Genomic DNA, 63,908 nt, shown 5'->3' on the forward strand with positions numbered 1-63,908 from the left:
TCTTAATAAGCTATAACTCCATTAGCTTGGTTACCTTGGTTCCACAGCCTCATAGCCGTACAGTTGTTGTACGGCTATGGAACTGTGGAGCAAAGCTGTTGTTTATTAGTGATGGTGAATCCAAATGTCATGCCGAAAATTGTATAGAATAGTCCTTATTACAGAAATAGTAGAAAAACTAGAGTGCAGGAGGTCAAATCCAAAAGGATGGACGGCTGGAGAAATTAAAATAAACTAGTTGTTACCCCCCAACCCCCCCCCTCCCCCGAAAACTACGGAAATTCGACCGTCATAGCAAAGTTGATAAAACTATATCACATTTGACATTTGCATGCTTAAAGATTCCGTGAGTGGTTCAGCCGACAGACAGACAACATCTGAAACTGAATGTGCATCCTCGTTTCCAGGGTTTGTTGCCTAAGGGCCGCTAGTGCTTACTTGACGGCTAAATTTCGCCCTCCACCCCGATGTCAAAAAGGCAAAATCTCCTGGGGACGAGATTGCTGAATGTGGCTACTTTCACTTTTTAGCCAAAGATAGCTAAAGAGCTAAATATCCACAGCCCCAGCATAAAAAAAAATAATGTTGGCCAGGATAAGAAAACTGTATATCAAACTGATAAAAACATTAAAAGAATAGAATATCTCTATATTGTAATAGCCGTCTATTCTGTCTGTCTCTGCGCAAAATGGTACCGCAAGTAGCAAAACAAACGAAATGCGGTAAATAAAGGACGGGCGATCCTGTGAATTTATCCATGGGCCACCGGCTAGTCTATAAATCTATATAATAATATGGAGAGTGTGTATGTCTGTTTGTAAGTTGGTCTATTTAAGCCAATACTTGCCACAAGTTGGTCTATATAAGACAGTTCTTTCCACAAGTTTACACCATATCATCTCTCAACACAAAGCCAAATCCTTTTGTGCAGCTTGGAGTCTGTTTTACATGCGTATTTATAATACATTCTTTTTCTTCTCCTAAAGTCAGACTTTTGACACATTTTCGTTCGATTTCACTTTTACTCTAATACCATAGAACAGGTTTTTGAATAAGTTATTTTAAAAGGAACCTCTATGTACCGGACATCTCTCTGCATCGGGCAATATTTTTTGGGGTCTCGATGGTGTTCGCTTTAGAGAGCTTTCACTGTAAATAACATTTCCATGCAAACTTCCCGGGATATTCTATCTTCTGCGTAAGTTCGTTTACTTTGCACACTGGACTTCTCTTTATGACATGATCATTTTTATATCAGCCTTAATTAGTGCTACTCGGCAATTAATCACGGATTAGCAAACCCACTTAACAACGGATAGGGTTTAGTAAATATAACGCCTTCAAGCCGGTGTAGAGCATGACATACGCCTCGCATTTTTGGGATAACTAAACTTAGTTGTACATTAGAAATTATATTTCTTGTTTCCACCGAGATAATCAACTGCTAAGTCGCTGCGTATAACGAGAAAAATTAATTTATGTTGTCGACATATAAATAAATAATGTCCTAAATAGACCCCCTCTCCCTTTTCCCGATCCCTCTCCCCCGATCCCTCTTCCTAATCCCTCTCCTCAATCCTCTTTATTAAACAAAACAAGTTATTGAAAGGTCAACCTTTCTCCCCAATCCCTCTCTTCAATCCCTCTCCCCAATCCCTATTTATTAAACAAAACAAATGATTGAAAGGTCAATCCCTCTCCCCAATCCCTCTCTCCAATCCCTCTCCCCAATCCCTCTTTATTAAACAAAACAAGTTATTGAAAGGTCAACCTTTCTCCCCAATCCCTCTCTTCAATCCCTCTCCCCAATCCCTATTTATTAAACAAAACAAATGATTGAAAGGTCAATCCCTCTCCCCAATCCCTCTCTCCAATCCCTCTCCCCAATCCCTCTTTATTAAACAAAACAAATGATTGAAAGGTCAACCTATTTCCCCAATCCCTCTCCCCAATCCCTCTCCCCAATCCCTCTCCCCAATCCCTCTCCCCAATCCCTCTCCCCAATCCCTCTTTTTTAAACAAAACAAAAGTCAACAAGACGTTTTTAATGCGACTTAATTATTTTTACTATCTGTAAGGAATACAAATGGAGTTTACAAAGGTTACAAAGTGCTAAAAAAAGGTTTTTCAAAAAAATAATTCTGCGTGTATTAGTTGGTTCTTTTAGCTTTTCACTTGACCTCAATGAAAACATTTTCGTGTTTGTCCCAACATACTTTGTCGTCGGAAGCACCAGAATCGCAGGAACTCGCCCCAATCTTTTTCTTGCCGTCAACTGTTATCAGTTTGATTGTGAGAATATGGCGATGCTTCCCCGGTTCCGTTACTTTTTTTAATGAAGAAACTTCTCCATTGATCAAACTGTTACGTTCTTCGACTGTCAGTACGACCGCATGTCTATGTGCTGGAACTTTGTCCGATGTTGACTCTCCCGTGTTGTAAGTTGCTTTCTCTGAACTTTCTCCACTTGAAAAATGGACAGCGTCTTCGAATGCGTTCAGTTTCTTCCACACCGAGCTTCCTTCTCCGTTGATTGGCGCAATGGGATATCTTTGTCTGACCTGTTCATCCACACCATGTATTCTTGGCAAAACAATCCGTACACCTGAAGCCCTCAAACAAACCGGAGATGAGGTCTTTGGTGAAGTGAAATAAAACAATGTGTCGCCATTCTCCGGCGTAGAGCATGTGTTAGCTTCTCCACCAACAAAAAAAGAATTTGGGGTCAGGAAATGCCTGTCAGGGCATGCAGCATTGAAGGGGTCATTTTCGGTGCCGGTGCCTTGGACTTGACTGCAGTCCTCTTTGTAGTCTATTTCGTAAGGGTTCCACTCATGGAGAGGATTAAGGAATATAAACTCCAGTGGAATGGCGTACGAAACTTTGGCTTTTACTGTAACTTCCTTGCGATTTATTTTTGTTTCGCACTGTACTCCTGCAATTTCATCTTGATTGTTTGAAGCAATGTATAAACGATCAGCAAATCCGCGTTGCGCTTTATCAACACCCATTGCGTCTTCTTGGCCCAGTTTGTACGTTCGGTGATAGTAGGCCGTGTTTAATTTCTCTTTGTTTTTATTGGGATGAGCTGAAAAAATCTGAGAGTCAAAACCATCTGAAAAAATGCTTCCCCCGTAGTTCTCTTTACCTGGAATTTCTTCCATGATTTCATCCAGAATGGTATAAAATAATGGCACCTCCGTTCTTTTGCCAGTCACTGTTACTCCTTCAATATCAAACCTCGCAGATGGAGAGTGTTTGTAGGTTGTCCTACTTATACCAAGTCTTTTCTCAGTAACTGGATCATTCACCAGCTTTAAAAAGCTTTTTGGCAAACTACGCTGAAGTCGATGCGAAAGAATTCTGTAGTTCCATTGTGAATATACAGGTTTCTTATCAGCGAACCCCATAATTTTTCGGGGAAGATATTCCAGACGGTTATTGTGACCAGATAAGCCGGTAAACGATGAATAATGAATCTAAATAAGAAGCATTATTTCAAAGGTTTGTGAACCTGACAAAAACTTTTATTTTCTCTTACCTCTCCAACCTACCCCTAAAAGTCTTAACCATTGTTTCATACCTTTTCACGCATTTTTTCATCGTCAAGATTCTTTAACCACGCCCCTTCTAAATACGATATGATTGGTTTGAAGTAGTCTCTGTAATCTCGTTGTGAATGATCCTCATTTTGAAATGCTTTGAACCATTCCCTCATCTCATCTATTTGAGCTTTTACACCAGTTTTACTTAATACGGCGTTCGGAACAGTTGGAAAAGGTACAGCTTCTGTTTTGTGGAGCGTCCTATCCCCAGAGACTGCTTTTTTAAGATCGTAAGAATCTTTTCCAGCACGAAACTCGATTCCATTCAAAACAGCGACAAATTCGCTGATACCAACCTTGCTTCTCGTTGTCTCTCTGTTATGAATTCCCATAAATGATCTACCATTATGATCGTTGGAGTAATAGTTTTTCAGCCCACCTAAAAAAAGGAACTTGCAGTGGTTAGCCTCTGTAAATCTACCATAATTTTATGCTTTCCAACTTTGTTTCATATTGTGAAAATAAACCCTTTCCACGTCTCGTTTAAATCATTTTCACAACCTCAAATTGTTTTCTAAAGTCAATTTGATTAGTATTTTCCCCGCCAATCAATACTACGTTTTACAGTGATTAATTTACTTAATGAGAAACTTATGTGTTAATGTGCTTATGACCTTTCACGAAACATAGAAAAGTATCACGAAAATTTGGCTGGCAAAGTTGCTTAAGTTCTGAAAATAATCCAGAAAACATTTAAAATTATCTGTTTTACTTAAGTATTGTTTTACTAAAGTATCCCTTACCTTGCAATGATCTGACTTGCTTAATTCCTGAATTTCCATCAGAGCGAGCTTTCTCATACTCATTGAACTGTTGCAGTTGCACTTGTCGACTGAGGGTGTACAGGTCTTCAGCGATGCTATCGGTTGAACTGATCTTTTTGCCAACGGCCACCTGTAGATCTAATTCTAACCCTTTAAAATTTGCCACCAGTGTTCTTGATTTACTTCCTAGTAACTTAGCGTATGAATTGACGGACTTTGATATCGTTTGTTTCTTAGGTGAAACAGCTTTCGTTTCTGCTATGTAGTCTTGATTAGCGCTGGCTGCTTTGTTTCTAAAAATACTGTCAGCTTTTCCTGCAACGATTTTTTTAGCCTGGTCGAACGAACCAACAACATGCTTTAACACATCTCTTTTGACGTTTGCGCGATGTTTGTTCAAATCTGCTACTCGTTTCTTAATAGTACTGGTCAGACTTCTGTCGGTTTTCCCGATTATGTCGTTGAATCTTTTTTTTTCCGTAACAATATATTTCATCGCATTTTCCATAGCCCTAATTTTTCTCTGTAAGGTTGTAATCAAAGCATTTATATCCCGGATGTCTTGCTTGGTAACAGTTGCATCCAGCGAATTGATCAACACGTATACAGTGAGAAGCGCAAGTGCCTTCATGACTAAAACAGAAGTAACCAGAATGAGCATTCAAACCTGAGTTTAAGTTTTTATTGAATCAGTAAAGTTGACTATTCGTTAATTTTATTGAGTGCCAAAAACACTTTCCTTAACGCATCATGGCATTCTGCCTAGTACTTTAGTGGCTGCCTTTAAATTAGTAGAAAAGCTGCTAAAAGGTTGCTTATTAAAAAGTAAAAACAACTTGAAAGGCGATCAAAGTTCTAGCTTAAATTACTTATTCCAACTTCTTTTAGGTTTTTATATTGGGACGAAAGCTGAAACGGTCGCGATAGGAAAACCTAGAAAGCTCTAGAGATGAGGTTGTAAATTAATCTTATTCACCTAATAATGCCCAGACGAAATAATTATCTCAAGTTCGATAAAAAGAAGCTATTCAAAAAATTGCAAAACAAAAAAACAAAAAAAACAGGCAGTCAAACAACGCCAAAATTTAAGTATGTTTTGTAATCCTTTCCTTTAAAACGGCGTGGCAAAAAATAAAATATTATTGAAAACATTGGACCGGTCAAATATTGCTTAACGTTAAAAGTTTTGGGGATTTTAGTACCTATAAACTAGTTGTAAATGAAAAAATCAGTAAATAAATAAATTCGAGTATATTTTCCACATACTTTAAAATTGAGAAATTACAAGACTTACCGAATATGCTCGCGAAGAAAAACGCTTTCCAATCTGAAGAAATAAACAAATATTGCAATCAAAGCTGAAAAAATTAATAGCTATCGAACAAAACAACAACAAAAATTTTAAAACGTTGTGCGTCAAACGATATTAAAAAAAATGACAAGACCGCCTATCTAGCCATACCAATGTTAAATGCATTGGGCCTCCTTCTAATTAAGATTATTATTGATCCAATCGCTGCGCAACCAATCAAATTAACTCAAAACGTAGGAGGGAGCATAGAAAGATTAAATACTTTGCAGGCGTTCTTTTAAATCATGGACTTTGTACAGGACTCGTACCTAGTCCACTTTTGATGCTATTATGTGTCGCAACACTTTAAACAAAACCTCGCTTTTACACTAAATCACTTGGGGAGACATTGTTATAAATTTAATCTTTTTATAGAGTAGGCATTAGCATAAACGGACAATCGACATTGAAATACAGATATTAAGACCTCCCACGGTTTTCTTAACAATCGACTTTCAGGGAATCACCTTCGCAGTGCAAAAAGTCGTCTTTAAATGTTTATGATTTTTAAACTTAGACTATGTCAGATCTCGCAACGTTTTAGCCTTGGTAAGCCATTTATGTGTTTTATATTCGTTAAGATTATTTTTTTCTGTTTTTTCGTTCATATTTACTATTTATCTTATCATTAATAGAGGAACGATGGCTAAGCGGGTGTTTTTTGCGGTGCTGCTTTTGGCTGCAACGCTCCACGCAGACAAAGTTGCAGAATTCAAACAACTTTTAAACGCAGCCATTGGAGAAGCTACCGCAATGAATAAAAATGCGTTGGATTTCAAACAAGGTTTGTCCGCAGAAAGAAACAAATTTACAAGAACAGACAGAGTGTCAATGCTGAAACGGCCTAACTCGGATAAAAACGCACAAGTGAATGAGTATAACGCCTTAAAAGCAAAGTACGGGAGTGAGATAACGAAAAATAAGCTTGCCAACGAATTGGATGAGGTTATAAAAAAGTCGACAGGTGTAAAAATTGCTCAATTTGATCAGTTACTTCAAGATTTCAAAAACTTTTTGCAAGGTAAGAATAAGGGATTCGATGATCAACTGAAAGTGATTTCTGATAATTGGAAGAAAATACAAAAAATGGATGACTGGATAAGTAACATGGAAAAGAAAATGAAGGAAGAGACACTTGGCGATGACGACATAGCTAATTTGCGTGGAGAATTAAATTTGATCAGCCGACAAGTGCAACAGCAACAGTTCAACGAAGAAGAAAAAGTGAGATCAGACGGAAACTCTGGAATCAAACAAATACGTGCAAGACAAGGTACAAAATCGTTTTAATTCTCCTTCCTACTTTCTTGTTTTTACTCTTTTATGTTATTTTCTTATTTATCTACTTAATTCTACGTGTTATGTTTCTTGAAACTAACAAAATCTTATTTTTTATGATAGCTGGATCTAAGAATTATCACTCAAACACGCACAGCGGAAGAAGGTTTGCAGCGATTCACGACCATGCAAACAATATCCGAACGGTTGGTATGGGAGAATTTATCGCTGTCCTTAACGGCGTCGAGTTCCGTACTCGTCATAACGACTATCGCCTGAAAAAACCCGTCAGCACAAGTGAATTTGATAAAGTTGAAGATATCGAGTTTCCTGACGTTCCACCTGAAGTATTGCAGTATACCAGCGTCGACGACCAGGTAAAAGAAATGAGGGAATGGTTTAAGGCTTTCCACGAGCAGAATTTTAAAGTCCGTGATTATCGAAAATACTTCAAGCCAGTTCTCTGTTACTTGGAAGGTGCGTGGACGACGAAGGAAGGGGATAATATTGAAGAGCCCTTTAAAAGTGATCGTCATCATATCGATGCCAATGGGTGGTTTGACTTACAGGAAAAGGTATTCTAAACATTGCATTCAAAGCTTTGACACAACCATTGTTGGATGTTTCTCGTAGTAACATCAGTACATTCTCCTTGGTACATTGCAAATTTATGTTACTTTTTCTTACATAGATACACTTTACATCGTATTCTGGAACCAAAAGCACATTGGAAAACTTGGCGCATCTTCCCACCTCCATCATGGAGTTTACTTCAGAAGGCAAACCTGTGTTTGCACAGTGGAACTACCGAATTTTGTGCCATCCCCTTAAAAAAGACTTACCAACGAATCTTCTCAAACTGGTGCCAGATGCATCCAGTCAACGTATGACAGGAAAAAATGAAACCGAATATTTAATGTCTCGTGCGGCCAGATTTGACATCGAAGGTATCACAATTGATAAAAGGAGATCTAATTCACCAATGAACTACAACCTGCTAGATTCTTTAATGGAAGAGATACCAGGGAAGAACAACTACGGTGCGAAGATAACAGACTCGGGCTTTGATGCAGCAATCTTATCAGCTCGGCCGAAAATGAAGGGTAAACCGCTGAATGGTGCTTATTATCATCGTCCGTATCAACTGGGTCAAAAAGATGCTATGGGAATCGATACAGCTGCAAGAGGTTACGCCGATCGATTTTATGTCGCGTTAACCGACCAAAAACGCATATCTGGCCCATCATATAAGAAGGTCATCAAGGCAAAAGATGGTACCAAAACAACGAAGACGGTTAAAGTTAGAGCATCGTACGCCATTCCAGTGGAGATAATTTACTTAACACCACTTTCCAAATGGAACCCATACAAAATTCATCACGAAGAAGACGTAAATGAAGTCAAAGGGAAAGGCACAAAGGACAATGCGTACGGAAATACTACACCAAAACTGTTTTTCCGAACGCCACAAAAGTTCTTCAAAGACACGAAGGGTGAAGTTGATCCTGCCGATACCGCGAAAGCCGGAGGAGTGTATATGTTACCGAAAGGTAGTAACACTCCTGTCGCGGTACATGCTTCTGGAACGCGCATTCTATTTCCTGAAATTGATGGCATTAAAGGGCGTATTCGTCAGCGATATCCAATAATGCCCGTATATGGCGAAGGTAATTCCGTTTGGAAAAAATTAAACGCTTTAGAAGACACGGTTGACTTTCAAAGCATTATTACCTCCAACATCAAGTACTTCTCCACGGGTGTTTCGCATCATTCAACTACTACGCTACATACCCACATTCTTAAAATAACCAAAGGAGATCTGCAGGAGTTAGAAACAGGAAAGGTCAAAGAGATTGAAGCCTACACAGAAAGATCTAATGGTCATGTACATAAAGTCAAATTAGGCTTAAAAGATGGCGCGCTGATTGTGGTTGGATGTGACAGTACAACGTCGAGGAATGATATGTCTGATATCGTTTGCTGGGATAATCATTCGAACACACTACAAACAAGTTCGGATGAATAAGACAATGATTGTCTCTATTGCTCCCTAAAACTACTGTTTGTCAATGAAGCACAATAACTACACTGTAACTATCTATAAAAATTGATTTTTGCACTTCTGTAACTTGATTATTTCTATTGAAGAATAACTTTGCTACAGTAATGTCTAGCTTCTTGGTGTTGTGATCGATTTTGTATATACCACCAATTTTGTCCCCGGATAAGGTAGTATCAAACATCTTGCCCTTTTCGGCATTAAGGAACCTAACTAGAAACACAGGTAACAATCGCTATCCTAAAACGTGTTTGCAGCAATTTTTTTTGTGAGCAACGCTTTAAAAGCAACACATCAAAAGAAGACGCGAAAGTTGGCGTGGATTTGTTGTTTCTACAATAACAAACCGTGGATGAGTATGACTTCCTCTACAAAAGACATTTTTAAAATTCCTTATGCTGAAAGTTAACACGTTTTCCCGCCAAAAAATTAAACATTTGCAACTGCTGCTGCTGCCGTGATACAATGCTAGTAAATTGGTCACCTTCGCCTGTCCGAAATTAATGCCTGTTAAACATGGAGGTATCTAGTTCTACCTACATGTTGTTAAACCAGTGACTTATTCTATTATTACTTTGTTAAGATTCGCTGCCTAGTGATATCAGCTGTATACGAGAAACCCAGGGTTAAGGATGGAGCGTCAGAGGGTGTTCCGTCATCAGTCGGTTAGCGCCCGATATTTTCACCGATATTATTCCGGGTTTTTTTGTATGGAATTGAATTTCGGTGCGCTACTTTGGCACTATTTTATCTATTCTTTTCGCGAGTCCAAAACAACAATACTCTCTGGATTAGGGAGATCATATTCACTCACTCAAACATGTATGTTTGAGATGAGTATCTCCATCAGTCGTTACACAGGGATGAGTTCTCGACGGTGGTGACTAGTTTGTATCGGCCGAAGTAACACATTAGAGAAGGTCTACGCGCGTAAAATGTTATTGATTGACATATTAACTCTTCTATTTAAACGAATTGTGGCGGTCGTCCTGGTATGTCACCGTACTAGTTAATAAGAACAAGTCATATATTTCTAAAAATGTATGGTTTTCTGCTTAAAATTCTGCTTAAAAGGAAGCCATATTTACAAGCAAACGACATAATTTTTTAACTTTTGACCCTGCGTTAGGAGTAGCGAAGCATATAAAAAAGTGTTTAGAAGCAGAGATGTATTAAATCTTAGAGCTTTAGTTCTGATCCCGTGGTATGTTATTACTAATTTTTAACTTAGCCTAGAAGACTCAGAAATTTGAAAAAGTTTTAGTATTGGGCAAGGTTTACTAATCAGATATTGAGGTAAGTGATAAAAAGCTTAAATAGGTTTTACCCTAGAGCACTTTTGCATCAATACTGAAAACGCGGGGTCCAAAGTTCAACTGACTTTATTGGCGTAAAAATACATAATGGCTACCGCAATTGGAAGGTGGTATATTCTAACTTGACACCCAGCAACAAAATACTTAAGTAGGCGTTCTAAAATAGCAAGCTTATGAAGAATTTATCAAAACATGGTATTAAAAAAAGAGTAGGTAGACAATTTCGCAAGACCATACAAATTACATTTATACTTTCATGAGAATAAGACATCAAACGAGATATTTATGATCCAATTCTCTTTGTTATTGACTCACAACATAAGATTTTAATAACGTGTCCTTATTACTCCGCGCCTCCCACAACAAACTGCATTAAAAGACATAGTTAAAGTGTTGAAGCAATTATTAGACGTATCTTAAGTTATTTAACTGAAACGTTAGAAACGAAGTTAGAGATGTTGCAAACAAGGCTATCCTTTTGTTTTTATTCAGAAGACCGTTTTTTAAAAAGAGAGTCTAGAAAAGATGTTGCAATGCGTATTAAAAACACTTCCTTTCCCGACAATGACTAGCTACGTGCTATGCACCGCTAATAATGCGATGGCATGTTCTTAGGGATTTCTAAATAACAATATAAATCCGGCTTAATTTTATTTATCTGGCTCAATGAAGTCAGTTAGATTAAGCGAAAATAGAAAGAATGTCTATTGAGTAATATTTTGAAAGTACCACTTAATACGTGCGAGTAATACACAATGAAACCTGTTCATAGAGAACATGTCATGCAGACACCGGTACGTAGTGCAGATTCTTCATGGTTGTTCATATGTACTTGTACAACTGTGTACTTCTATTTTTACAAAAACAAACAGGGTTGAATGAAATTTCAATGAAAACAATGAAATTTTATAGTACAGAATTGGTTTTGAATGATCTAAATATGCAAGTCATTGCCCTGTCCCCTTTTAAGATTTTGCTTCCTATTGGTTTTACTTTGGTTACGTACAAGGACGAAATGACCTTTAGGATAGAATAAGAAATTATTCTAAGTAGTAGAAGTTGATGGAATATATCCACCTAGTTGCAACCTTTTTACATTCGCAGACCAATTTGTCACGTTTAATGACCTTTTATATATTCATAGATCACAAATTCGGACAATGTTCATTTAGAAATTTATTTTACTGATAAGGATCCAAAAATTTTTGTGCGTACACACAAATACATAGAATCCTGATCTAAAGTATTAGCAGATCTTCTCACATCTTGTAGTCAGAAAAATACAAGCACTTTTAGGGCTTATGTGAAGCTTATTTAAAGACAGTTGTAAAGTATGTTTCTTCTCTTTCAATTCCAATAAGTCGCGCTTTCTGACACGCGTGCAAATCAAAATAATTCACGTCGTCAACTATGAGAGGTCGATACTCAAAAAATGAGCACTATTTAAAAGGTTTAAATCTCACAAAGTAACAAGATCCTTAGCCCACTGTGAACATTGCCAAGTTAACAAACTTGACAAACTTTATTGTAACCATTTCAAATCCTCTAAGAAGATTGACAAAGTCAGCAATAAACATTATGCACTGTGAACATTGCCATGTCCTTTGTGAGCATTGACAAGCTTAAAATGCGTGAATCTTACTTACTTTAATTACTTTTAGTGACGAATTTCGAAATTTACGGGTTTGTCCTTATTTTGAGAGACAAAAAAGCCTGGAGATAATGTGACCATAACAACAATGTGACCATTGCTACAAACTTCGAATTTAGAGGCACCAGACAGAAAAAGGAGAAAATGGTAAAAGGATTTGAAAACTGAATTAATTTAAATTTAATAAAATTTAAGAAGTAAAAAGATACAGAAAATATTTTGAACACCAAAATACCACTAAACATGGTCGCATACAAAATTTTTGTTATGTTATTCGAAAATCTTTGTTTTGAGACATGGAAAAACAGTTTTTATGTGCAACTATGATATATTGTGTCAAAAGAGGTTACAAGTTTAATGAAATATAAACAACTCTCCCATCTTATCTTGCGAGTGTGTTGGTGTGATTGTCGAAGCAAACTTCATCAGCATCCGTGTTTTCTGAATCAGCCGAGTCGCACTTCTTGATAAAAACCACTTTCCCCCCTTCACCATTTTTTACACCAATGGTCAATTCGTGTGTATGCCCATTAGCTTGTTCTGCAGTGATCTTAAGGCTTTGGATATCGCCATCAATCAATTTCTCGTAATCTTCCCTTGAAATTTCAACGATGTGTTGATGTCCAGTTGTGTGTTCGCTGTGTGATAAACCTGTACTGAAGTACAAATTCTCGTTTTGAATGGGGTTGTGTATGCTCAACATATCTTCAATCGAATTCAGCTTCTTCCAAACAGAACTTCCTTCTCCAAACACGGGCATGATTGGATATCGTTGTCGAATTTTTGCATCGATACCTTTGATAGTTGGAAAAAAGATTCGTGTACCAGATGCATGGGCTATGTGGTTTTTGCCATCACTAGATTGAACGACTACACCCTTAGTTTTGGATGTATCTGCAGGATCAATGTCGGTTTGCTCTCCTGAGAAGAACAGGTCCGGTGTCATGTAGTAATTGCGACTGTCAATTACTTTAAAAGGGTCATTTTTCGATCCAGTTCCATTAAGTTTTCCATATGGAATATTGTAAGGATTCCAGGAGTGTAAAGGTGTGAGGTAGATGATCTCAACAGGAATAGCATAAGAAACTTTTGTATGAATCGTTTTTGGTTTCCCGTCTACTGTTGCGGTGTAAGACATATGTGCTACACGTTCTTGCGTGGTGTGCGCCATATACAGTCTATCAGAGAACCCTCTCTGTCCTTCGTACACTCGCTCTCCATTTGAATCGTACTGAACAAATGCGCGACTGTAATAAGCCGCGTTTAATTTTTCATTTTTCTTGGGATTAGCTGAACGCAAGACGTGATCAGGGGCGTTGAAAGCAGATGCTTCGATGTGAGAACCATAATTATCTTTTCCTGGTACTTTTTCCATGATTTCATCCAAAAATGAATATCGTAAAGGTCCGTCCTTTCTCTTCCCCTTTGAATTGATTATTCCTTCAAGTTCAAACTTGGCAGCTCGGGATTTTGCATAGCTGTCAGTATTTATTTTTCTGCGTTGTTGGGCTGCCGGGTCAGGAACAAGTTTTAAGAATTTCGTTGGCACGTCCACGTCAATAGGATGACACATCAGTCGATAGTTCCATTGTGCAAGTACAGGTTTCCGGTCCTCTGTAAATCGTATAATTTTTGTTGGAAGATGAGCCAAGTTCTCCAATAAACTTTTAGAACCAGTGTAGGAGGTGAAACGAACCTGCAAGGAAATGTTTAAGTTGCATGTATAATCACTGAAAAGAAAAGGTTTAGAGAAACTTAGTTTTTAGTATTTCAAATATTAAAAAAAAGTATTGTTATTTTTTTGTGTTTTAATTTCGAATTTTGGTATACAAAATTAAGACGAAGATTGACAATTTCACAATGCCGAAATATTAAAATGCAGGGTCTACAACTTAATTTGGTCTAACAATAAATCAACTTCTTACTTTTTCTTGAAGATCTAGCCAGGATGATGCATCAATATGATGTCGATCACTTTCGAAGGGTTCGTCGATCTTATCACCAGCACCTCCCAACGTCCACGCTCCTTCGAGGTATACAAGAAGAGGTTTAAAATATTTCCTATAATCTCGAACAGAGTAATCCTGTTCATGAAATGCCTTAAACCATTCTCTCATCTCGGCTGCTTGTTTTTCTACACTTCCCGCGGCTTTTACTGCTGGTGGTACGTCAGGAAATTTGACGTCTTCCGTAGCATGGTATTTTTTGTTGTTGGTCACAGCTTGTTTTAGCCGATAGTCGTTATGACGTGTGCGAAATTCAACGCCGTTTAGAACTCCGATAAATTCTCCCATACCAACCGTTCTAATGTTATTCGAATGCTCGTGAATAGAGCTAAATGTGCGTCCTGTGTGTGTGTTTGAATAATAGTTTTTAGCTCCCGCTAAATAAAATAACAATTATTTGAAATAGTGAATATGGTTTAGCTATAGCAAACAATTTCTAACAACATGAAGAAAAAAGCTTACTTTGAATCGCTCTGATTTGTTTGATGCCAGAATTTCCATCACTTCGTTGTTTTTCTTCTTCGTGAAAGCTGTCCCCTTGAATTTGCTGGGTCAACAAGTAAAAATCGTTTTGTAGCTCGTTAATCTTTTCTAATCTAGCTTTTTTCTCCTGTTCGTTCATATCGCCGGACAATGCATCAAAAACTGTTTGCAAGTCTTTCTGTACAGCTTCAAAATCTTTTGCCTTTTTTTCAATGTTTTCTTTATTTTTTTTCAATTTATCATTAAGCCACTTGGATCTCTTCTCATAGTTCTCTTTGAACTTATTCATAGCATTCACTAGGTTCGATAACTTTGAGTATTTTTCGTCAGCCACTTTATTTGTTGCATAGTCTTTCAGACTGTCTTTGGCAACACTGATTTTACTTTCGACTTCTTTCTTTAATTCTTCCCGAAACTTTTCATTGCTGTCGACCATAACTTTCAGGTTTTCATCTAAGTCGCTTTTTAATTGTGTTAACGCAGTCCCAAGAGCTGCATCTTCTTTTGCGCTCTTTAAGGCTACAGCAAGCTTCTTTATCTGTTCTTGCATACTCTGAACTTGGGTTTTTTTTGCATCTAATTGCTCTTCATAGGTCAAGCAAGTTATTTGCGTTACGCAAACAAGCCAGGAACATGCATACAGGATAGCCCACATCTTTGTAAAAAAATATTCACAGATATTTATTTGGAGAAAAAACATGAAATCAAATATATACAAAAAAACGTTATTAATGTGCTTAAATAAATATTAAATCCATCCTAATAATTCCTAATTTCGCATAACTGTCATGTACAGTTTTCTTGCTAGAAAAAAAAAGTTTACCTTGGAAATGGATGTGTCTTTCCACCTCACGACGTTTTATTGACCTGCAAGAATTTTCTCAATATGTCGTTGATGAAAAAGTCATTAAGTTTAAAGGTGATATCCCCCTTTTACTGCGTAATCTCGTGCAGCGTATACCCTAATCAATTAGTTAGGACACAATGCTGTTACATGTTAATGACTCGTAGGCTGGGAAAAATTCAGTATCACTTAACTTAATAATAGAAAGAAATCCGACAGCATAAAAGACGATTACGCGCAGTATAATCGAGTTCAATGGAGCGCGCAATGTTTAGTGCCCAGTGCCCCTTGATTACTCCCTTTCACATCTGAAGTAATAATGAAAATATAATAGACATGATATACTAATGAGAAGGCATTAATAAGAAATTCAACTGTAGGATTAGTAACTTTTGCTTCCACGCACGTACGTAATACGTTCTTAGTAGATGTCTAGTATTTTGTATTGTCGGAAATGTGTAGGATTGAGATAAGATATAGTTAGCTAAAAAATTAATCCCTACTTTGTGTACATTCTTTAGCATAAGAAGCTGTGTGCATGAGATTGGTAAAACGTGATGTAAAATAAACAGACCGTGGGAACGCGTTCTCGAGGTTTTGCAAAACGAGAGAGGAATATTTTTACTAAAAAAGAATATGCACTATTATAAAAAAATGTGTTATATGGCTTCTGTTTAGCTAAAACGTGAAAGGAACCACACGTTACAGACTGCAACAAAGTATTTATTGTTTGCTTAGTCTTTCTAAGAATAAATGCAGTTAGGTAGCTACAACTTTGACAGCTTTATAAGTTCGTGTTAAAGTCTTACACAATTCTCTGGGCGTGACACTTGTAGCAAAACTTTTGCAAGTAAACATTACACATTATTTTAATGTTTATCTTCGAATTCTTGGCATTTAATCTAAAATAACTTAATCTATTAACTTTATATAACTTTTATATATGCGATACAAGTATAGTAAATCAAACTAGCTAGTATTTGCACCTATCAATGGCACCCTCTGGCTATTTTGTGATGTCCAGTCACATGTACCGCGTAGAATCAATCTTCAAAGTGATTAAATCACCTTTATAACTATCACGTTCTAAAGGGCTGAAGCATGTAACACCCTGTCTAGGTCAGTTGAAGTAGTGTTATTGAAAATCAAAGTGTCTTGGATTAATGTTTCAAAATTTATCTTTCGTTCGGAGACATGCTCAGAAATTGGATGATTTCCACAGAGGAATTACTAACCCTCCTTTAGCTTCTTTTAGAAATACAATTTACAGGAGACACTAGGTAGTTGTATTCATGCACCCAGGGACAACAAAATGAATCTGCGCCTAAAGAACAAATAAATTTCGAATAAAATCTATCATTTTTCTTACTTTGAAAAGTAGCAAAACAATCAATTGTAAAAGGTCCCCATTTTGCATTTACTAGCTGGGAACATTCTGGACTAGTCACCCAATCATCGTAATCTATCATTCTCGAGATTTTACCAGCGTTTTCATTAAGGAATTTGGGTATCCAGTTGTTTATATAATTGATATCATACACTCTTAATAGTTCAAATATCTTTTAATGGAATACTTTTGTAATTCATTTTCCACTCCCAGATGAAAATATTTTGAAAGCTAAATAATTATCAGTAAACCATAACACAGGCTTGTACTGAAGTTGTTCTTTAAATGACTCTAACTCCAACTCTATAGGTTCATTTCTCGCTATTGCTCCTAATGCTACATCGCTAGCGTCAGAAAATATATTAAAATTAATGGTTTTCTTATCTAAACACCAGCAATTAAGCAATCAAGAATTATCTCTAAAAAACGTAAGCTCCTTAAGTGCATCTGGGAAATTGAATATATTGAAGATAGCATTCCACGAGGTCCTGTTTTCTATGATTCGGTGGATTTCTCTTGTCATTAAGCACATAATGTCACCCAAAACAATTTTTGTAGAAACAATATTAGATAATTTTCTTGCAAATATGTGCGGGTGTGTGATTGCGTTCGAGATACTTTCAAATAAAGAAGAAACTCTTTTTTCACACACTTGGACAATGTTTGTATTACAATTTAGGGTGAGTCCCAGCCATGTTAAATGTATGGCAGGTTCCCAACACGACCTTTCTTCGTTAACTACAATTACTGTCTTTTACAGCGTGGCTCTCACTAAACAAGCACTTTTACGATACTCAGAATAAGAAGACTCTGTCCAAGCGCCGTTGTTTAAGTAAACGCTAATTTTAACACCCCTGTCTTACCAAAATGAAAGTAAAAGACGAAATAACTTCTTAAAGATATAGGGAACTGTTATGAAGCCAAACGGTAAAACTATCAATTTTCCACGAAAAAGTATGTCTGATGTTCTACGTAAATATCTAGATGATGATAACCTTTTTTAAAGTCAAATATATGTTTAAAATTTTCTTTCTAAATAAATTCTTTGAATGACTGCCAGTCATCAAACTGTAGCCCTTTCTAAGCTGTGTATTAACATATCTTAGGTACAAAATAAGTCGTTTTTTCTCGTGGAATTATAGTTAACAGAAAGAGGATTTACAACTTTCGGTGCAGTTGAAGTTTCTAGTACAGAACCTGATTCTAAAAAAAGCTGTAACTTCTTCAGTGACAAAATGTTCCTCATGCAGGTATGATTTGTTATTTGAAAATTAAGCCCTAACTGGATATTTCAAAAATGGGAGATTATACCCAAGTTTAACGCTTTTTAAAATATTCTTAATAACCCCTACTTCTTCCCAAAAATCTAACACAATTTCTATCATTACTTTTTTTGGATTGTTGACTGGTTGTTGGTGACTGGGCAATTTGTCCTCCAGTTTTCCTGTTGTACACACGCAAGACATACATCTGTAGGATTCGGTCCTCTTGTCGACCTGTACAGGCTTGCCAAAGGTCTTGGCATGGTGGATAATGGATACCTCGACTGGTAACTGTTGGGACTGTCTAGATTTGTGACATGAAAAGCCTGTTTGTTGCTGTGACGCAAGAAAGGACTGTTGGTATGATGAGGAATTAAGACGAAATGAATTGCGAAATGATTTCGGCTAATGGTTCTTTTCCTTTTTCAAAGCTTTTCTTTCAGCAGCATTTATCTTCTTATCGTATCTAAATCGCTTGCTAATTCGTCTGAGACATACTCAGATACGGTGTTCCATCCCGCAGGCGACCTATCAGCAATTCTGATGAGTTTGTTGCTGTTGTTGATCTTCTGATTTAGATCGACCATTTGTCTTAGTAGCTTGATCTTCCTGCCCTCTTCAATGTATAACATCATGGATTTCTTGCAGAACATCAGCGTTGTAATCAAATTGTTTGATATTACTTTATAACTTGAACGAAACCTCTAATTGCAGTTTCTTGTTTGCTTTTTCTTCACTGGCCATTTCTCATTTCAGATTGGAAAATTTGGCATCGTGCATACGTGCGCATCAGTCGGAAGGCTTTGTCAGTTTAAGCTATGAAATTTGTAGTTTGTTGTTTGGCCATGACCGACTGCAAAAACTAACTAACGACGTGTTATATTTCTCCTGCTTATCCTGCCCTCTTATTTTCTTTGGCATGTGGCAAAGCAAAGTGGACTTTAACTGTATCTTGACATACCGGTTATACGCCTTTAATAAATTCATAAATCTGTGTGCTGCTGCTTGTGCCAGACAGGTAATACTGCTATGTTATTGTATAAAAGGAAAAAATTCCTATTTCCTTTTTAAATTACCAGTCCCTTATTTAGACGGTTCCACGTAATATCCAATCCAATAGTGAACATGCAGCGTTTTAATGCATCGATAAAATTCTTTGAAGCCTGTGTAATACCTAGTAAAGTTATTCGTTTGAAAGAAAATTTTACTTTCTGTTCTTTGGAGAGACAGACCTGCACAGATTATGTCTGTGTAACTAACTCTCTGACCCTTGAGCCGAATTTTTTTTTGAAGAAATATCGGAGAGCAAGTCTTCGTTTCGTTTTTTTTGATCTTGGTAGTGATCAGCTGCCACAAAAGTCAGATAATCCAAAGCAAGATTGTTAAAAGGATGGAAATATTTTATTAGGTAGAATTTTCGTGTCATAAAAATTTGTTTAAAATTCTGCCGTCTATACCAGAGGGGTTTATGACTTCGTTAACTCCATGTAGCATGTCACCACATTGAAGTAGGATAGATACGATTTTTATATGAGAAATATTCCAAAGAATATGCTCATATAAATAATAGGAGGAGTTTACATCAGTTTCCATTCTTAGATCTTTTAATCTTACGAATGTGCTAGGAATATATCGGGATGATATTTGCCCAAAAGTTAAGAATATTTGAAACGAAAAAAACACTATTCATATAAAAAAAGGCGTATATCGCAATGATATGAGGGAATTTATCCTGAAGAGTGATCTTTGTAACGTTGCCGGGTTAATCGTTCTCAAAGTACGTGCCAATGTTATTTAATGTATAATTCTTGCTTGGTAAGGTTATTGTGTGTATATTCCAAACGAACTTAATTATTTATAAGATTGTCCTACGCTCTGACTTTAAGGGCAAACTTTTGAGAAAGTTGGTATATTTTTACGTAGACCTCGCTTTAATTATTACTAACTTTGTGTTGAATTTCCAAGTGCTGGGTCGTTCCAGGCAGTGAAGGTAAAAGTTGATAAAACCTTCCAGCAAGGTTGTGTTTGCTGTTTAACAAAAAATATTCAATATTCCATTTTTGTGCAACAGTCAGTTGAAGTAGTACATCGGTACCCTATTGCTTTTTCAAATGGTTTTAGTTATTTTTCGTTTACAAAATAAAATTCAAAAGAGGCATACTGATGTTTTTCCAGATATGTTGGCGGTGTTCTAACATTCGCCACGAGTTTTTATCCGTCATCAACTTCAATGATTAAAGATTGTGTTTATGGTTAAAAAAGTGTCGCGTCTGCTTGGCGCATAGTTGTCACACGTCGTTGCTGCACAACGCAGTACCTTCATGAAAATGTATGAATAATAATGTAAAACTTCTATATTCCACACATTAAAATATTGTTGTCCATTTCCTGAAGAGTTTGCGCCATATTTTATTGTGCCAAAGATTTTATTTTTAGTAGCCAAAAGAGTGCTTGCACTCAGTATTTTAAGTTCATAACATGTTTTCAAAAAGATAATTTTGTAGCTAATTTGCCGCCGATTTTGCAATTCACAATTCGCTTCCTGAAAATCCCCCCTTTACGTAGACCAGAATACTAAAACTATTTTGATTATTCCTAAAAACAATAATACGAGAGTATCAAAAATTTACATGAAGTTAGAATCGTAAAAATGTTTTTTCAGGGAATACTCAGTTGATAGCTACAAAGATTGTCATAAATTAAAATTATTCATAGGTATATCAAAGTTTAAAGTTTGAAGATTTTTGAACTAAAGTTATAGTTCTTACAAAAAACAAACCTTACTCGTTCATGCCAGCATCTACAATCCCACACAAAATAAGTAAGTGTGATTTTTGTCAGTAAAAAATCAGTGTACCCCTACCCCAATATCAGTGTTGATTTACGTCTTGTTTTGTGCCCTGACATGTGAAAACAACACTGATACAGGGGATGGGGGGGAGGGGAACACTATTTTGAGAGAATTGCCACTATATTTTGTCTGGAATTGTTGTGTCTTCATCCCGGTCGAAATCACAACTTCCTACCAAACCTCTTTTTCCTTGCGTTGTAACGGAGTACTACGAACCAAGTTGGCAAATCATACTAATTTCTGTATCAGTGTGTGAGACTACTGCCAGTTCTGTTTACATTAGCAACGTTCGAAAAATGGAAAATTCAACTTTGCAAACAAAGGGGAGATATATTGCCGTACTAGTTCAAACCTAAAATTGCGGATGAAGCTGATTCAGGTTCCAGATGGAAAATATTTTAAGTTTAGGTAGCAAGATTCGAAGTCGATGCTGAGAAATGATGCAGGTATAAAACTGTCAACAAATTCAGGTATACATAGCAGTTAATGAAAATCGCTGTAGTAATTCTTATTAGCTGTAGTCTTGGAGGCTGCAATGTAATATTATTTTTTTACAGAATCTTATTTTTCTTTCCTTCAATAAGAATGCATGATCGATTATATTAGCTTCAAGGCAGTATGTTTAAATAAAGACGTTCTCTGGACGACGATAGTAAATTTAGCTGATCACTACCCAACACGTAGAGCACATGTAGAGAATAAGTTAGTAGTGCACGCAACCTCGTTCCCAGATCATTTTGTCTTTTTGATGAATTTGATAGCGGCGGAAAGGCCCTAACACAGGCTGGTCACATGTTCGCTGCCTCGCGTGGGATTATTTTGTAAGCAAAAGTATAAAAAATAAAGTGGTCGATTTTTTTTTAAAAAAAATACTAGCTAAATCTGACATCAACTTCAGAAAGGCTCATTCGAAACATATGTGAGAAAAGATAACGTTTTTAGCTCTACATGGTATAAGCAAATGACAACCATTTTTGAAGTGTTTGTCCTTCCGCTGCAGAATTAGTACCTAAATATCGATGTTGTTGAATTTATTACTCTTCTAAGGTACGCAACTCAATGTTGAAAGTCAATGTTTAGGTCTATTTTTATAAAGATTTTGGTGACAAGCCGGCTTTGTATTCTTCAAATCTTATGTAAGCTGATTAAATTATCCATCACATTTCTAAGAACCATTTTGTTGGCTAAAACCGTATACATATGTATGTAAACATAATGAAATTATTTGATATGCTAACCAAGCCCATGTATTGTGCATTAAGTGTGACACTAGAACGTAAACTGTGTTGCACGCTTTTTGGCAGTCTAGCCAGGGACCCGACGTCGAAACGCCGGTTAAGCCACAAGTAAAAGTGTTACTCAGCGTTGAACACCATGTGGAGATATAAAATAGAACTGGAAATTGTGCCATACGTTCAAGTGGAGCGATCTAGTACAGTTATGCACTATGTCGTAAATCGAGTGAAGCGCACACAACATTATCTTTTTGTTTTAGCGAAATGTGCAGAAAAGTTATTTTTAAAAAATATATTACACCCGAAACATTCTATATAATGTGCGCGCTTCACTCAATGTACGGCGTACTGTTTGCCTGTTCCAAAGCGCTCCACCTGAATGTACAGCATACTGTTTACCTGTACCAAAACGCTCTACCTGAATGTATAGCACAGTTTACGGCTTGATGAAGTGCTTTATTAAGCGCTTAATGTGGCATTTAACACATGGTGACACAGGTACTGGTGCCTTAACCCGGCGTTCTAACGCCCAGTTTTCCGGTTAGTGTATGTCATAACACCCATATACATCTGTTGGTCACGCAAAATGGTACCGCAAGTAGCGAGACGCATGTAATGCGGTATGGAGAGAACGGGCAAACCCATGAACTTATCCACGGATCACTGACTAGTATGTATGTAAACTTTTTTAAAAAAATTTGCATAACTTTTTTCTGTAATAAAGGAAAAGCTTTTCAGTTGAAGAAAGACCGTTAAAAAAGCTTGTAATTCTCAGGTTATGACCTTGGTATTTCTGTAAATATTTCTGTTACTCAGTCTATTACAACTCTCGTATTTAGATACAAAATTTTAAAGCTTTTTGACATTGTCTCTACAACAGCTTTTTTTGTTGCCCATATATTTAAAGCACGTAACTTTATATGCAAAAAATCATACCAAGTAATAAGGATTCGACTAATATTACTTGTTGACATATTGAACGGCACGCCAAGATCTTCAATAGGAAAACCACATCTTAATCTTGTTAAAACTAGAAAAAATTCTTCTCGGGGTTCTTGACTTCTAGTCCTTTCCCTATTTGGGCCATTGGATAGTTTCTTGGAATCATATCCCCAATAAAATAGTGATGAAGCATCAGGCATAAGGAATTCTTGAAATAACGCCTCAAAAAATTCATAGCTTTCAAATCAGGTATAAAATTTAAAGTGAGTTTTATTATGCTTGAACTTGTCTATTGTAAAGGTTCTTTGCTGTGTCATATTTTTTAACTGTATATTTTTTTCAACTAATATATTTTCAATATCATTTTTCTGTTTTGTTATTTTCTCAAGTTTTGTTTTTAAAAGTTCTATTTCCATGGCATGTTGCTCTTCTAATGTCGGTTCAACTTCGTGTGAACTTTCTTGTTCCCTTGTGGATCGAATAGGTGAAAATAACTCTGGTAAAAGTCCAAGACTAGTACGAGTGTTTCTTGGTTTTTAAGGGACTAGCAATGCGACCTTTGGAACAATAGTTGGCACTTTATTCATATATGTCTTTTTACACCCTTCAAAGTGGGCTGAGCAAACCCTATGCGAGCTTGTTGGCTTGAAGTCTTTTCTGCTAATTTTAGCTAGCTACTGCTTTCTCAAGGCCTTGTCTTTAGGAATGATGTAATAACTAAGGTCTTTGTTTCGTTTTGAATTGTTAAAACAGTGAGGAATACAGCATGTTATCCCCCCCCCCCCCCATTCTTGTTCGAACCAATGTCGATTGTATTAGCTGCTTATCTAATAAGGTAGAAGAAACAGAACTAGAAGTTCCAGTGACACTGCCAGTTGTAGAGTATTCAAAAACACTATTATTTGTAGAATTCAGTGGATTTTCTTCGTTACTTTCTGTGATATTCATTACTTCAACCATAATTGTTTACATCTAATTTTCGGCGATGAATACAACTACCATAATGCATTGCGAATTTTGAAAATTACGGGAACGGCGAATTAATTTGAATGAGAATTAATTTTTTTTAGAATAATATTTTGACAAAAATTGTTGTCAGCTGTGGCAAATTGTTTCGAAAACAAAGTAATTTTAATTTTGAAACTAATTTCAGCTTCCAGAAAAGTTTGGAATTTTGACCTGAAAAAAAATATTTAGTTGGCAATAAAACGAAATTTTATAGTCACTATCATTTCCAGTGTGCTTTTTTTACTATATAAATTTATGTCGAAAACAAAAAAGTGTCTGAGTCAGCAAGTCAAATCCAGAAAACCCGGAGTACATTAAAATAATAAACGAGGCGTAACTGACAGTGAGGCCAAAAAAAATCTTACCATGACCGTAAAGTGTGTTTCAATAAATTACCCTCCTTCGGGGCTTCTTTAATAATAAGCGACAATCAAGTGTGTTGCGTGTGTCTAGCTAAAAACCAAAAGCAATTCTGAATTTCTCTTAATGTCAGGTTTATGGGTAGCTCAAGACTTTAAAATAAATTTTTTTAGGATTTTCATGTTTGATAAAAGCTTAGAGGAAAGAATACGGAAGGAGAAACAACTCTTTTAATTCTATTGAAACACTGCGTGAGGTTCTAGCAGGTGTCTGTATAGAAACTTAATTTGAAATTTTGGCGGTTGTGTGACTAAATTATTCGTGAATAACAATTCGCAACTATGATTGGTTATAAAAACAATAAGTTAATTTGATGATGAATTTGATATTATTATCAAAACAAGAAGCCATATTGAAATCGGTAAAATTTCTTTTGTTTTTATGTTAACATAATTAGCGAAGAAGCACATGCTCGACACTTTTGTAAACAAAAAGAAAAAGTTTATATCTCGTTTTAAAACGACGTTCTGTTATAAGAAGTTATTTCTTTAGTTAGAATAAACATTAATCCAGCACACATTTTGTCGGCACTCGTCCGGCGCATATCTATCTATATTGTTTTTCATGATCAAAGTGGTATACTCAAGCCTGCAAAAATAGCTTAATATCATGGTTAAACGCTTATTTCCAAACGTAATGTTAAAGTTTTTAACAGCAATGTTTACCGACTTATATTAGGCACACTTTCCATGCAATAATCACGTGCCTGCAGCGTGTTACAGTCAGATTTTAATAGAAAAAAGTTAGCCTCTATTAAAGGAGAATATGGAATTTGATCATTTTTTTGCGAAAAAGACTCGGTCAAGCACCTCACGCACTGATTCTTTTGAAATTAAAAACAATAGAAAATTCAATACATTTAAAGCGTACAGAAATGAAGTTGTTTCTCCTTCCGTATTCTTTCCTCCAAGATAAAAGTCACACAAGGAAAATTTGGGTACCTTCAAATTTTAAGTTTAACATTTCAAATTATTCCAATTTATGTGAGACCTAAATCGGCCAAACAACATTAAATGAAGAAAGAAACAAACATCCAGATGACATTTTACAAGTTATTTTCGAGTTTTAAGTATCTTTACATAAAAAGAGAGATATAAAGTTTGTTGGTTTTTGTTTACAATAAGAGGTCGTATGTCAAATTACCCACATCGTTTTTTCAGTCTAATGATTCTATGGGAGATGTTTACACGAAAGGCGAAACGTAAAAATATACGAGACAGAACGAAAGGCAAGTAATGCCTATCTTACGTTACAATTAAAAATTAATTTTGTAATACAAAGTGAATGAGCACCCCGGGAAGATTTTCGTGCCGTCCTGCAACGCGAGTATCTGCTCAAATGAACCGAGTCTTGTCTAATTATTGGATGTTAGTTTTTATAACTCCTTCAGAAAAAAGTGTTCCCTTGTTATCTCCCATTCCCTTGTTCATCTTACACAGTGTTTATAGATTTTAGTTTAAAAAAGTGCTGAAGTGCATTTATGGATATAAAAACACCTCTTTATCATAGGTTTTAGACAAACTATTTTTTGTTCTTTGTTGTTTGTTCTCTGGCAGCTTTTATAATGGCCATATAATTTAGAAGCTCCACGAATTTAATCTTTTTACCATTTTTTTCTTCTGGGTATTATTTGTCGCATAACATTCTAAAGACTGATTTTATCTCATTGTTGGAAGCGGTTGGTTTAGCTGCAATAAAATTATATGCATTTTCCAATGCTTCATCTTTTGGTATGTCGAATATATACTGCGTAAAACGACCAGAAAGGTTTCTAGCAGCGAGAAGTCCAATAAGGGCGCATACCGCAGAACCTAAACATATCCAAGAATGTTATACACGAGGACAGAATCTTATACACAGGCCTGTTTTTAACTTACCAACGCATGCAGCAGATCCAGCGGTCGGCAAGAGCCAAACTGCTAACATTTCACCACCAAACCTACCAGCGTTGCCAAGGCATTCAGCCATAATTATTTTTGCACATCTTTTGCTACTTATCGTAGAGAAGAATCTACGTAGAATATTGTATAAAATACATACTATAGGTAAGGGTACCGAACATTGAACACCATTCGCATTGAATGAAACTGTAGTGAATTTTTTATAGTAATAATTTATATTGTTTAATAAATTTGGGTTGTTTTCAAGATCTTTATCTTCGTCTGACTTAAAATACTCCTTTATTAACCTCCTAAAAACTTCTGATACACTTTCTTTGCCGGTATCATTTATGCAGCTCCATACATCTGACAGGGAAAAGCCTTGACCATTATCTCCTTTTTCATCACTTGGTGGCAACGTTATCATGGCATTCCTTTCAAATTTTTCAAAATCATTTTTAAAATCTTTAACCAACTATTTAATAACATCTTCCTTGGTAGGAGGTGCACATTCATTGTGCGGATCACTTGGCCCATTATTAGCCATCCCGTACAACTAAAGTATAAAACAAAACAAAACAAGTGAAAAGAGGATGGGAAAATGTGGTGGCAGGCGCCGTAATCATATTAGGGAAAGAAAACCGATTAAATTGATTTTACTTTTCAATATCATGTTTTTAGTGCTGACTTCAGCTATTTTTCAAACACCAAGAAACAAGAGACAATTTTTATTTTTATGTGCCTTAAAAAAAGGAACTGTTTGCGAAAGAAAAAATTGCGGAATTAAATTTTGCAAATAAGACCCCGAGAATTGCGTAACGCGCAGAGTAAGAAATTGTGTTATTGAAGATATTATTTCGGTTTGTCTGTTCAGTATTCATATTACTGTGGAAAGTTTATCATTTCTTGTACAAGAACATATGCGCGCAGTGAGAAACGGAGATGTGAAGAAAAACGAAATTGCGGACCACAGCTGGAGCAGAAGTCATCAGTTTAATTGGGATGAGAAGAAAATCATTGACAGAGAATCCAGAACAACGGCCAGAAAGATAAAAGAAACCATCAGCAGTGTAGAACGTAATAAACACATAAACAGCATCTCGTATCAACTTCCTGAGATTTGGTCACCAGCCCTGCAGAAGAAGTAGTTACCTACATCTAGGTCCAAAAATGTTAATTACCGTAATTAACTGTATTTAGGTTTTTATTGTGCATTCTGCCACTTTTTCCAACCTAACGCAAATATAAGTCATAGCAACGCCCATAGCAATCATTTTTCGCATTTTTAGACAGCTTTCTTGCCCCTCCGTCGATGTTTAATTCCTTGCAATAGCTAGATGATACTTTAGGGCCTCCTAAGACAATATGTGAAAGTGCTGAATATTAAATGTGGTGTTTCATACCAATCATTTGTTCGTCTATGCTAAGATTTTGCCCAGGATGATACATGTCTGAAAACGTTTTACTTAATTTTTCCTCCAACCCACTAAGTTTAAACAGTTTTGAGTAATTAGGGTGTCCTTTCTCAACATTTTTTCTATTATCTACAAGATGAAAATACCTCAAGATATCTCTGAACCTCTTTCGAAACATTATTGATGCAAACCATGGCATGCGCTTAATTCCCCTTGCCCAGTAATCATCATAACATGTAAGTCTCGCTAGTCCCATTGCGACGACCATACCAAAAAACGCCATAATCTATGTGACTGTTGTTTGTTCAAAGGGTGGCAAAGGTTTGTTTGAATTTGCTTTCAAATAATCATAATATAAATTTGTCTGATTGGAAAGCTGTTCAAAAATGTTATCTGTGAAAAATAATTGAAAAAATTGCAGTGGAGTTTCCGGTAGTGTGGCCTCTCGACTTGGCCCCGTAAATTCAAGAAATTCAATGTCCGCATTAGGATTCACATACTGATGACCTTCCTCAAAATTTTTCCAATCTGGATTACCATCAGGCTTTACTTTTCCATTAGCTTTTTTTCTTGCGCCGCCTCTTCCGTTTCCCTGTCCACCCACACGTCCACGGCCATGTCCTCTACCTCGCTGTCGTCCACGTCCTCTACCTCGCTGTCTTCCACGTCCGTGACGACCTGGTCCACTTCGTCCACCACGTCCACGAGCCCTTGATGCAACATTTCTATTTTGATCAGCAACACTTTCCTCAGAGTCACTCTCTCCAGAACATACAGTTGATTCATTATCACTCATTACATAATTTCCATTCTCATTGTCCACCAATTCGCTCACATTATCTTGCACCTGATCATTTCCGTCAGTATCATCATCATCAACATCGTCGTTATCTTTTTCGTTCATGCGACAAAGCTCAGGCTAAAAACAAAAATATTGAATTTAAGTATCTCATTTCTTCTGTTTGGTGTAAATAAAGATAAAGAATTGATCACTTACATCCAACAGAAGCCAGCTATCTCTGAAACAGGGATCATGTGGGATAAATTGAATGGGAACATCATCCTCATCATCACTACTCTCATCAAGAGAACTCTCTCCAAGGCAGTCATCATCACTAGTTTCATCTGAAGAGTCGAGTACTGCATCCAGAACCTCTTGCAAGCTTAATTGCTTATGTTTATTGGCGTTATCACTGCCTTTTCCTGTACTACTACCACTTGCTTTGTCGGCCATTTTGTATTTGTTGTGTTTTGTCACTTGGCAAAGTTTAAAGGTACAAATTCATTGTTTATATTACTCTAAACCAATCAGAGTGGCAAGATATTAGTTCCGTGCTACTTTAAGACTGATCACTGAAAATTTGAAGTTAATCCGTTGAACGGTTCTCTTGATTTATTTCGGACCCCCAGGCAGGTAAAGGGTTAACAACGCACCCTCCGAAGTGAACTCGTCAGAGTTTACTTGTCATCAATTAGACTTAATTTGATGCTTTTCAGATCGAAATAGTGCTGGCGTACACCTGTTATCGATCCACAAGTCAATAATGCCCATAAAATAATATTCTTTAAAAAGGTTTTTCCGTTTAAGTTCGGACTCCACGCGAAACAAGAATTCTCAGGATCGAAGCACCCACGCTTTACAGTTTCTTCTGTGGATGCAGGCATTAGTACCACATAGCGTTTAAATGAAACCGATTTTCAAATCGAAGTTTTGTCTTCCAGTTATTTTGTCGAGATATTTCCTGTTTCGCCCTGTTTTAGCTTTTCTGTCGTCCAAGAAATACCGCATCAGTTCTCTAGAAGACGAGTCAGCCTTGCGAAAATGCGCTTCACTAAATCCATACACGTGACCCTTGAGGAACAAAAACGGCCAAAAAGGCGCCTGAAATAACGCATGTTATTCAGTTATTTGGTTAGGTGTGGAGCAGCAAAATGTCATATTTTGCCTATACTTCTCCTACCAACAGGTAACCATGGCAACTAATCAATGAAATTTTTGACTTAATTTTGTCGTTCCGTCACATACTATGATATCCTCATCAAGTATCTTCAGAAGAAACAATCCTCTGCGATATAGTTTTCTTCTAGGGGAACCGCCTTAAAGATCAAAATAGCAAAAAATGTTGAACAACATGTGACGAACTTATATTTATATTATTTTATACTACTGAACGTACTGAACAAATTGATATTTGATTTGGGATTATAGATAAGGAAATTAATGATTCGTGAATAAAAATGAAGCCACCATATCGCGCGTTCGATTTGTTGTTAAATATTCGAGGTGTACCAGATTATCTTAAGTCCCTGTGAAATATGACTCCCGGGTGTAGTGTTCTAATACCTAGCTGACTAAGATGAACCTAGATTAGTCTGACCGATCAACTATGTGACACACACGAATTCTTATATTAAAATATACCGCCATATTTATATTTCGTCTCCACGTTCTATATCTACAATTCTTACGGTCGCCGATTATATACAAATACTACAGCGGGGTCAAAATAAACTAGAGAATTATAACTCCCCTAGAGTAAAGGTACCTAGTAAATAATGACTTTTTAAACACTTAACTTTTAAATTCCCCTTATTTTTCAAAGAGAAGTTCAAAAGCAAAGGGGAGTTTAAAATAAACTGGTTATTGAAATTTCATCTTTAAAGTATTTTAAACTCATTGCAGTATTCACATCACGAAAGGAACAGAAAAGAATCATCCAAGATATCCATGAAGGTCTGGGAAACAACAACAAAGTCCAGGCAATAGCTTCACATCGTGGAAGAGATGTCACCTACCAAAAATGTGCAGAAAGATTTTTTTGGCACAATATGTTAAATGACAATGCTGAATTTGTCAAACGTTGCTTCGTATGCCAAAAGCAAGGAAAACTTATTAAAACGATTTCTCCTGAGTTGCAGAGCGTCTCTGTACCTAGTGAGGTAATGCGTCAAGTTAGTATTGACGTTTCTTAGCTTTTGCGCATTGAAAAATGAGCGTGGTCGTGTACTAGCTAAAAAGTACAATGCTGGTCTCCTTAAATCATGTCTTAATCCTTTTTAATCAGCTTGACGATGAAGCTGAAAGATCGCACTCCATGATGATGAGCCCGAACCGTTGTCACCACATGGAGATGAAACCGAACCATTACCGCCCCATGACGATGAACCTGAACCATCACTGATCCATGATGTTGAGCCCGGACCATTACCGCTCTATCACGATGATGTGCTCGAACCATCGTCGACCCTAGACGATGAAAAAAAATGCCCCTGTTTCACGATGACAAAAAGCCAGCTAGTAAGCCAAACAGATGGAATCAGTTACCGGATGAAATCGTAGAGCTAATCTTGTACAAGATTTCACAAAATCCCTTACATCGTTCAATCATATTTTTTTGACATGCCATAGTTTCAAAGAAATCCTTGGAAGAAGGAAAGATCGAGTGCTACCATAATTACATTTGTTATTTATTGACTAAGATCGGAATGAATTAAAGAGATATAATGGAAGAAGTCAAAGTAAGCACCCAAAAGCTTACAAAATTATTCGGAGCGCATTCTGGGGTATTAAAGAAAATTGAATACATAGTGAACAGTCAGAGGTGGAAGTCATCTTGGCTTTTACTAGAGCCAAAAAGTAATTCTTTGTTTCATGTTCGGAAAACCTACTGGAAAAAAATAACTAACCCTATGCTAATCAAAAGATAATGAACCATTTGAATGGATGAAATCGTAGAGATAATCCTTGTACAAGCTTTCACAAAATCCCTTACGTCGTTCAATCATATTTCTTTGACATGCCATTGTTTTAAAGATATCGAAGAGAAGAGCCAAGAGAAGTTTTGAATCAAAAATGATAAATATTTTCTCAAAATTGAAGATTTTCTTAACTCGAAAAGTTGAATTTGAATACTCAAAAGAACACCCTCATCCCTTTTGAACCTGTATACCAAGACCATATTCAACTGTTACACGACGGAGATTTGCATTGGTTTTTGAGCTTTTGCTCAAATGATCGGATTCAGATTTGCGATAGTTTGAAATCGACTTTAAATCGTGTTTCTAAGAAATCCATCTATTAATTGTTCAAGCATGTAGTTGGTGAAGTTCAAAATGTTGCTTCAACATTTCTATCCGTGTAAAACCAACAGGATGGATTCAATTGTGGGGTCTTGCTATTGCTTTCGCAGCACAGATCCTTGATGCCTATTGATGAAAGCTGTGTTTGATACCGCTGACATGAGGAATCAACTCATGATATGCCTTAAGCAGCAGACACTGATGCCATTTGCAAAGGTAGTGAATTGATAATCGAGATTTGAAAACATTTTCTTGCGTTATTTTTGTTAACTTTAGTTTCCTTAGGGTTAACCCACATTGACGTTATTTTAGTTTCTATTTCGAAATTTTTATGCTTTTGTATTCTACAACATTTTTTAATCTCTTTTATTTATCAGAAAAACGCTTTTTTTCATGTCATTGAAAGTAAGCAAACTGAAGGATTTTTCTCATATTACTTTTGTACTAAAAATACACACTAAACAACTCTTTCATAAAAGGCATCATAATTTACCAAGATTTTTTTTTTTATTTCTATGAATCTTTGATGTTTTTTAGGATTTATAAATAAAAGATACCTCATCTTTACCTTACGGATACAGTGTCTTTATTCTTTCTTATTTTTATTAATTTGTAATTTTGCTAGGATTTCGAAAATACAATTCTTATCTACTGTACTTCGTATTCTGTAGTCATTTAATTTCCCAGCAATTTTTTTCACCTCCCACCGATTAACTTTGGAATTTGGTAAGTCACTTAAAACATTCTATTTTTTATTTTCAGGTCAAAGTACATATTAACGTCAAGAAATGGAAAAAAGTTTGCTCACAAATTTTTTAGTTAAGGGAAAAAAATACGGGAAAGATCTTGGTCGTGTACAAAAAAAGCTGGTAAAATTTTGGTCATATAACATAAAGCAACTAAACCGGCTTTTTATTGTTCTTTCCAAGAAGAAATATAAGGGAGTCAAAATAAACTGGATGAGTTATTATTTCCTAGGAAATGTTGCTTCTGGAGGGTAACAATTCACTAGTTTATTATGACTGGGGAGTTATTATTAGCTAGTTTATCTTAACTGGGGGGTCATTATAAACTAGTTTATTATAACTGGGGAGTCATTATTTAGGGGAGTTAAAAATTCCGGTGACACCGGTCTGTATATTTATTTAAATTTGGCGCCATCTCATGATAACTAACTTTATCGTTTGAAGTTGGCAGTATGTTGTGGAAAAGGGACTTAAAACATGAAAAAATATTGTTGTTGGTTATGACAGATATTTCTTTAGTTTAAAGAAGTTTAAATGAAAATTATAAAATGCTGTTGCTACAATTTTTGTTGTTTACTGATAAGTATATCTAAAACCTACTTATTTTTAACCCAGGACAGCCTTGAAAATTCTGTAAAAAGGTTGTTAGAAAGATATATAGATACTTAGTTGTGAAAGATAATTATTTATTTGTTATCAAAATAGTTATCATATAGTAAGTTTTAGGATTTAGAAATCTATAATTTTTTTCTCTCGCCTAACATTTATTTTCTGGCTGCCACAAAATAATTTTTTGTTCGTCTCTCCTTTAAAGAATGCGAAATGGTAATCACATTTAGCTATTGTTTTGCTTATATTCAATGTCTAAATTTATACTGACTTTACAGGAAAATTGGAAACGAGTCGGAGAAAAGGAAAAATGCGGAATAAAAAATTGTGAATGTCCGTCCTTGTTTAAAAAATGCGGAATTAAAGTTTGCAAATTTCGCTAACACTAATTTCGAATTCTTTTCTACACCGCACTCATGTCTTGTCTGTCTGTTTATACGAAACAATTCTGGCAAGTAATTTACCTTTATTGGTAAAAGACAAGTTATTTATTTTCATGTAACGTCATAACAACAATAAATAGTAAAGCCATTGGACTATACTTATAACTCAAACTGAAAGCACTGCTGTGGAGATATTTTGCTGATCTTTTGATCTTTTTTTATATTATAATTTGATTATTAATTTAGGTTGTTGTAAGTAATCGTAATAAAATCTATTTGTACGGGAGGGGAGGGGGGAGTTATTACTATGATTCTAGGTGCAATGATAATGGTCTTTTCGCTTAAAGATACCCCTGGTTCTTGACTCACAGATCGATGGCGAGTATTTAAATATAGACTAATTGTTAGTTCGTGGAAAAATACATGGATTCGCCGGTCGTCAGATTTCCTCCTTTCATACATGTTTCCTGCACCGATTTTGCGTGGAAATATTGAAATTATTTAAAACCAAAAAATTCTTTATTCAGCGGATATTACACCGATGTAAAGTGTTGAATGAAAACAAATACAGCGGTCTACTCATAAGTCATTCAGCTAGGTCTTGAAAATAACGAAAAATTCGCATGATTCATGGTGACAAACTTTGTTTGGTGGAAAGTGATAACTTTTGTTTATCAGAAGATAGCTAAGTTTTTTAAAAAAATAAGCAAACTTGTATGAGCATTACTACCGCAATCATATTTACAAAACTTTCATATGCTTATCAGAAACATAGCAACTTTTCACAGAACAACAAAATGGCATCCTGTTGTTGAATTTAAAATGACAAACCACTTCTTAAAAATTACGGAATACGAGAAAGAGTGGCAAAAACACCACAAAAACAAAATGTATTAGCATAAAAAAGGAAGTGGCAAGCTATATGTATTTACTTCCATGCATAAAAAAACAAAAATATGGTTTGGATATCTAAAAGGCTGAAAAAGCAACAGACATATTTTTGCTGATTTTGAAAGTGTCTATATTTACGTTGACTGTGTACAGTGCGTGTAGTTAAAAGAAGTTTACTTTCTGTAAGATATGGTTTAGGTACACAATGAAGAATTAAATTCTGCTAACTTAGTTCTGTCTTCGCTAATATTTCTTGTCATACTGGGATTTATAGCAGAATATCCTTGATGTGCATATGAGAAATGACCACTAATAATTTTACTAGTTGTGCTGAATAAAACCTGCATCTGTAGGAAATAAATAATCAAAGAACTTAAATTAAAGTTTTGGACCTTTAATATACCAGTTTCTGTTGTTAGCCTTCTAGGTCCTCCCCACTCTTCACAAGTTTAATATATAACTGTATGTGTTAATGAAGATACCCTGCTCAACAATCTTAAACGCTCGATTACCTATGTTTGTGAAGCTACTATAAACTAGAGAGCATTTTTGTGCTAAAAAAAGATAAAAAAAGGAATATATCTGTAACGAAAAAAGTTACCATTTTCATGAATATATTCTCAAAAGTGATTAACCAGGACACTAAAAGTTTGTCTGTATTTTAAAAATTCCTTATGATATAAAGTGATTCACGAAAATAAAATGAACAAGCAACAAAAATAACAGTTGAACTTACTGAGAAAAGTTTTATGGCTGCTCCAAGCAGACGCGTTGCAGCGAAGTCACAAGAAGTGCCAACGCCTTGCTGAAAGAATAACAAATAAACAAGTCTTGATTTTTCCCTTATGTAGTGGGGTAATCCCAAAGCTACTTTTGTATTATTGTTTGTATTATCATTTCTGGTTTTTACCAGCATTTACTTACAATCTTTAATAAGAACATACAGGTTAACCCTAACCATTTTGAAGAGACAGACGACAGCTATTATTGTATGAGACTAGCCATCAGATCGTGAATAAATCTACGAAACTGTGCGCGTCAACGATCAACTTTCGGGGAATTACAAAACACCTTTTAATTATAGAGAAACCTGGTATATAGGATCAGTAAGTTGTCAGCGGTAAAAAATTGCGCATGTGCAAATGAACAATACAACCGTATTATCCTTATTTTCTATCTTTATATTGATGATGGTAAGACTGTCCGCACATGGTCTTGTTCTTACGGTGACCAAGAAGTGGATTAAGAAATCTTTGTTATTTAAACTTTTAAAAACGAAAAAAAAATTACATGCATATTTGCATAAAAATATTGTTAAAAACCGCTTTGATTTTTCCAAGGGTTATATTTGCATTTAAGCCCCAGGACGTATTGCAACCTCGTCCCCAGGCAATGACAGCCTATCCACAATTCATTTCACCGCATTTTTATCGTCTATCAACTCTCGTCGCAAAATCGTCGCAAAAAGGCTAATTCAGAGTGAAAGAATAAAAATAGAAATTAGTTCCTTTTTTCGCGTAAAAACAAGTGCACATTCTCACCTTTTTATGCTGTCAACGAAGGAGCATGCAACGAACAGCCATTTTAAAAGTTTTGTTGAAGAAAGGGAAAGTATTTTTTTACTGTTATCTCTTAATACTTTTTTAATTATTCTCGCTTTTAAATATTTTTTTTGTTTTTTACATGTTAGCATGAATATATATTTAGTTTTTTAGCCATGACTAAATCTTAAACAAACCAATATTATTTTTTATAATTGAGGTAATTAATAACTTACAGATAACTAGCCAGTTTTTTTTTTATGTAATCTACTACTATAAACTGTATTATTCTTTTTCGTATTATTGTATTTTTAAAGTTGCCACGAGAAACTTCAATAGGATTGTGACTGCGAGAACTTCACTAGATTTGAGACATACTGTGTCCTTGAACAAAAGTTCTACACCTGGATTCATGGCACAGTTCACTGGCTCTTGACCGCTTAAGTAGACTTTAACCCTGTTAGTTCGGTCCGGGGTATTTCGAACATGTATGACGGGGAGGTGGGGAGGAGAGACGCGTTTTCGCTCCTTCCCCCTCCATAACTTTTGACAGACTTGTCTAAATCGAATTATATTAGTACGTCATGAAAGAAACAAATTGGTTGCCATAAATTTTTCTTTATGTCAGTTCTTTTTCTGTGACGTCATCGAAAGCTTGAAATTTGTCTAATATACCACTAAATACTACCTAAAATTCTACTCACATTCTAAAGCGAATTTTTAATTCTGTTTAGGTATCTGACAGCCAAACAAAAGTTTTTGTAACATATTCTCTGTTTTCTTACATATTTGGCAAAAGTAAAGACTAAATACAGCGCTTTTTCCTGATTTTTAGGTAAAACTCGAAAAAAGTGTCGTTTCTTAAGAATAAAGAGGTTAGGTATCTTGTATTGAATATTGAGTTAGCCACACACAAAAAGTTTGAAGGTGTATAAATCTGCACTTGGTATTTAATATTTCTTATCACATTAGCTCAAATTAACCTGTGTTAACTCTAAGATAACTATTAAGGACTGTATCTTAAAACTATAGACTAATTGTTTATGAATATTACAGGAGTCTGTTTGTTTACAAAATGCTCAACACTTGCCGAAATAGATGTATTCAAAAATATTTTCAAAATAACAACGAGATAGTGAATAACTACTGCCATATGCATATTGAATTGAAAACGGCGAAGAAACACATTAACAAGCTGCAACGGTCCTTCCAACAAACAGTCTATAAAAGTCGGTATCAGAAAGATGTGAGCTTCCACTTTGTTATTATAAGGGTTGTGGTGCTTCTGAAGTTATTGGAATACAGTATAATCCCGTTTGGTCGTACCATGGGTAATTCAAACATTTGTACCCCTTGGATTTGACGACCCTAATGAAGACAATATACTCCGTTTAAGTAGTACCCTTATAGCCCCAAAATTCGTCGTAATATTTTTCTCAATCTTTTTAGCAAAAAAGACCTATTGTAACTCGAACATTCTGAAAACAGTATGTCAAATGATTTGAATTAGAAATCCAAGCATTGCAAATTTCAAAAAAAATCCCGCGGTTTTATGAGGGCGTTCATTTTTCTATTTCAACATGGCGTCACAACGCGGAAAGAAATGTAAAATACAATGTGAAGTCATTTCTATTTGATGAGTGTTAAATGATATAGAGAGTGGTTGATTAGTTCCCTGTTCCTTCTTTTAGCACTCACCTACAAGAATCCCCAAAGAGACATGATTATTTTCGTTTTCAGCAGATATTTTCAAAAGTCGTACTATTGGAGAAATTCCGAGTTATCGAGACTTATATCTCGGACATTAGTTAACTTCCTGTTTCCGCTGAGGTTCTGACTTAAAAGTCGAATTGTTTTGTCCATACGTACTTAAAAGATTTTAACAAGGCAAAATATGCACTTTCATTGTTTTTGTTTTTCGCGTACATAAACTTCACCAGAGCGAGGTGGTCCAAAATGTTTTGCGACATAACTTTTCAAGAGTATGATTAAAATTCGCCAACTTCGTGAAAGTTTCTGTTGTCAAAAGTTTCTACGCCGAAACTATCTGATGTGTAATGATTGCACCGGGCGAAAACATGGTCAAATTCTGTCTTAGATAGCAGAAAGTAATTAGCTGACAGCTCTTTGTTGCACGAAAGAAATTTGCCAACTGCCATATTCAGTTGTTTACGGACAGGAAGAAAAACACAAATGTTTATACAATTATTTTTTTGTTTCTTGTGGCATCAGTATTGCATAACTTTTTTTCTTATATACTCTCATGTTTTCTGGTGTCCAGAACTTATATAACTTCTCAATGCAATGCAAAAATAATGTTGATAACCACTACAGTCTGGAAAATCTCTTATTCAAGCTGTAACACATAAATAGAAAATTGCTTATTTCCTTTTTAACTTTAATTACTTACTTCTTTAAAATGAGGGAAGGGGAAAGACCCATTGCAGGCTCGGCGGAGCAATTTTGAAAGCAAAGGAGCTAAGTTATTTATGCCGGGGGAGGGGGGGTCTATAGCCCCCCTGGCCTGCATTGGAAAAAAAATATGTGTATATATAGTTGTAAATATTGTACTTATTTTCTTTCTCCGTACGTTAATTTTTGTTCTACTCACGAGTTTTGTTCAGTCCACGATGCTGCCACCAAACTTCCTATCAAAAATGTTTCTTTGTCCAACAGTATCGAATCAGTTTCACCCTGTCAGATTTTCAACATTATTATCAACGTCAATAATAATAAAACAATTATTCTGCACCGCGTCATCGTTACACTCTTACAGTACTTACTCTTACAGTACGCAACATAAACAACGTTGCTAGTGGTGCAATTGCTGTTCTGTCTAATCCTAAACAAATTTCTAACTGCGGTCGTTGCAAAACATGTGAGCAATGCTCTCTACACAACATTGTAATAACTTGTAACAGTATAACGAATAAAAAGTAAAAAATAAACGGTTTTTGATTTATTATTTATTCAATGATTAAAATTTTTTTAAAACTTCGAACTTTTTTGCCCTCCAGCACCAACAGCTTTCCCATGTCACATATCCAAATAGCCACAGTTACAAAAAGTATTCAGGTTCATTATCCACCATCACAAGACCTTTGGCGAATCAGTACCGGTCGACAAGAGGACCAAAGCCCACAGAGGTATGCCTTGAGTGTGGACAACAGGGACACTGGATGACACATTCTCCAGCCACCAACAACCAGTCAAGTGTCTGAAGAGAGTAAAAAAGATAAGCGTTTAACTTCTGTAATATCTGGTAAGGGAAGAATTAAGAACAAATTTTAACCTTTAGAAGAATCATGAGCTAACATAAACTTCCATTTTTAAAATATGCAGTTTTTAAATAACATCATTGAACGAGGAATATTTTTTGTCACTGAAGAAGATACAGCCCTTTTAGAATCAGCTTCTGTACTAGAAACTTAGCTATAATTTCGCGGAGGAAAAACGACATATTTTGGATCTTAGATATGTTAATTCACATCTTAAAAAGAACTACATAAGTGTGATGACTGGCAGTGATTTAAAGAATTTACGAAAAAGGGGAAATTTTGTTCCCTTATCTTTTTGTTTCCTTATTGCTATGTTATATGGCTATGAAACTTACTGGGTTTCAATATTTATCTATTAGACACCTGCATGCCAAATTTTTAGGTCCCATACCTTTCAGAGGCTTTGATATTGACCATTACTCGAAACTACCCCTAAATATCTCTATGAAATCCTTATAATGGGGAAAATTTAATAAATCCTGTTAGAATTATCCTTAGAACTTGAAACTGGCAACACAACTTTGTTTTATTAAAAAGAATCATTTTCCATAATTTGGACTTGGATTAACCCGATTTCCCGATTTTGTCGGATTTTACCCGAAAATCGGCAAAAACCGAATTTTCGGGCAATTTTTGGCAAATTTTTATGCGATCCCCGTAAAAGCCGGAAAATATGTTAAATAACTTTTATTTAACTTTCAGAAACTTCAAACAAAATGCAAAAATTCGCTCTGTAACAAAGTATTTAAATTTTAAGCAGATAGTGGCATTTTTAACAAATTTCAAGCTTCTAATGACGTCGCAGAAAATGTGCTGACGCAAGCAAAAATTTATTGCTGCTATTTTGTTCCTTTTATGACGTACTGTAAGTGTGCCAAGTTTGATTCAATTTGAACAACCCTATGAAAAATTATTAAGGGGGGGGGGGGGGGGGAGGGCGGATTCCGCCCCCCGGTCATAGTATGTTCGAAAAACCCCGGACCGAATAGGATTAAGGAAGGTTATCATCATCTAGATATTTACTAGGAATATCAGACGTACGTAGGTTTTTCGTGGAAAATTAACGGTAAAATCAAATCTTTTTTTTTCGCCGTATTACTGTTTGGTTTCACCACAGCTCCATATATATTTACGAAGTTATTTCGCCTTTTACTTTCTTTTTGGTAAAGTAGGGGTGTTAAAATGAACGTTTACTTAAACAACGCTGAGCAAGAGTCTTCGTATCCAGAATGTTATAAAGGTGCTTATTTAGTGAGAGGCCACTGTATAAGACAGTATTTGTAGTTAACGAAAAGAAATTGTGTTGGGAACTCGCCAAGAATTTAACATGGCTGGGACTCACCCTTAATTGTGATACAAACATTGTCCAAGTGTGTGAAAAAAGAGTTTCTTCTTTATTTGAAAGTATCTCGAACGCAACCACACAGCCGCACATATTTGCAAGAAAATTATCTAATATTGTTTCTACAAAAATTGTTTTGGGTGACATTATTTGCTTAATGACAAGATAAATCCATAGAATCATATTAAACAGGAGCTCATGGGATGTTACTTTCAATATATTCAATTTCCCAGATCTTTAAAAAGTCATAGAATGCTCACTTCTTTGGAACGAAACAAAAGTTCTTCTTGGCAAGAAATGAACCTATAGAGTTGGAGTTAGAGTCATTTAAAGAACAACTTCAGTACAAGTCTGTGTTATGGTTTACTGATAATTATTTAGCTTTTAAAATAATTTTATCTGGGAGTAGTGAAACTCAACTACAAAGAATTTCATTAAAGATTAATTGAATTTAAGAGCTTATGATGTCGATCTTATAACTAACTGGATACCCACATCGTTCAATGAAAACGCTGGTAAAATATCGGAAATTATAGATTACGACAATTGGGAGACTTCTCCAAAATGTTTCCAGGTAGTTATTGCAAAATGGGGACCTTTTACAATTGATTGTTTTGCTACTTTTCAAAATAGGAAAAATGATAGATTCTATTTGAAATTTCTGTGTCAAGGAACTTTAGGCGCCGATGCATTTTGTTGTCCCTGGGTGCATGAATACAGCTACCTAGTGTCTTCAGTAAATTGCATTTCTAAAACCATTGACAAATTTGACAAAGACGAAGTTAAAGGAGCGTTAGTGATTCCACTATGGAAATCATCCAATTTCTGGTCTTAGAACGAAAGATGAATTTAAACTATTTTTTTAAGACATTTTAATTTTTAATAACAATATTTTTAACTGTCTTAGACAAGGCGTTTCAGGATTCAGCATTTTAGAACGCAGTAGTTATATAGGAAATTTAATCGCCTTAAAGATTGATTCTACACGGTACAAGTAAACGGACATCAAAAAATAGGCACAGAGTGCCATTGATAAGGAAAAGCGCAAGGTGCGAGATTGGACGTTATATAAATCAGAATACGGCTCAAAAAAGCACAGGGTGCCAGAAGTTAAAAAACGTGCAGGATGCCAGAAGTTAAAAAAAGGCACATGATGCCAGAAGTTCATAAAGGCACAGGGTGCCAGAAGTTCAAAAACACGCAGGATGCCGGAAGTTAAAGACAGGGGTGCCAGAAGTTATGACTTATTATTTTTATTTACTTTTAGCAGTTTTTCCAGAAAGTAACGGAATTTTCCATCAAGACTTACGTTCTTTATCACAATATCTGCTATGTCGGAAGCATCGCAAGCAAAGAACACGAATAAGAAATATTGTAATTATCAACGTCAATTCGAGAGATGGCGCTGTCAGTTCCTAGAAATTGAAGCATTTTCCGTAAAGCAAATTTACATCTCGCTTTACCTGGTATCGTTAATCCAATCTGGATCATCCGTGTCTGCTATAGAAAGTTCGTTTTTTGCAATTTAACAATAAAACATCTATATACATAAGTCTTGACTGTTCACTGTTATGGGAAAATAGTAAAAGATAGTTAAAGAAAATACGCAAAAGTCTAAAATAGCTGCCTACCTTTACTTAATTTTTATTTAATAATTCAAAAAATCTTTAATGTAGTCAGTTGCATAAACATAATGCATAAAGCTACTTTTGCCTCTGAGCTGGCATGGTACTAGGTAGCTCAAAGTCACAGAATAAATATCATCCAGATATGTCCATCCCTCATCATCAGACATCAGAAAGGAGCTTCTGTTTTTTAATTGTTATTGTGGGGTCTTGTAAATCCAATTTAAAAAAATTGATCAAAACTTCCTCTTCTTTCACTTGCACTACTCATGACATTTTTTTGCATTTTCTTCAGTTCCAAGTTATGATTTATTCCACCCGAGATGTCTAGTTTTTACGATGAACAACGTTGAGGAACCCTGGTTAAGTTAAAAAAAATGTGTTTTAGATTTTTGGCGCGGACATCAGCATATTTTAGCCCTCGAGTGCCACCCCCAGTATCTATAGGAAAAAATCATCCTTAACGAAAATTATATCTTCCCGATTATCAGAATTCTATAGAAATTTAAGGTGTAGTTTTGAAGCATGGAATCCAGAAAATTGGCACGCAGGTGTCCAAAAGGTAATTTCGTAAACTTGGTAAGAGTTTTAATAAAAAATGGCAGGGAAGAGAAGGGGGGAGGGCGATTCGCCTTTTAGACCAAATAAGGTTGATATAGACACAAGTGGGTAGCCTGTGGATAAATGCATGGGTTGGCCTAATTTGTATATAGCATTTGTTTTTTGCTGTTTTTAGTAAGGCCGTAACACGACAAAAAACTGCGCAGAGACAGAGAGACTATTATTATTGAAAGAGATAATACTAGTTCTAAACTAAATTAAATGAATGGTTTAAAACATTAAAAATTAAAGTTTGGAAAGATAATTCACTATTCAAATAATTTTAGCTGTATTTTTTCTGTTCATGCGACCCAGCGTTTATGCGGAATACACGAAACAATTACTGATTTAGAGGGATTCAGAACTTTTTGCTACGAATGCACGAAATTAAAAAACTCGAAATATGTACGACATGCATAAATTAATTAGAAGGGGGGGGGGGGGGGGAGGGGGAGGTCGTAATTAATTTTAAAAGAATAAGAGATTGACCTACAACTAGCTGCGACAGGGTAAACTGTTGACATATTTTTTGAAAATTTTGACTCTTGCTTATGATGCCACAGTTTGTGAGACATTGGCTAAAATCACAATTGCCAACAACCTCGATCTAAAGGGCTCTTTAAGAGCCCTGGGATCGAGGTTGAATTGCGAATTCTTTAAAAAAAGAAAGTGCATAATATTTTCATCTGAACCATGGGATGAATATGGAAATTATGCAAGTTGTTTACGTTCGTTGTATTCACTATTTGATCTGTTTTTCAAGATTGTTAAAATTTCAATCCACCTCGTACCCAGGAGACTTGTTACGTTTTCTTGGGTTTTGACTTTAGCACGATACACGAACATTCTTTTGGGTGGGGGAGGGCTGGTAAAAATACAAGTATGTTTTAAAAAGTTTAAAATATATTAATCAGTAAACAAACATTTAAAGAAAAGAAAGTATAGTTGTCGACCGGCCTAAGGGCGGTCTGTCATCAGTTGGTTAGGGCGGAATATTTCCCCTGACGTTATTTTCTTACTTTTTGTATGTTTGAGATGACTATCTTCATCAGTCGCTACGGAGGGATGAGTTCTTGAAGCTGGTGACTAGTTTGTATCGGCGAATGTAACACAGTTGGGCAGGTCCACGCGCGTAGGTTGTTACAATTTTACTTAATAATTTATTCTATTTAAAACAGAAAAAGTTGCCTAGCGGTTGCAAAGTTGTTTCACCGTACTAGTTTGTATACATGCAAGAAAATACATTTTCAAAACGATATTATTTTTTTGTTTATTTGGCTTGACTAGTTTTCCCCTGGATTGCTTTAGTGCCATTCAGTTTGGTTCCATGGATTTGCAAGACAGCCTTGTTATCTTGTCGCTAGTGTTTCTCATATTAAATATATATCCATGTAATGAGTAACAGAATTTAAAACTAGGAATGATGCACTAAAGAAATAATAAATATGATATCAAAATTGCATTTTGTTTATACGTCTTTTGTCAATACGCCTTGCCAATCTGTATTCGTAATTCTAATCCAGGCTATTTTTTTATTCAATATATTTCAAAATTCAATATTTTTAACGACGATGAAAGCTACAAGTAAATATACTATTATCGTGTTCATTTAAGCACTAAGAACACGAACCAATGAAATTCACGACCCAACAAGTAATAGGAAACATAAATAGTTAATTGCGGTCAGCGAAAACTTTTAATTTTTGATTACTCTTTTTTGCAAATAGATTCTGTTTTGAAAACAGTCTTCATTGTGAAAAGATATTCTTCATATTGACTACGAACCTACGAAGTGCAATGGCATCAAAAATGGCGCTTTTATTTTTAACACTCTTAATATATATCGTATGCATTAGTAAAGGAGAGATACTACGATTGTCTGAATGCAACAAGTTTTATGCGGTCTTTGATGTTGTATTCAACAATTTTCTTTTGGTAAATACGACATATTCTTTGGTTAGAAACATCGAGCTGAATAAATGCTTGATCATATGCATGCAATATCCAAAGTGCAAATCATTCAGCTACATGTTTCATCACTCACAATGCCGAATACACCATTCCACTAGAACTGACACTGGAAGTAACTTACAAAAGGAAAATGGATGGACACACTATGAAACCAATGAGAATGCAACGAACGTGAGTAATCTAGAATGTTTTTTAAGGCCTTATTCGTTCGTGTGGATGAAATAATGTGCTTAATAATAATATAGTCAACGAGTACCATAGAGTTCTGTAAAAAATTATTTTATATTTACCTGGTAGACAAACAGGTTTACGAAATTTCAATACCGTAATGCTTCGAATAAACGCCCCCTTCTATTAAACGCTCCCCCCCTCGAATAGACGCCCCTCTTTTTAGTCGTTTTATAAATAAAGCCCCCCCCCCTCGAATAGACGCCCCCTCGAATAGAGGCCCCTCCCTCATAAGGGGAGTTTATGCGAGGCGATAGTAAAAGTATACTTACTTTTTTCCTAAATCTTAGGTTTAAGGTTGGAAATTTAGTTTTTCGCTTTTGAAATTCATTCTCTAAAACATGTGAATATCTTTCATTTTCTGTTGTGAGGATATATATTATAGGTATCCTTAAAATGTGCAAAAAAGACGAAGTGTAAAAAATTTAATAAACGCCCCCGCTCTTTTAAACACCACCTCGAATAGACGCCCCCCAAAAATGTCAAAAAATTTAATAAATGATTGTATGAAAATTTTTCCGGTGTAATAAAAAATTGCGTCCGAAAATTTTTTCCCCTAAGTTTTTCCGCTGAAGCATTTTCCGTTGAAAATTTTAGTTCTTAATGTAGTTTATATTATTTTTATGCTTTAGCAATTCTTAGCCTCATAGTTCTTGTAAAATAGTTTTTGTCAAAAAAATGTAACGTTTTTGAAAGAAACAACTTGTATGCGCCAGATGGTCATCAAGCGACTTGTAAAATTCCATAGAAACATCAATGGGGGTGTTCTCATCTGTTTAAGGAGAGATAGATATATCATATTTTTCTTGCCCACCGATGAGTCGCTATGGCAACAGGTGTGATGGCATAACAAAGATTTTTGCCGAACCTAAAGTAGGCAGAACAATACTGTATAAACACTTACGAGAAATTTTTTATGTTAGTCAATTCAAAACTGATTAAACTTTAATGATAATAAGAATGGAAAGCACGTCGCTATTCACTTGTTAAAGTTTTATACCTGTAACCAGTTCAATTGAATTTTTAGTGCGTGGACTTTCCACTTCAAAAACAAACCTCGTTCACAGAGCATTTTGCTTTTGCGATGAGTTAATAGAGGCGAAAAGGTCTTGGCACACGTTGGTCATATGACTGCTTGTAATTTATAAATATTACAAAATAATTTATGCACGTTGCTTTTCTATATATTATTTCCGTCATGCACGGGAGTTTTTTTTTGTAAACAACAAAAAAAAAATATTGGATGACTTATGATAATGATGAGGCCAGCATCAGTGGATTTTGCATCAGCGTTGAGAAAGCTTATTCGTAAAATAAGCAAGATCTACATGTTATAAGGAAGACCAAAAAAAATAATCACATTCGTGTGAAAAAAATATCTGTAATCTCCTAAAAAAATATTTTATTGGCGAAGGAACAAGAATAAGCCGTCTTAAATGTTTCTAACTTAGGTACGCTATAAAGGCGGGTTCACACTTCGCGTAGTCACACGAATGAGTGACGATGAATCTGCCTATGCGCAATATTCATTTTCAGCATACTACGACAGCATTCGTTGCAGTAGCTCGAATAAGTGCAACTACCACGACGCATGGGAATTTATTAACCAATAAGATCTCGAAATACAATTTGAAAACGCGGCTTAGAATTTTAAAAATGGAAACAAAGTTGATGAGGAAGAAAAGTTAACTTTTTTTGTGCAATATTTAATGTAAACATTGAATATTAAGAAAATTATGAAAAGTACTCAAATGTGCTGAAATAGAGTAATGTAACTAACTACCCAGTGGGCACTTCAACGTTGAATCAACGTTGAAAAGACGTTGCTTGCGACGTTGAAAAGACGTTGATTTTACGTTGCAAATGAAAGTTTTTTTGACGTCTTTTTCCGACGTCTATTCAACGTCGGACATCAACGTCTTTTCAACGTTGAAACAACGTCTCGCAACGTCTTTTCAACGTTGAAACAACGTCTCGCAACGTCTTTTCAACGTTGAAACAACGTTGCAGGACGTTGTTTCAACGTTGAAAAGACGTTGATGTCCGACGTTGAATAGACGTCGGAAAAAGACGTCAAAAAAACTTTCATTTGCAACGTAAAATCAACGTCTTTTCAACGTCGCAAGCTACGTTGAAACAACGTCCTGCAACGTCTCTTCAACGTTGAAACAACGTCTCGCTACGTCTTTTAAACATTGAAATAACTTCTCGCAACGTCTTTTCAACGTTGAAAAAACGTCTAACAACGTCTAATCAACGTCGTTTGGAAATGCTCTCGCAACCGTTATTCAGCGTCTTTTCAACCTTAAGAAACAGACAAACTTGACCGAATCAAATCATAATCGCCATTGTGGCTTCAGTTTTATATGTCCATAGTTTACATGTCCATGTATCTATTCCCTAGCATGATTCCGACGCTTATATTTGTGTTACGTTATTTGTACATGGTTATTGCGAAAAAGAAATAAAATCATTTCTACGATATGTCATTTTTTTATTATAAACATCGGCAGTATATACAACTTCTCCGCTGAAAACTTCCTAAATGAAACTTAACGGAGTTTTATAATACAAAATATAAAAACGATATTTCAAGTATTCACAACTGGTACTATGTGAGAATCTCCAGCGTTCCAACCCAATGCAAAAAATGTAACGCAGCAATGACGAGGTTGTTAAACGTGCAGTATTTGCAAATTTATAGCTGCGATTTCATGTGCCAGGCACGCCTCCTGATAAGGCAGCCTGTTAGTATGCTCAAATCACCTAAAGTGTCAAGCAAAACTGTTGCACCGAAGTCTTTAATCAAGCATTGGTTAGAGAAAAAGTATGTTTTCTTAATGAAGTCAGAGTTGAATACAAGGGTGTTTGTTAAGGATACCAGATGCGAATAAATACGATCATGATGCTATACTTTATAAAAAGTGTGAAAAGCCACCGTCCTCACCAGGTGCAAGAAGTCCAGGAATCGAGGTTGAAAATTACAATAAAAATATAATGAATATTATATTAGCACTGTATTTCCTTAAAAAAAGCACCCACTCATGCATATTCCATACTTTTACTAGTCACAAGTCCGATCTCTAGTAGAAACACTAAAAATTGTTGAGCTAAAATCACTTTAACATTTTGCCATTCTAATTTTCTGCCACCCAATCAAAATTAATATAAGCTAGAAGAATTTATTACGGCGCTTGAAAAATTTATAATCCTCTCTGATATAAAAGTTGTAAATTATTTAAAAATTAATCGATTTAATTTTCTTCGGCATTAGTTCTTCCCGCTCCTCCACATCTATCAGGTGCATATTTAAGGATTGATGCCGTACACGCACGAACTTCTCCTTCTGTCGCATTCTTTTGATGTTTGATAACAGTTTCTACAACGTAACAAAATTCTTATCACATATTGATGGAGGTAGTTTACAGTACAACAGCTGGACAAATAGATTTCCTCAGATTAATGTGTATTTTTCCCCCTGAACGTCGACCCCTCGAAATGGCGGGAAAAACTTAATACAAACTTGTCGGTTTGGATTAGCACTTTAATAAGAGCTATTGTATTTATTTGTACATATTTTAACCGACAATAAATAAATTAACAACAACAAACTAAAACGCTTACAAGCACATATATAAATTGAATATTAGGAATAGGATTTTTTTACTAACCGACAACAGCTTTATATAAGTTCATCCTTGCAAACCCAACCTTTTCACTTTTTCCCTTCCCTTTCATGTTGAGTGCCGACATTACTTCATTATTCATGATTCTATAATGAAAGTGGAATAAAAGTAAAACAATCGACATCGTAAGCGCATTTAATATATAGTTGCGAGTCCATTAGGCTGCGGGGCCGCATTCCGTAAACTATTCATTCAATCATACTTTTTGTAAACAATACATCACAAGACGGCGAGCTTTGTTTTTTTGTGATGACTTCTTCGTCATCCGTTTCTGCCTCCGTGAAATCAAACTCCTCACATAGTTTTCTATCTGTAAAGATAATATATAATGGTTCTGATACATGATTAGTTTTTTTTAAAGTTGTATTTGACTAATTAATTGAAGTAAAGCCACTTAGCATCGTACCTCCTGTAATTTTAACTCGGACTAGTGGAAATTTGTGCCATAATGCTGTAGGTTCTTTTAATTCTGCAGCTGCCTTCTCGACATTCAAAAAACTTGGCCAGTAGACTAAATTATTTTTTATCCAAACTGTTGGTATTGTACCTTCTTCTTCTTGTTTGTTTTCCAACCATATTGCTCGGCTCCAACTCATTTTATTCAAATATAGCTAATATAAAACAATGGTTACTCAAGGGAATTAAGGATTTAAATATTGACTTAACATGACAAGATCAAATACCGGATTGTAAGACTGTCGAATGAGGCATGAAGTTGGCTGATAGAAAATCTCAATCTTTTTCCAGCTCTTTGCAATAATTACAAGTTTAATAACTAAGTTTTAACCTAATTTGTATATATACATAATACTAGTGGTGTGTGCAGGTCTCTGGTATAAAGCAAGTAGTGATCACCAAGTTAATTTTCTTATTTTTGTTATAATTTTAGTGTAAGAATTGTAATTTATCAAGCAAGCAAGCACTCTATTTTTTAATAGAATTCCACAGGTGCACAAAATGTATTGAAGGAACCTTCAAGCAGACAATACAATCATAAGTTTTCAATCCTCTACGTTTATTTATCAGCATTTTCACTTCTGCATAGTTATGAATGTCTTTCAAGTACTTAAATGTCACAATTTTTTGCGAATCGATCGAGTTCAGATATTTCGCGGGATTAAATTTTAGTCAATATGCCTTTTTCATGAAAAGTTGGATTTTTTAAGTCAAAACAAATTAAAAGAATTTACATGGGCTTTGGAACAAAACATGCAGCTTTTTAAATATGATGATTTATAACTAAGAATTACTAAATACTTGATATTTAGCTTCAGCTATATATTTTTTTGTCACAATGTTTTCGAATAGATTGCTATAAATGCTTGCATATGCCAGGCACGCCCTCTTATAAGGCAGCCTGTTAGCATGCTCCAACCACCTGTATGTGTCAAGCATAACTGGTGCACATGAAAGCAAAATAGCAAAAATTTTAAATGGTTATTGAATCAAAAGTTATATCTTCAAATAGATTGCTATAAGTATGCTTGCATGTGCCAGGCACGCCCTCTTATAAGGCAGCCTGTCAGCATGCTCCAACCACCTGTATGTGTCAAGCATAACTGGTGCACATGAAAGCAAAATAGCAAAAATTTTAAATGGTTATTGAATCAAAAGTTATATCTTCAAATAGATTGCTATAAGTATGCTTGCATGTGCCAGGCACGCCCTCTTATAAGGCAGCCTGTCAGCATGCTCCAACCACCTGTATGTGTCAAGCATAACTGGTGCACATGAAAGCAAAATAGCAAAAAATTTAAATGGTTATTGAATCAAAAGTTATATCTTCAAATAAATTAGTAAACGTATGCTTGCATATGCCAGGCATGCATTAATTTGGGTGCTTGATGACTTATATAAAGGTATTCCATCTATATTTATTGCAAGCTTGATATATTCTGTTACGGTGATGTTCGGATTGTTAAGAAGCATTCGTCTTATTCCATTTTCTATGCCCAAGTAAACATATTTTCCCGCACAGATTGAATCTGTGTTCACGTTTCTTGGTGTCTTGAGAAGAGTGCGACTATCTTTTGGGAGAGTATGCCCATTTTTTCTCAAGATGTCCAAAAGTTCATTAACAGAATTTCTTGTAACTCTATTTCGCACTGCCCATGACGCAAGTTCTTCCGATAATGTGATGTTTCCCATTGCATCACTTAACCACTCTTCATCACTACTACTGCCACTGTCATTTACAGTATCAGTTGAGTCAATATCACAGTCCATGCTACATGAATTGCTTTCAATGTAACACTCTTCAAAAATTTGATTTCCCCCTTCCCTGTGAGTTTCAACTGCATCATCGCTATCACTGCTTCTTGCAAGTTTGTTCACTTCAGCAATATTTTTTCTGTATCTTTTCAAATATGCCATGACACTAAAAAATATTTTATAATGATAAAACGTTTTTATATCATTTGATACCTAAGGGCAGAGATTTTGGTAGAATGAAAATTTGGCGGTGCCTGCCAAATTAAATTCCCCGCCAAAATTAACTTTTTCGCCATCCGCCAATTTTTTCGTGTTGCTACTGTACAAGAGGATTTCAATGGACATGCTTTTAGTATTGACGACGAATGACTTTTTTTTTATCTAAAGTTGATGGTTATTAATGTAAACAAGATGCAGGCGCTGCATAAACTATCTCGCTATTAAAAATGCACAACTATGAAACATCGACAATGCGACCCAATTCTACAATTTCTGCTAACAAAAAATACAGCCTATCATTCATGGTTACAGTGGCGCGATTGAAACGTTTATGGTCTTAAACGGCATTTAGGTGACAAAAAATTAACACTTTGATGTCACTATCATGTTCAGTATACCTTTTTTGTTAACTGTGCCAAATGTTGTCGAAAATAAAGTAGTTTTAATTTTTGGGCTAATTTTGGCCTAAAATGACATTTAGGTGACAAAAAATCCAAATTTTGAAGTTACCATCATGTTCAGCATACTTTTCTTGTTAATTGAGCCAAATTTTGTCGAAAATAAAGTAGTTTTAATTTTTGGGCAAATTTTGGCCTAAAATGACATTTAGATGACAAGAAATCCAAATTTTGATGTCACCATCATGTTCAGCATACTTTTCTTATTAACTGAGCCAAATTTTGTCGAAAGTAAAGTAGTTTTAATTTTCGGACCAATTTTGGCCTAAAATGACATTTAGGTGACAAAAAATCAAAATTTTGATGTCACCATTATGTTCAGCATACTTTATTTGTTAACTGTGCCAAATTTGGTCGAAAATGAAGTAGTTTTAATTTTCAGACCAATTTTGGCCTAAAATGACATTTAGGTGACAAAAAATCAAAATTTTGATGTCACCATTATGTTCAGCATACTTTTTTTGTTAACTGTGCCAAATTTTGTCGAAAACAAATACCAATTTTGGTCTGAAACGTCATTTAGATGACTTCTAAGTACTTAGAGAGTTTAGGTACGAAGTTTAAATCTGTGACGTTGCAATTGACCATTTGGGACATAGTTAGCCAGTTACGAGTTGGAAACCAATACTATCCTCGCAGGCGAGATAGTAAAAACTAATGTTGTCACATGATTTACAAAGAAACAAACAATCTTTCATATTTTTAATGAGTTTTACGTTATCCGTCAAATTTTCTTCCCGCCAAAATTAATAAATTTTGTTCTCCGCCAAATTTAATTTTTTTTGTTATCTGCCAAATTTTCTTCCCGCCAAAATTTTTGGATTGCAAGTATGTGTAATGTACTGTAAAATAATAAAAAAAGCTGGAAATACAAAATAACAATACCAGGCTGGAACATTAAAAAAGTAAGACCACCTCAGCCTGGGCATTATATCCATTAAATATTTTTTGAGAAATCTAGCTAGCATTGTTTTTTTAGAGATAAGTCTCTGGAAATAAATTTTTCTTACATTCTGAAGAATCCCCATCTCTCTTGTACTGAAATGTCGACTTGTTGACATGCAGACAAATAACATCACTTCGGCAATTTTTTGCCGACATGGAAAAATTTGATTTAAAATAATTTAGGGTCAAACGATTTATTTCTAGAATGTGTCAAATAAATATGCGTGAAAATTTTAGCTAACTTTTTCTTTCTTTAGATTCTGCTACGAATGCTACCGAAGCAAAGTTTACGAATTAGCATATGCTGTACAGAAATACTTTACTCACGTCTGTGGTTCTTCGCCCTTTTCGCCTTGTGAGTTGATACGAACTTCTTAGGGGCTTAGGCGCGAATTTCCTCATCGAAAGTTTCCCGCCAATGACTAGGAGGGATATTACATGCGACAAAGTAAAGGTTTAAATATGTGAAAGCGAAGTAAATAAACAGTTATTATTGTATTATAAATTATAATTTGACAAAATGGATTGTATTTTAAATGTCTCACATCCATAATACAAGTTGAAATATTTGTTTCTCTCAAAATACGAGGACAAAAAACCCCCTGATAAATATTACAAAAAATAAATCGAACGTTTGGTACGCTCTGTTGAAAAAAAATCCATTGAATGTTTTGTGTACATTTCATGTTTGTGTTCATTCATTCTCTGATGTTATGTCACAAAAGTTTTAACATAGCATAAGAGAATGAATGCACATTCGGCTCTTATGTAAAAAAGTACATAGATGCGGCTGTAAAGTTGCAAACAAATGGTAATATTTTGAAGTAGTAAAACTGCAGTAAAATTAGCGATATATATGAAAAACAACATAACGTCGGCATTAATATATCCAATCGCTGACAAATTACAAAAAAATTAAGTAAAACGTGCGTTCTTTATTTCTAGTTTATGACGATCTTTAACAAACACCGAGTACGCTTCGTTATTTTGTTGGACAGTTTGGAACACTTCTATGAACGTCTGTTTGAGATATAACTTTGCAGGCCAGTGTGAGACGAACTAAAACAAATAAGATTTGAACGGAACAGATTCTCGGTAAAAAGTTAATTTGGTGCAACGTTGAATAAACGTCGATAAGACGTCGGTTGAATCAACGTTGCAGTGCAACGTTGAATAAACGTCGATAAGACGTCGGTTGAATCAACGTTGCGGGTGCGACGTTGAATAGACGTCGGTTGAATCAACGTTGCGGGAGTGACGTTGAATAAACGTCGATAAGACGTCGGTTGAATCAACGTTGCAGTACGACGTTGAATAAACGTCGGTTTTACGATCGTTGAAACAACGTCTTTTTTCGACGTTGTATCAACGTTGATATCACGTCGGTTGAAACAACGTTGTGGAAACGACGTTGAAAAGACGTCGATGATGCGACGTTGTATTCATGTCGGAGGGCAACGTTGAAAAGACGTTGAATTTACGTCGGTTGCATCGACGTTGCAGACCCAACGTTGATTAGACGTTGAATGTTGGTTGCGACGTCGCGACCAGAATTCAACGTCTAATCAACGTTGAAAAGACGTCGTGTGCCCACTGGGTAGTGGTACCAAACTGAAATTGAATATCTTATTTGTTATTAATCTAGCAAATTAAATCTTCCCTTTTTGATATTTTTGATTAGAGAAAGGAAAAAGAGAGTTTAAAATAACTTACATTTGCAGTTGATATTTGAAATGACAACGGATTTCAAAATCAAAAATATTAGCCACTTAAAATTCAAGGTATTGTTTTTAAATATTCGCATAATTATTTTGGAAGTCACTTTAAAACATGGCGGATTAGAAAAAAACAATAATTAGCTTAAAGTAGCTGACTAGCTATAGCTGAAACTTAAGAGACAAAAAAATTCTAGCTATAGTCTAATAAATTAGCGATCTATCACTATTTAAAAACATCTTTAAGCGATGACATTTAGATAGAACGTTGTTTATAGTTACCTGGTTGTCTTTTCTGCATAAGAAAGAATGGTATCTTATTCGTGTTGAGCATGGAAAAAGTATCTAAGCATCTAAACATTTTATTAGATTATTTCCGCTTCCAGCACTTTTTTTCTGTACAACAACATCTCTTTACCAAGTACAACTGTGTGCTCTAACATGGTTTTAAGCACCACGAGTGAGTAGCCTAATGTCCTTAAAGTTTAAGCGCGAAATTTTATGAAACACATGGAGCGCGCATGTACAATCCAAACACATACTCGGTAGAAGGTGGTAGATTAAACTTTTACCATAAGATGTTGAAATTTTTTTTTAAATACAGCTTCTAACTGTTTAGCCTTAATCGAAAAATATGTTGAACTAAAATGTTCAAGATAAATCCAAAACACTCGCCATGTTCAATGAAATAAATTAAATGCATAATTTTAATTCTCAGCCTCACTGCAATATATTTATATGCCCTGTTAAAATAAGCCAGTCCTACAAAGTAGCAGTTGCATTCCAACGCTAGGCTATTCCTGTCTCTCTTTTCTGCGATAGTGCGCTAAGAAAGGCAGGGTTACAAACAAAAGCAGGACAGATAGCTAAGTGTGAGAACAGGAAAGAGAAACAGGTATCCTGTCTAATTTTTATGTGCAGTTTTATTTTTCTCGCTAGTGTGAACTGAAACAAGGTTTCTATAAGGCATGTTTTCATATCTAAGATGGCATTAAAACTATTATGGACGTCTTATGAAGTTTCTAAAATAAATCCTTTAAAAGCCGTCTTTATTAAAAAGACATCCAATCAATGCTGCAAAAGATGCATTAAATTGGAAGAGATGTGTTTTAGATGTCTTCAAAAATATTTTTTAAATTTATTTAAAGATTCCACTTGGCTTAAGTTTATCTAATCAGTAACTAAGTAATGTAAAAAAATGTCTGAGGTATGACACTTTATTTATTTTTTATTTAGGTCGGCCCTGTTTGTGAAAGAAGAAACCCATGCAAGTGTGGAAAATGTGTGGATACATGTGATGAGACAGGCTTCAAATGTGAGTTGAAGTATACTCCAAGTTGATAAAGTCAAGTGCCATCTAACAAAAGCTAAACCTTTTTGAGAACAGGTTTTTGCAACTTAAATGCCTTATGGACGATGTACCTCTCCCCAAAAACTTTGTAGAACGACAACACACTGGACCCAAAATATAAAACAGTCTGCTAAAAATGCTAGTTTTGCCACATCTAATTGAGTATTTTTACACATTCGCCAAACGGGTGGCTAAATTAAAAAAAAACAATAGGATATATTTCTTGTTATTGTGATGGTCACAGGTCCATACGCACGAAATAATGAATTGACAAAAAGTTAAAGAACAAAATAGCAAAAAATGTTAAACAATGTGTAACGAACGTATTTTTATTATCTAAAAGTACAGAATAGAAAAAATTATATTTATTTTGTGAGTTAGGTAAAGAGAGTAAAGATTCGTGAAGCCACTACTCTGCACTTTCGATTTGTTGTTGAGTGTTTCCGGTCTGTATATTTATTCCCTTGGCGCCATCTTTTCACAACAAACTGCATCGTTCAAAGTTCGTAGTATGTTGTGGAAAAGAGACTCACAACATAAAAAGAATAATGTTGTTGGTCATTACAGATATTTCTTAAGTTCAATGAAGTTTAAATGAAAATTATAAAATGATGTTACTACTATAGAATGTAAAATATTCTTAGTTATTTGAAGTCAAAGATCTTTTTTTTGATGTTTATCTAAAGCCTACTTATTTTCACCCCATTCAGCTATGAAAATTCTGTAAAAATGTTGTTAGACAGATATAAGCACATACCAAACTTTCAATTTCAAATACTGAACTCAAAGCCTATATTATACTGCGCAGTAGTTGACGTTTTACTGCGCAATAGTCAATGTTCTACTGCACAGTGGACCCGATTATACTGCGCAATAGAACTATATCTACTGCGCAAAAGAATATGTGGTACTGCGCAGTAGAATCGCGACTACCGCGCAGTAGAACTTTGTCTACTGCGCAAAAGAACTTTGTATAATGCGCAGTAACCATAGTTCTACTGCGCAGTAAAACTATATGGCTACTGAGCAGTAGAATTGCTTTTACGTCTCAACAGTGATCTATTTCTGCTGCTCGACAATAGTGGCAGATATGGGCCACCGTAGTTATCAAAGTAATTTTCTTAGTAAATTTTATGACTTAGAAATGTATAATTTTTTTTTTCTATCGCTTAAAATTTATTTTCTGGTTGCAACAAAATTATTTTTTGTTTGCTTCTCCTTAAAATAAAGAAATACGAAACACCTATTACCCAAGCTGAGAATACTGGCTATAGCTAGTTCTTAAAAAGCAAAACAAAAGATAGATATGTTCTGAAAGTTAGATAAATTTCCTATGAAATAGTGTTATTTTGTCGTAAGATAGTCAACTGGGAAAACGTAAAAAAAACAATCAAACACCCTTTTCATATTTCCGTTCAAAATTTCGCGAAATTTTATAGATTTTGCAAGAATTTACTTTTAAACCTTTTTTGCGATACTTTAATTTGTGAATGAGATGTTAAAAATCTGCCCATACAATATCTGATATTAAAACTATTCCTAATATGGAGAAAAATATATCTACCAATTATGACTGGAACATTTTATTCAGTCTATACCGATAACTATCCCCTCGGTGGTTCAGACCTTGCATACTGAATTTATCTCTTTATTAATAGCCGTATTCCGTCTGTCTGTCTGCCCGCGACGCATTTTGTAACGAAAACACGAAATGAGATATATAAAAGACAGCGACCCCGTGGATTTTTCCACGGCCTAACAGTCATGTTTTGTCTGTCTCTGCGCGGACCGCTGCTGAGTTAGAACGACGTGCTACGGAAACAGGAATTTCAAAAGAGACATATTTCTATCCATTTTATTGCGACGGGTAAATTTAAGGGACGGGCGACCCCGTGGATTTTTCCACAAGTTAACGACTAGTCTATGTTAAATACCCATACCTCTGTCTGTCTGTCTGTCACGCAAAATGATAGCATAGCTGCGCAAGTATCAAGACGCACGCAATGCGATATAAAAAGGACAGGCGAACCAGTGGATTTTTTTCACGGGTCACCGACTAGTTTTTTTAACTATTTACCCTGACTGCTTAAATGTATTACAAAGAGTCGCAAGTGGAACGAAATACAACAATGTTTTTGTTCCTCGCTCTATTTCAACTGCTAATAGTCTTGGTATGCTTGTTTTAAGAGCTTGTGCGCGTGAAATATATAGAAATGCATGAGGGTATTTTATTATGGCATCATTTGGCGATTTCAGTTTATAGCGTCAAGATTATTTTCTCATTTCTCTAATATAAAAGAACTCAAACACATATTCAATGAATTAAAATAAAATGACATTTCAGGATCAACATGTTATAGTCATTTAAAAAAATATTTAAAAAACTAAAACTAAAGGATGAATCATTAGTAGTATGAAAATATTTTTAGGTGATTGGATTTTATTTAAACGTGATTGGATTTTATTGAAACACAATGTCTGCTTTGGAGCACGTGCAAACGAGTATGGAACATTTAAAATACAACATGACGCAGTAATGACTGACATAAAATTGGTACATGTTGGTGGACCCGGTTTAAGGTGCGAAGAAACCCAACCATCAACAAAGTGGGGGTGTGGTCACGGGAGCCCTTATGATGTGGGAAATGTTGCGACTCTTATTACAGATGATCAAAACAACGTACTTTACCCATCTATGGAAAATCATGCCGGTTATGGATTCTTTACTGTACCAGGATACAACGCCAATTCTCCCTACCTTATCTACAATGCAACAAGTCACACTGTTCACAAAGGACAAGAGCTGAGATTGCATTATGGCGAAGCTCTTTTAGGTTACTACCTCTCTAATAACAGTGGTGAATCATGTGCAGATATATATGCAAAATTGTGTGACGAATAATGTTTTTATGAATGATGCCTCTTCACTCTGAACTACATAGAGAAATAACGTTCTTATTTGATGGAAACTATTGGTTAAATGCAATGAATTTTTTTCTTAAACTTTAAATAAAGAAAAACTGTGTTATTTAAGAATTTTTACCGTAAACATTTTATATTAAATTTCTATGTGGAACACAAAAGTTAGGGTTAGGGTTAGGGTTTCACTTTTAAAACCAAGTATTTTAGTTACAATCTTATTATTATAAAAATATTACCAATAAAAAATAGTAGCAACAGCTGCCAATGTTTTATAAGACTTGCGGAATTATCCAGTCGAACTTTTAACGACGCTCAGCCGAGTATCAATGTCTCATGTTAATTTCACATTTCCAATTAACCGCGCAGTCAAAGAAGCGGGAAAGTTTTCTTTGCTCCCAGAAGTAGTTATTTTATTGTTTTATATTTCTGATTTTTCTTTCATTTATTTGATAGTACATTTTTCGACTAAATATATAATATATAATAGTTGCATATATACTCCTAAGAAATTTTGTTATGTGACTTTAGAAGCACTTTATTTAAACTTCAAGTCCATTTGTGAAGAGAAGCATTTTACTTTTAACTTTTTAGTTAGTGCTAGTAAAAGTTCTTCACAGAAAAATAATAAGTTATTGCAGTTATTGTTTTTACTTTGTTCTTATTGTTTAGCAATTTCAAACACCAATAAAATAGAATTTTTAGACTGATCTGTTCATAATTGGCTCTTAGCGAATGGTAAAGACGCAACTTCAGAATTCAACTTCATTTTGTTCTTACGTATGGAAATTCCAATAATTCCCAATAATTCCCGGTTTCTTCCCCCGAAAATGTCGCCCGAAACTAGTGTTTATATGACAAATCTGGTGTCGTCGTTGCAGATAAACCTGTATATGCGCTTTTGTAATCGAACGCGCCAATTATTTTTAATAGTATTGTACATAGGTAAAAAATAAGAAACAAACACAATACACCAGATATAATTTCATGGAAAAGACAGCGAAAATTCAAATTTCGTAACGATAAGTAGGCAAGAACGTTGATTCTATATATAACGCTCGCCCTTAGTATATTTTTTATCATCTTGGATCAAAAAAATGTGGGAGATATAATACACCTTTCACAAATTATAATAATTATGACGTCATCCAAAATTTATAATGGTTCTGTGCTCTTCAAATAAGGATATTCAGATAGGGGATTAAATTATCATGATAAAACTGAAGTTTTTAGAGCAATATAATATTCTGGTTGGATTTTATTTAGATTATTATTAAAAAACATTAAACAAAGAATGTAATGAAAAAAAACAAGCAGGTGACGACACGAATTAAATTTGTTTGTTTTTACCCTATGAAAAATTCATCTCAGAAAAAAACGCCGAGTATGCAAGAAATTTAATGTAAAATTAACAAATACGAAAAAACAAAGCGCTAAAAAATGTTGTAAAAGGCAACAAAATATTGAAAAACGGAAACCAAGACAATGAATAAGGTTTTGTATATAAAGTATTGTGTGAAGATTGTGGAAAATATTACATAGGAGAAACAGGAAGGAAGTTGACAACACGAATAAAAGAACACAAAAATGGCGCAAAAAACGATCAAGAAAACGTTTCTGGAATGTCCAAATACATTAAAAAAACAAAGCACGAAATGAACTTTGAGAAAATAGAAATTCTCTATAGAGAAAACAATTTTATTAAAAGAAAATTTAAAGAGGCATTAGCGATTAAACAACACAAATCTGATTTATTAATAATTGAACAAAAAATATGAAAGAAGACGGTTATCTTAAATTTGGAAAAACCTATTATAATTTTTAACGTTTTTTATTGTTAATAAACGTTTTTATACATTTTATTTATATCAAGAGAATTTTTACATTTTGTACATGCATGTTGAAAGAATTTTTTAGTTGTGAAGATGCTCTGACCAAGATCAGGGAGAAAATTTATCAAATTTAGTTTGTAATTTATTGCCTTAAACGCAAGAAAAATATGCTAATTAACTATGAAAAGGCAAACATATAAAGAATTTATATTTTTAGAAAGCTCGGCTATATGAAGGGTTTAACCGTAACTTACAGTTTGGAATTAAAGCACTTAACAAAAAGAAATATTTACGAAATTAGGTAATTTGTTCTAACTTAGGGATAAAAATCATTTTTAGTATCGACCTCTTTAATTGAGTTTGGCATAATTAGGAAATTCGGGAAAAGTATTGAAAATTTTTGAAACAAGCGGTGGTGTGCCAGGCTTTGTTTGGAAGAAATTATTCTATTGCCTTTTAACAATTTAAAGTATGAATTATATGATGCACTGAAACTGTTTATATTTATTTATCACGGAGCAGTTTTATTTCGCCCTTCCACCACCTTACGTCCATAGGCGTTGTATTCCTTTCTTTAGACACACCCACTTACGCCCTTTTTTGCACTAAAATTTTAATATTGTTGTTTTAGCTACCATATTTCTGCGAGGATAGTATTTGTTTCCAATTTGTAACTGGCTGACAGGCTATATCCCAAGTTCTATTTTATAAAAACACCTCCTAGGAAGATTTGAACCAGCACCGCAATAGAAACTGTTCTTGCGAAAATTTTCTTTCGTCTGTGAATTTATAAGCTAATCAAAACCAATGCAATTTTTTTTTTATAAAAAAAGCTCTTTAGCAGCATTCATCCCAGCATTTTCAAAATGTAATAACACCCCTGTGTGCAAAATAATATAGGAATGAAGATTCTGTTGTGCAGAAAATAGAAACAACAGCATGGGCAGACTAGCGGAAAGACAATTAAAATACCGTACAGAACTTATTTTAAAATGTAACAATTTAATATAAATTATTGCTTGTGGTGCAAAAGTTTCCGTGAATGGCTTACAAGCTTCTGAAACTATACATTATCATTTCTATGGTTTTTCAAAGTATTTAATTAGTATTTTCAAAGTATTTTTAACTAATTGTAAAAAAATATACCGTAGACTTATGTTCGCGTTGATTAAGGCTCGCGGTGTCTGACAGCGGACAAATCTTATGCATCCACTTCGCGAGCGCAAAGTGTAACTTTCTTGAAAATACTGAAAACGAACGTCCAGTTCATTGGTCGGGTGCGCATTAAAGCCTTAAACTTCCTACCCCCAACTTTTGTACAAGCCAACGTTTCGATATCAACTCGCCGTAATTCGATATCAACTCGCCATAAATATTTAATTTGAAATCTATTACATGCTTTTATGTATAAGAATCTGAAATTTTTAACCAGGCTTGTCAGTATTCTTTATTTCTGTGTTGTTTAAACAAAAAGTCCTGTTGCGTTTAACCCAAAATCCTAGCCTGGTATTCTTATAAAGTATATTGTTAAAGGAGCAAAATCGTTTTGGCGTACATTATTCTCACTTTATTTATAGCTTTCCTACCCAACCGTTTTTCTTACTTTTCTCTTTTTAGCAACCCTTAACACTCGTCCGGATAACCAGCTGCGGCTCCTTTGTTTAATTTTTTTAATGTATCACGCTTTTAAAAGAATCTGGTTTGTTTGCTGGTATTTCAGATTAAAAAAAGGCTTGTTGTTTAGGAAAATAGAGATAAATAAAAACAATAGAGAAATAGGAATAATGACCAGCTCGGTCTGAATTTGCGTATTCTTATAACAAAGCATGTGTGTACCGTGAAACATTAGATTTTTGAAACTTATTCTCTATAATAATACGCCAGTTCTGTGTGTCTGTAACAGGCAAAGTGGATATGTTTATTTTCCTTTAATCTTACCGAAATTTTCTTTCAAGTAACCGAAAAATGCATGTCTAATATGTTAAATTTTCTGACGTTATGGCGCAACGTCAATAATACTACTTTAACGTCAATATCATTTATTAAATTAATGAAGCCATTGCAATGCACCTAGAATTTTGAGGCCAAATAACTTGGAAACGAGGTGGTGACGTCAATGATTTTTCACCGCGTGGGTAACTAGGGACCACCTGGGACCAATTTGGGTAAGTTTCCCATACCTGGTTCCTTGAATCCGTTTCGGAATGGACAGGTTGATGACGTCATCACAAAACCCACAAACACCAATAACTGCAACCGTTTGTCAAAAGTTCATGTTCCTATACATTTTCTTCATCAGCGTTTTAAGATCTATACGCGAAAGGCAACAGGTTTAGAAATTTCTTAAAAATTTTTTGGAGGTTTGACGGGACTTTGATGACGTCAGTAAAATTTTTAAACCCTTATATCTCCTTAGGCGTTCCTCGAAAACATATTATTCTGTACATTATTTTGATCAGCGCTTTTAAGCTCTACACAATAGAGGCAACGTAAAAACAAGGTTCTAATTTTTTTTACAGATGGGTTGCTGACGTCATCAAAATTCATATGACGCCTGTTTTTCAATTTTATCCTGCCTTAGTGGATTTTTCCACGGGCTTTATCGACTAGTGTATATAATAATACGCCAATTCTGTCTGTCTGTCTGTCTGTGCAAAGTGGATAAAATTTCTTTGATAAAGTCTATAAAACATCGTCTATAAATTTCTTCTGTAAATTAGCAAACTTTAACGTTAAAATAGTATTGACGTCAAAGACATTACATTACAGTGCACTTAAAACTTTGAGGCCAAATAACTTGGAAACGAGGTGGTGACGATTTTTCGCTGTGATTTTTCGCTGTATGGGTAACTAGGGACCACCTAGGACCAATTTGGGTAAGTTTCCGAAACCTTGGTCCCCGGATCTGTTTCGGAATGGACGGGTTGATGACGTCATCACAAAACCTTCAATCCCTAATATCTCTGCAACCGTTTTTCAAAAGTTCATGACCTTATACATATTTTGATCAGCGTTTCAAGATCTATACGATGAAGGCAATAGGTATACAAATTTCCTAAAAAAAACTTTTGTGTTTTCACGGCCATTGATGACGTCAGCAAATTTTTAAACCATTATATCTCATTAATTAACCGCCCATCAAAAGCACATAATCATATACATTTTCTGGATCAGCAGTTTAAGCTCTACACAATAGAACGCAACGGATAAACTGAATTTCGTCAATTTTTTTTTCCATATGCACTGCTGACATCAGCAAAAAGTCTAAAATAACCAATTTTTACATTTTTTTCCTGCCAAAGTGGATTTCTCCACGGGCTCTATCGACTAGTTAATAATAATGCAGGCTCTAATGGTGGAGCCATACTTATTTCCAATTCCGTTGCAAAAATATCAAATACTTTGATGAACAATAATCGCGCTCCTAAATCTGGTTCCGGAATTCATATTACAAGGGGTAGTGATGTTGAGCTTAAAAAAAGTAATTTCGAGAAAAACAGAGCTGGCAATAGAGGAGGAGC

General features: G+C 35.1%; 6 protein-coding genes across 6 annotated transcripts; 2 read left to right on the plus strand and 4 right to left on the minus strand.

Annotated features, from left to right (window-relative positions):
* Positions 1 to 2,041: 2,041 nt before the first annotated feature.
* On the minus strand, positions 2,042 to 5,936 carry LOC130656667 (uncharacterized). The gene is made up of 5 exons (XM_057459568.1): positions 5,832 to 5,936; positions 5,664 to 5,696; positions 4,349 to 5,002; positions 3,584 to 3,984; positions 2,042 to 3,479 (listed from the first exon to the last, which is right to left on the minus strand). The coding sequence occupies exons 3-5, from the start codon at positions 4,998 to 5,000 to the stop codon at positions 2,172 to 2,174; spliced, it is 2,361 nt and encodes a 786-aa protein (XP_057315551.1). The 5' UTR covers positions 5,001 to 5,002; positions 5,664 to 5,696; positions 5,832 to 5,936; the 3' UTR covers positions 2,042 to 2,171.
* Positions 5,937 to 6,108: 172 nt separating this feature from the next.
* Positions 6,109 to 9,171, plus strand: LOC130656666 (uncharacterized). Its single transcript, XM_057459567.1, has 4 exons — positions 6,109 to 6,269; positions 6,356 to 6,993; positions 7,122 to 7,573; positions 7,690 to 9,171. Exons 2-4 carry the CDS (start codon positions 6,363 to 6,365, stop codon positions 9,022 to 9,024), a joined length of 2,418 nt encoding a protein of 805 aa, XP_057315550.1. The 5' UTR covers positions 6,109 to 6,269; positions 6,356 to 6,362; the 3' UTR covers positions 9,025 to 9,171.
* A 3,161-nt stretch (positions 9,172 to 12,332) lies between these two features.
* On the minus strand, positions 12,333 to 15,491 carry LOC130657145 (uncharacterized). Its single transcript, XM_057460110.1, has 4 exons — positions 15,337 to 15,491; positions 14,493 to 15,168; positions 13,950 to 14,407; positions 12,333 to 13,720 (listed from the first exon to the last, which is right to left on the minus strand). Exons 2-4 carry the CDS (start codon positions 15,166 to 15,168, stop codon positions 12,407 to 12,409), a joined length of 2,448 nt encoding a protein of 815 aa, XP_057316093.1. The 5' UTR covers positions 15,337 to 15,491; the 3' UTR covers positions 12,333 to 12,406.
* Positions 15,492 to 23,814: 8,323 nt separating this feature from the next.
* On the minus strand, positions 23,815 to 35,686 carry LOC130657148 (uncharacterized). The gene is made up of 3 exons (XM_057460112.1): positions 35,203 to 35,686; positions 26,340 to 26,898; positions 23,815 to 26,273 (listed from the first exon to the last, which is right to left on the minus strand). The coding sequence occupies exons 2-3, from the start codon at positions 26,767 to 26,769 to the stop codon at positions 26,089 to 26,091; spliced, it is 615 nt and encodes a 204-aa protein (XP_057316095.1). The 5' UTR covers positions 26,770 to 26,898; positions 35,203 to 35,686; the 3' UTR covers positions 23,815 to 26,088.
* An 8,856-nt stretch (positions 35,687 to 44,542) lies between these two features.
* LOC130656665 (uncharacterized) lies at positions 44,543 to 56,163 on the plus strand. Its single transcript, XM_057459566.1, has 2 exons — positions 44,543 to 44,994; positions 55,522 to 56,163. The coding sequence occupies exons 1-2, from the start codon at positions 44,650 to 44,652 to the stop codon at positions 55,624 to 55,626; spliced, it is 450 nt and encodes a 149-aa protein (XP_057315549.1). The 5' UTR covers positions 44,543 to 44,649; the 3' UTR covers positions 55,627 to 56,163.
* LOC130656663 (uncharacterized) lies at positions 48,940 to 51,801 on the minus strand. The gene is made up of 2 exons (XM_057459565.1): positions 49,144 to 51,801; positions 48,940 to 49,047 (listed from the first exon to the last, which is right to left on the minus strand). Exon 1 carries the CDS (start codon positions 51,108 to 51,110, stop codon positions 50,514 to 50,516), a length of 597 nt encoding a protein of 198 aa, XP_057315548.1. The 5' UTR covers positions 51,111 to 51,801; the 3' UTR covers positions 48,940 to 49,047; positions 49,144 to 50,513.
* Positions 56,164 to 63,908: the final 7,745 nt, after the last annotated feature.

Source organism: Hydractinia symbiolongicarpus, chromosome 9 (genome assembly GCF_029227915.1).
Source record: "Hydractinia symbiolongicarpus strain clone_291-10 chromosome 9, HSymV2.1, whole genome shotgun sequence".
Taxonomy (NCBI): Eukaryota; Metazoa; Cnidaria; class Hydrozoa; order Anthoathecata; family Hydractiniidae; genus Hydractinia; species Hydractinia symbiolongicarpus.

Coding starts and splice junctions, on each gene's coding strand:
- LOC130656667 (XM_057459568.1), bottom strand. CDS start 5,000: ATGAAGGCACTTGCGCTTCTCACTGTATACGTGTTGATCAATTCGCTG. Junction 3,985..4,348: donor GCAAGTCAGATCATTGCAAG/GTAAGGGATACT, acceptor TCCTTTTTTTAG/GTGGGCTGAAAAACTATTAC. Junction 3,480..3,583: donor ATGAAAAAATGCGTGAAAAG/GTATGAAACAAT, acceptor CTTCTTATTTAG/ATTCATTATTCATCGTTTAC.
- LOC130656666 (XM_057459567.1), top strand. CDS start 6,363: ATGGCTAAGCGGGTGTTTTTTGCGGTGCTGCTTTTGGCTGCAACGCTC. Junction 6,994..7,121: donor ACAAATACGTGCAAGACAAG/GTACAAAATCGT, acceptor TTTTTATGATAG/CTGGATCTAAGAATTATCAC. Junction 7,574..7,689: donor GGTTTGACTTACAGGAAAAG/GTATTCTAAACA, acceptor TTTCTTACATAG/ATACACTTTACATCGTATTC.
- LOC130657145 (XM_057460110.1), bottom strand. CDS start 15,168: ATGTGGGCTATCCTGTATGCATGTTCCTGGCTTGTTTGCGTAACGCAA. Junction 14,408..14,492: donor ACAAATCAGAGCGATTCAAA/GTAAGCTTTTTT, acceptor TATTTTATTTAG/CGGGAGCTAAAAACTATTAT. Junction 13,721..13,949: donor GGCTAGATCTTCAAGAAAAA/GTAAGAAGTTGA, acceptor ATTTCCTTGCAG/GTTCGTTTCACCTCCTACAC.
- LOC130657148 (XM_057460112.1), bottom strand. CDS start 26,769: ATGATAACGTTGCCACCAAGTGATGAAAAAGGAGATAATGGTCAAGGC. Junction 26,274..26,339: donor TGGATCTGCTGCATGCGTTG/GTAAGTTAAAAA, acceptor GGATATGTTTAG/GTTCTGCGGTATGCGCCCTT.
- LOC130656665 (XM_057459566.1), top strand. CDS start 44,650: ATGGCATCAAAAATGGCGCTTTTATTTTTAACACTCTTAATATATATC. Junction 44,995..55,521: donor CCAATGAGAATGCAACGAAC/GTGAGTAATCTA, acceptor TTTTTTATTTAG/GTCGGCCCTGTTTGTGAAAG.
- LOC130656663 (XM_057459565.1), bottom strand. CDS start 51,110: ATGGCATATTTGAAAAGATACAGAAAAAATATTGCTGAAGTGAACAAA.